The 59,764-nt window shown below is 44.4% G+C and overlaps 1 protein-coding gene across 1 annotated transcript; it reads right to left on the bottom strand.

The window, feature by feature from the left end:
- Positions 1-18,120: 18,120 nt before the first annotated feature.
- On the bottom strand, positions 18,121-58,363 carry asxl2 (ASXL transcriptional regulator 2). The gene is made up of 13 exons (XM_084310311.1): positions 58,218-58,363; positions 51,188-51,270; positions 48,197-48,305; positions 46,400-46,541; positions 42,401-42,437; positions 42,091-42,229; positions 39,174-39,396; positions 33,345-33,505; positions 30,888-30,984; positions 28,513-28,618; positions 24,561-25,032; positions 23,223-23,648; positions 18,121-20,681 (listed from the first exon to the last, which is right to left on the bottom strand). The coding sequence occupies exons 1-13, from the start codon at positions 58,275-58,277 to the stop codon at positions 18,837-18,839; spliced, it is 3,900 nt and encodes a 1,299-aa protein (XP_084166437.1). The 5' UTR covers positions 58,278-58,363; the 3' UTR covers positions 18,121-18,836.
- Positions 58,364-59,764: the final 1,401 nt, after the last annotated feature.

Raw genomic sequence — 59,764 nt, forward strand, 5'->3', positions numbered from 1 at the left:
TCAAAGTGGGCAGGGGTGAGGTGGGTTCTAGGAGTAAGGTCAAGCAGTAGTCTGACCAGTTTGTTTTGAGATGTTTGTAATTTTGTTTTTAGCGCCTTTGAGGTGCTTTGGTACCATGAGGTGCAAGCATAGTCGTAGTACCCTTGAATGAGTGCTCCTGCCAGAGTCTTCAGGGTGTTCTTGTTTACCAGAGAGGAGATCCGGTACAAGAATCGAGTTCGTTGGTTGACTTTTTTTATTACATTGGATGCCATTTTGTCACAGGAGAGATTAGCCTCTAGGATGGAACCCAGGTAGGTAATTTCATCTTTCCTTGTGACAATATTGTCACCCACTGTAACTGAGAAGCCGTCGGTCTTGCTGAGTTTGTTATTTGAACCGAAGAGAATGGACTCTGTTTTGCCCATGTGTAATGATAGTTTGTTATCAGCGAGCCATATGCAGATTCTGCCTAGTTCCGAGCTGAGGGTTTTTTCAACCTGTAACTTGTTCTTGTCAGAGACCAGCAGGGCTGAGTCGTCCGCAAACAGGAACAAGTTGCAGTCACAAGCTGACGACATGTCATTTGCATAAATTAGGAACAGTAGCGGTCCTAGTATGCTTCCTTGTGGAACACCACAGCTCACTGTGAGGGGGGGGGATAGAGTACCGTTTACCTCCACCATCTGTTCCCTCCCCTCAAGGTAGGATTGCATCCAGCTCACTGATAGACTATCAAATATCCCTCCTAGTTAGGCCTAACAAAAATAATGGTTGGTTTCAGGTTGCCGACCGACCCTGCCGATTTAGGTGCGACCCAATATATTTTATGAGTTTAAAAAAAAAATTATATATTAAAAAAAAAAAAAATCATTTTTTTTTTTTTTTTTTTTTTTTTTTTGGAATAAAGTTTCATAGAAATCTTAGTCAAACATTTAGTATTATGGATATTAAACATGCTGGCAGAGTACATGCATCCATGTTGTTGTGAACATTTTAACCCTTTCACTGCCACACGACAGCCGGTTAACCCTTTCACTGTGACAATACAGAAGGTTAGCCCTTTACTATCACACAACCGACGGCGATGCTCCATCATTAGCATCATTAGCTCCGCATCCGCGGAGCTAATGATGCTAATGATGGAGCATCGCCGTCGGTTGTGTGATAGTAAAGGGCTAACCTTCTGTCGTGTGGCAGTGAAAGGGTTAATTAAATAAAGAAATTCCCTATCCATAGTCGCCGTGGGAAAGAATTAAAAAAAAAAAAAAAAAAAAAAAAAAAAAATTCCCTACCTACCCATGGCCAAACTGACAACCAACCTGAAACCAACTATTATTTTTGTTAGGCCTTACACACAGTCCTCATATCTCTCCTAGTTACACACAGTCCTCATATCTCTCCTAGTTACACACAGTCCTCATATCCCTCCTAGTTACACACAGTCCTCATATCCCTCCTAGTTACACACAGTCCTCATATCCCTCCTAGTTACACACAGTCCTCATATCTCTCCTAGTTACACACAGTCCTCATATCTCTCCTAGTTACACACAGTCCTCATATCCCTCCTAGTTACACACAGTCCTCATATCCCTCCTAGTTACACACAGTCCTCATATCTCTCCTAGTTACACACAGTCCTCATATCTCTCCTAGTTACACACAGTCCTCATATCTCTCCTAGTTACACACAGTCCTCATATCTCTCCTAGTTACACACAGTCCTCATATCTCTCCTAGTTACACACAGTCCTCATATCCCTCCTAGTTACACACTGTCCTCATATCCCTCCTAGTTACACACAGTCCTCATATCTCTCCTAGTTACACACAGCTCTCATATCTCTCCTAGTTACACACAGTCCTCATATCTCTCCTAGTTACACACAGTCCTCATATCTCTCCTAGTGACACACAGTCCTCATATCCCTCCTAGTTACACACAGTCCTCATATCCCTCCTAGTTACACACAGTCCTCATATCTCTCCTAGTTACACACAGTCCTCATATCTCTCCTAGTTACACACAGTCCTCATATCTCTCCTAGTTACACACAGTCCTCATATCCCTCCTAGTTACACACAGTCCTCATATCCCTCCTAGTTACACACAGTCCTCATATCCCTCCTAGTTACACACACACACACACACACACACACACGTGCACTTCACCAGAGAGGTCAGAGTGCAGGGTTGCCTGCAGTGCAGCGCCCCCCTGGAGCAGTTTTGGGGTTCAGTGCCTTGCTCAAGGGCACTTAGGCAGGATGGTGGGCGTCGTACCAGCCGCCCTTCAGTCACCAGCTCACGGCTGCAATACACCCTCCGGTCGGAGGCGGGGATGGAACCAGCAACCTTTTGGTTACTGGCCGGCCTCTTGACCTCTCGGCCACCCGGCCTCAGGGAGGAGGTCCTGGTCAGACCCAGTCAGGGCTCCGTGTCTCAGGGAGGAGGTCCTGGTCAGAGACCCAGTCAGGGCTCCGTGTCTCAGGGAGGAGGTCCTGGTCAGAGACCCAGTCAGGGCTCCGTGTCTCAGGGAGGAGGTCCTGGTCAGAGACCCAGTCAGGGCTCCGTGTCTCAAGGAGGAGGTCCTGGTCAGACCCAGTCAGGGCTCCGTGTCTCAGGGAGGAGGTCCTGGTCAGACCCAGTCAGGGCTCCGTGTCTCAGGGAGGAGGTCCTGGTCAGAGACCCAGTCAGGGCTCCGTGTCTCAAGGAGGAGGTCCTGGTCAGACCCAGTCAGGGCTCCGTGTCTCAGGGAGGAGGTCCTGGTCAGACCCAGTCAGGGCTCCGTGTCTCAGGGAGGAGGTCCTGGTCAGACCCAGTCAGGGCTCCGTGTCTCAGGGAGGAGGTCCTGGTCAGACCCAGTCAGGGCTCCGTGTCTCAAGGAGGAGGTCCTGGTCAGACCCAGTCAGGGCTCCGTGTCTCAGGGAGGAGGTCCTGGTCAGACCCAGTCAGGGCTCCGTGTCTCAGGGAGGAGGTCCTGGTCAGACCCAGTCAGGGCTCCGTGTCTCCATTAGAGCAGGAGATAAGGGAGGCCTCCCTACAGAACATGGTTGACTTTTAAGTAAGTAATTAACACACCCGCTCCACTCTCAAATTGTACCCCCGCCCCCCCTATCTCTCCCCCCCCCCCTCTCTCTCTCTCGCCCCTTTCCCTCTCTCTCTCTCCCTTTCTCTCCCCCTCTCTCTCTCTCGCCCTTTCCCTCCCTCTCTCTCCCCCTTTCCCTCTCCCGCTTTCTCTCTCTCTCCCCCCTTTCTCTTCCCCTCTTTCTCTCTCTCCCCCTTTCCCTCTCTCTCTCCCCCTCTTTCTCCCTCTCTCTCCCCCCCCTCTCTCTCTCTCCCTCTCTCTCCCTCCCTCCCTCTCTCTCTCCCCCTCTCCCTCCCCCTCTCTCTCTCTCTTCTTGAAGAGATGCGTGTCCAGGCTAGGGAACACTTGAGCGCTCCTCCTCCGAGCAGCAGATGATGATTCTCCGTGACGCTGCGCTCGGCGTCCTGTGGGCTGATGACCCCCGCCTGAGCTACCGGGGAGCCGCTTGATGATGATGACGGACCCCCAACACGTTACGGCTGAGTGAGGAGAGGGCCACTACGGGGGGGGGGGCTGAGAGTGAGGAGAGGAGGAGGGGGCCACTACGGGCCGCCCTGGCATACGGGGGGCTGTGTTCTCCTCTAGCTACCTACCCTAACCGCCCCAATGCCTGGATTACCGACCGGCCGTAACACCCTGGAGGGGGGGGAGGGGGGGGGGGGGGGGCCGGACCACCGGAGTCTCATGGCCGGCACAGAGACTCAGAAGAAGCTTCTATCCCCAGGCCATCAGGATGCTCAACGAACAATAAACACTATACAACAACCATCAGATGCCTTTACAGCACACACATCCACACGCACACACTCACTTTAAACAAACAACACACTGCAGCACCCACTCTATACACTTTAGAAAACCTAAACACACTTTATATTTATTGGCAAAGAATTTGCACTACAACCCATACCTCATTACACCTTACTGTAAATTGTACCTAAATTGTACCTCATCCCATTTCTGCTTTGCACTATATAGTATATTGTATATTAGTATATTCTTGCATAGTATATTGTATGGTAAGTCAGTTACTTCTACTCTGCATTGAACATTGTACATATGTACATACTGAACACTTGTGTCCACGTACGTGACTTCTATTTTTTACTTGCTATACTTATTTTATTTTATACTTATCTATTTTTGTCTAGCAGTCTCTGGAGCGTAACAGAAAGAAGCATTTTGTATAAAAGTATTCTGTACTTCTGTATGACAACAACTAATAAAGAAACTTGAACTTGAACACCTGGGAGCCCCAGGATTTGTGTGTGTATGTGATTTATGTGTATCATCTCACAAATGACAATAGGAATATGTGAAAGGTTAACCTTCTGTAGTGTGGTAGTGAAAGGTTAACCTGTAGTGTGGTAGTGAAAGGGTTAACCTTCTGTAGTGTGGTAGTGAAAGGTTAACCTGTAGTGTGGTAGTGAAAGGGTTAACCTTCTGTAGTGTGGTAGTGAAAGGTTAACCTTCTGTAGTGTGGTAGTGAAAGGTTACGCTTCTGTAGTGTGGTAGTGAAAGGGTTAACCTTCTGTAGTGTGGTAGTGAAATGTTAACCTTCTGTAGTGTGGTAGTGAAAGGTTAAGCTTCTGTAGTGTGGTAGTGAAAGGTTAAGCTTCTGTAGTGTGGTATTGAAAGGGTTAACCTTCTGTAGTGTGGTAGTGAAAGGTTAAGCTTCTGTAGTGTGGTAGTGAAAGGGTTAACCTTCTGTAGTGTGGTAGTGAAAGGGTTAACCTTCTGTAGTGTGGTAGTGAAAGGTTAACCTTCTGTAGTGTGGTAGTGAAAGGTTAAGCTTCTGTAGTGTGGTAGTGAAAGGTTAACCGTCTGTAGTGTGGTAGTGAAAGGTTAACCTTCTGTAGTGTGGTAGTGAAAGGTTAAGCTTCTGTAGTGTGGTAGTGAAAGGGTTAACCTTCTGTAGTGTGGTAGTGAAAGGTTAACCTTCTGTAGTGTGGTAGTGAAAGGGTTAACCTTCTGTAGTGTGGTAGTGAAAGGATTAACCTTCTGTAGTGTGGTAGTGAAAGGGTTAACCTTCTGTATTATGGTAGTGAAAGGGTTAAGCCTTTGTCGTGTGGCAGTGAAAGGGTTAACCTTTTGGTGGTAGTGTGGTAGTGAAAGGGTTAAAGTACGTGGGGGGGGGGGGTCCTATATTCTCTATCAAAAGGCTCTAGAAATGAGTATTCCAGAGCTTTGTTTTTTGAATGTCGTTTCCGTCAGCTTATCCCTCACTATAGGGTCTTATTCGACGTATCCCTCGCTAAATGGCTGCTTTTTTATATAGCGCTTTTATCCAAAGCGCTTTACAATTTTGTTACTCACATTTTACACATTTTACCCGTTCACTCACACATTCACACACCGACAGCAGAGGCGACCATGCAAGGTGCCGACCTGCTCATCGGGAGCAATTAGGGGTTAAGTGTCTTGCTCAAGGACACATCGACACACTGCCCGGGAGGAGCGGGAATCGAACCGGGAACCTCCGGATTGCCAGACGACTGCTCTACCTCCGGAGCCACTGTCGCCCCTACGCTATAGGGTCTTATTCGACTAGGACTTGTTAAAGTCGATCATTTGCTTTTTCCCCCTTTATTTATTATTTAAATTCTGGATATTTGTCACTAGTGGAAGATGGTAAGTACGTGTTTGACATAACAAAATACATTCACTCTGTGCTTTAACACCAGATAGATGAGCACTAGGTTTAAAGATGTCCTTCTGCTTGATTGCATTCATTTTCTAAATGACAATAAGAAGAAAAACATAATCTTACAGATTTATTTGTGTTATTCAAACTCACTATTCTATTAAGAACAAAGGGTCCAAGGTGATGCTCGTCAAGTTGAAAAGCCTTTTAATCCATTGACTCGCTCAATGAATGATAAGAATCATTAAGACGTCTGTAGAACAGTACACAATAAACTCTGACGTTGAAGGAAATCCATAACTATTAAAGAGCATATCGCAGGTCGGAGATCCCAGTGAGTCGACAATTATGTAGGAATATACTTATATACACACTACAGTGACTTCTGGGGTTATTTTGTGAGAGAATTTTACTTCCGCATTTAAAAAGATGAAATCATATACATTCACTTTTCAAACGGTCACTTCCAAACAAGGTTAAGTACAGGGTGCCAACCACTGGGGGAGCCAGGGAGCCATAGCTCCCCTTAATGAGACATCAGCTCCCCTGAAAACATGATTTGTGAAATTTTGGGGGGGGGTCTCTAAAATACTGACAATAAATGCAATTTCTGCCATGCATTTCTATTTTTCGCAATTTTCTGTATCGTCATCATCGTGTATAATGCGTAAAATTTGGCTATTTTGATGTATGATTCATGATTGCTCACTGATTCGCAGTAATAGATAGCGATGTGTGCGTCTTAATCGTGCATGCAGACCTGTGTGGCTTGGACTATGTGCGGTTCTGTAACGTTACTCACCTATAGCCTGTGTCTACAGCAAGCGTCGCCTCCACAACCTGCAATATGCTCTTTAAGACGGCTAAGAATGTCTTTTAGTCAAGGACAGCTGCAGAGAATAGAAGGCACTCTCGGACCAAGTCACGAGTACATACTGTACATCGTGACCAGCTGGGCGAGGAAGACGACGCTTTTTACCCTCAGGAATTCTACATACAGGGACCTTTTCTCTCTTTTTTATTTATTTATTTGTATAGGTGAGCCACGGTTTCCAGTTCCTTTCAGAGACTATCTTGTTCAGCGTATAGGTGTAGGGTTCAAGTCCTGATGAATTGAAAATGGGGGACCCTGATGTAAACAAGACGAAAGTCTTTCTCTGGTCTGCATCCCCTTAACATGTATTGAGCTGTACTGTACTGTACCCATTCTGCAATCTGTTAATAAAAGTTTTCAATCAATCAATTCAGTAGCCATTGTTATGACGGGTGCGTCCCTCCCTAGGAATTAAAGTTACGACTAGTATTTATTAGAATATACAGCGGTCCAGGAAGGCGTCCCCATGGCGTAAGATTATGAAGTTATATTTTGATATTATTTAATCGACTGGTTATAACAATATCAACATAATGTTTCCCCACACGCTCTCATCTAAAGTGTTTACCACCAGAGATGGTCTCATTATTTCCCAGGAAATTCAAATAACTCGTTCGGCACGGGGAGAAAAAAAACCATTAATCAACTCAGATCCTTGGTTGACTTGAGACCAAACCAACCGATTAATGGCCTTAAAGAGGGCGCCGCCATAATTGAATTTGGATATCATTACAATAATAAGACAATGACAGTTTAAAGGAATGGATACTTCCCTCTACCCACTACTACACCTTCAGACGATAATATTATAGCACTATACCAGCGACAGTGGCTCAGGAGGTAGAGCAGTCGTCTGGCAATCCGGAGGTTCCCGGTTCGATTCCCGCTCCTCCCGGGCGTGTCGATGTGTCCTTGAGCAAGACACTTATCCCCCTAACTGCTCCTGATGAGCAGGTCGGCACCTTGCATGGTCGCCTCCGCCGTCGGTGTGTGAATGTGTGAGTGAGTGGGTCAAATGTGAGGAACAAATTGTAAAGCGCTTTGGATAAAAGCTGCTATATAAAAAAGCAGCCATTACCATTTATATGAGTGTAAACACTAGGAATGTGTCAGATGGGGGTCCCTGGTGCAGATCTCTGTAGAGTTGGTGAAGTCCTGCATGTCGTGGCCAGACAAGAGACACGTATAGAAAACAACAGAGGCAAGGCAGCTAAATGACATAATAGCTCGTTATAATAAATAATATTCAGCGCACGAAGTCGCCTATATAACCGAGGCAATGGCAGAACTGTGACTTTCCCCACGACGAGGACGAAGAGACGCATGTGATTGAATGTGTATTTAATTAATACGAAAGTTGATTAATTGATGCGATGAGGTCACTGGTTATCCATCATTTATACACAAAATCAAAGCTCACTTCTTAAGACTGTACGGCTGTACAACCAGAAGTCTAAAGTCCTGTGGATTTGTATATTAATTCCTCACTGAATCAACTGAATAAATAAACAGCATCCAACGTGTGTGCACCCCCCCCCCCCCCCCCTCCCTCCCTGAAGGACAGGGTTACACAAAATAATTTGAACAGTCAATCACAGCAGGCTCAATATAACACCGTGGACCATTGGTGTCACATAAGGAGAGAGTCTCGTTACATTATTGATCACCACACAGATCCGTCATCATCATAATAATAAAGGTGCATTTCACCGTAACCGCACCTTTAGCACCGAGGTAGTGACAACACATCCTCCTGTGAGTCTGTGACTGTATACCGCAGTAGCCTCCTCCTCCAGTGACTGAAGATCCCACACTTTCACTGGGCGGCAGGGAGAGAGACACACTGTGGGATGAGGAGGCTCAAGGTACCGCAGTATAGTCGTTTAATAGTGTTTCACCCCTGGAGCAATATTGCACGACCAAACGCGGCCATAAAAATGCTGCTTTTAAGTACATATTTACCTTATTTCCGCAATATGAACGGTGTGTCGTGATGCCCCCCCCCACACACACACACACACGGATGATGAGATTGAAACGGAGATAATTCCACATTCTAACGGTTTCTCTCTCGAAGGCAAGATGACCGAATGCGAGGAATTGGCCTTTTTATTACCAGAGGGGGGGGGGGGGAAGCACGCAGGTTGCGTTTGAGCATCACCACCAGCATCAGCATCAGATGAAGAGGAGAAGTGGTCCACAGGCTGAATAAGGAGGATATTATATTTCCTCCGTGATTAAAAAATTTAAAATAAAAAGAAACACGCTCTCTCACCTTTAGACGAATTGACGCGCTGCTGTCCGCCGACGCTGCTGCTGCTGCTGTTTTCCAACACGGTTCAGGAAACGACCCATCATCATCATCACATTTCGAGTCTCCTCTTAGGCTCTTCCACGGTGTGAGTAACGGTGACGGTACCGGAGGAGCTGTGGGCTGGAGGCGCATCGAGATGTACGCGCCGCCGTTCAGCTCTCGGGTCGTCGTCCCCTCCTCCTCCTCCTCACAGCGTCACCGGCGACGGCCGAACACCAGGGGGCGGCAAAGAGCGCAGCGCTCCCCCCATACTATAGCCCTCAGAGTCACGAGCTCCGTGTAACGCGGAAGTGCAGTGGGACTAAACTATCACTGCACTTCCGCGTTACACGGAGCTCGTGAGGGGGAGGGTGGAGGTGGAGGGAGAGAGCGCGGGGGGGGGGGGTACAATGAATGAATGTTGATTTTAGAGCCTCTAGTCAACATTCATTCACGCCCCCCCCCCCCCGCGCGCTCTCTCCTATGAGCTCAAAATACCGGACGTGTGGTGGTGGTTTTTATAATTTACGCATGTGCGCACGAGCGCTGATGAATGTTTGTAAGGGGGGAGTATTATGGGGAATAATACACAAGGCGACGTGTTTATTCCAAGGCTTTGGTCGGAACAGTTTAACACTACTCTATATTTGCATATCCTGTATGTCTCAGTTTGATTGATTGATTGAAAACTTTATTAACAGATTGTAGAATGGGTACAGTACAGTACAGCTCAATACATACAATTGTTAAGGGGATGCAGACCAGAGAAAGACTTTCGTCTTGTTTACATCAGGGTCCCCCATTTTCATTCATCAGGACATATATGACATACATGACATACAGATAGACAGTACTGCTACATCTATACATTTATGACATATCAGATTTGCAAATACAGTACTGTTTGTGATACAAAAAGTGTCCAGAAAAAAAGAGTATATACATTTGACGTAGAAACTGTACATTGGAGGAGGTTGGGTGGGTGGGGGGGAGGTTGGGTAGGAGGGGTGGTCGTGGGTGGGGGACACTGTACATTGGAATACTGACAAGACCATACTTGGTCATTTACTGTACATTGGAGGGGGTTGTGTTAGGACATTTACAGGGGCTAGTTTCGAATTGCAGTCTCCCATAGGTGTTTTTTATAGAGTGTTTTTGAAAGTGGGTAGTGATTCACATTCCTTTACAGCTTTAGGTAGGGCGTTCCACCAGGGGCGGGGCTAGGGGGTGGCTACTTGGGCTCAAGCCCCGAATGTTTTCTGAAAAGCCCTGAATCTATTTAAAAAAAAAAAAAAAAAAAAAAAATTGACAATTCATCATTGTTACATGAAAATATTTTGCACCAGATTTAGCAGAAGCTAATTTCCATCTGTGGTCTATCCAGCTGCTAACTGTATTTGAGTGAGTTAAGTCTTGGTGTTATGGTAGACTCAGACCTAAGCTTTAAATCACAATCAACAAGTTGACAAAAACATAATTCTTCCACCTTAGAAACATAGCTAAAGTACGGCCATTTATAAATCAAAAGGACGCTGAAAACCAGATCCATGCCTTTATCTCAAGCCAACTCGACTACCGTAATGCACTCCTTACCGGCCTCCCAAAAAATACGATAACTATTTTATTGCAATGCACTATTGCATTATTTTATTCTATTTACTAACTATTTTATTGCACTGCACTATTTTACTTTGTATCAGTGAATCATAGACGTCTGGCCATAAGAGCATTCGGAGCATCTCTGCTCTCCCACTATTGAACTTGGGGGAGCAAAGGTATGCTCTTGCTCCACCACTTTTTGATCATATGAAAAATATGATATATCCCCCCCATATATAAATCTAACCATAACTACGTTATGGTTAACTGAGTTTTATAGTGAAAATAGCAGCTTTATTGGTCAAGATTGAAGGCTCTATATTGCAGGAAATTGCACGTACAGGTTCATTAAATGACCGCCTGACCCCCTCCAAACCACCCCTTGCCTGCAAAAAAAAAAAAAAAAAAAACACTGGCACCTATCTGGGCTAAGCCCCGGATCTCCTACAATCCTAAATCCGCCCCTGCGTTCCACATTGATGTAGCATAATTGCAAAACGTGTTTAGTCCCTTGTTTGAGCCGAATCTGGGTTTTACATGATTTGTGGAGCTCCTCTGGTGTTGTGATCGTGGTATTCACTGACCTTTGGGAAGTATTTTGACATGTACATGGGTACCTTAGTCGTGTAGTGTATCTTGTAGACCAGGCCCATTGCAAGTTGCTGTACTCTGTCATCTACTCTAAGCCATCCTAGGTTGTCAAAGTGGGCAGGTGTGGGTTCTAGGAGTAAGGTCAAGCAGTAGTCTGACCAGTTACTGTATATCTGTATGTCATAAATGTCATGATTGGATTTTTTATATCTATGTTGTGTATGTCATAATTGTCATTATGAATTGAAAATGGGGGACCCTGATGTAAACAAGACGAAAGTCTTTCTCTGGTCTGCATCCCCTTAACACTTGTGTGTATTGAGCCGTACTGTACTGTACCCATTCTGCAATCTGTTCAATAAAGTTTTCAATCAAACCCCACGGGTGTCCCTTACATTTTAAGACACTTTAACTGCTGCTGAGACTGTGACCCATACCTCCATATTTATATTGTAAACACTCGACCCTACATTGTGAATCTGAACGTGCAATAACGTCATTACCCACTGTGCCTTGTATATATCTTATACCTCTTTTTATAAAAAAAAATATATCTATTTTGTACCTTATTTTTTATTTAAATTTTTAGTTAAGCATTGTGTGATTTTGTGTGAAGGGCGGACTAGCAAAGTAAGATTTTCATTGTATGGCAAACTGTCTGTTTAACTGTGTACATGAGTTTGCCATACACGTTTCGCAATTATGCCACATCAATGAACGCCCTACCCACAGCTGTAAAATAATGTGAATCCCTACCCTCCTTCAAAACCGCTCTCAAAGAGCACCAACGGGAGGCTGCAATTAGAAACTGGTCCCTAAGAAGTGGGGTGACATGGGCCGACTTCGGTAGGCCCACATAGCTACTTCCTGCACATCTACTATAACTACACTAAGGCTACGTTCACACTGCAGGCTGCACTGTTTTTTTCACAACAGTGTGAACGGCACAAATCACACTGAATCTGACCACTGACTTTCATAATGTGGTCCTAAATCAGATGCAGGTGTGACCTCAAGTCTGAACAGTCGTGTGACTTTTACATTGACATGTGTCACAATTGTTTACGTCCATCTTCTTTATTAAGACTTTTTTTGTCATGTGACTCAGATCTGTTTTTTCTAGTGTTCAATAGATTAAAAAAAACGTAACTAATTAATCTCACAATTTTCTGTAATTTATCTAGATTAAAAATAGCTTTTTTCTACTTAAGACCGAAGCTTGTAACAGATATTTACTTGAGTAAAATCATGGAATGAATGTAAAATCAACACAAAAAGTATATTTTGATTCAAAGACTATTTTAATAGCTTCCTTTGAATAGTTTCTCTCCTGTGAAATACAAATGTTCAACAAAACCATCAACATTGACTCAGCTAGACCTCTTTCTTATATCCGCAGCGCTAAGATTGAAGATTTTTCACTCCATAGATTAATCTAGATACATTTATTTTAATGCTTTAAACAATTTAAATTAATCTCCAAAGTTAAAGCATCAACTTTGACAGCCCTAGTTTTTTCACAACAGTGTGAACGGCACAACTCACATGGAATTATAAATGGCCTTTTTCAGTGTTTAGCATCGTTTCCTATATATGTCTCTAATTCTCATATTGGCGCATTCTTCCAATTCTCCTCTCACAACATTCACCCTCACTGAACTGAGTCATCTGAAAATGTGCTGATTTGTGATGTCAGAGAGACACCGCTGCATAATAATGTGGCAGTTGGCATCAGGCCACACAGTGGTTGGAGCCCAGGCTCAAAAAGGCTTAAGATCTTGAGGTAGAAAAATGCTGTTTTTGAGGACTTGATTAGAAATACAAAACAATGTATTTTTTGGAAAAAATACTTACAGAGGTGTTCCATAGACTCACAGGAAGTGTGTAAAAGTGCCCAAATAGTGAAAGAAATAGTAAAATAGTTCCCCTTTAAACCATAGACTGTGACTCCAGTGTCCTCCATGTTTACGTCCATCTTCTTTATTGTTACTTTGTGCTGCAGGTCAGTTGAGGAGCGTGACCAGTTCACACTGGAGTCTGATATTGGCCAGTGCCACATAAAAAAAATATATATATATAAATTAATTAATAAGTAGTAAATCAGAATTGAACGCTAAGGCTTGTAGTGTGAACATAGCCCAACCACTGTACACAAAGATGAGTAAAACTTTAGATTTCGAGCTAATAGTGCAAGAACAGAAGAGACACACAAAACGTTTACTTCTTGTTATTTATTCATAATAGCCTATATATTTTGATAAAATACACTTTTGTTTACAAGTGCTGATTACTATTATTACATTCACCTGCATTTCAAAATGGAGACTTTCGACGACCCAAAAACAGCAAGATGACAGACAGAAGAAAACGCACCCTTTCGTGACAAAAAATCGCGAGGTTCTAAAACATTCCCGATTGCCTTCCGTGACACTTTCAGAACTCGTCCCGTACGACTACACGCCACGCCTACTCTTCCACACACACACACACACACACACACACATGACACACGGATCACTTTTAGACGTCGACGATCATTAAAAGACAAAAAGGGGGCGGAGTCCTGCCTGAATCACACTTCAACAACCCCCTCAAACGTGGAAGATGTCAGCTGCCTGGTAGGTTGTAATAGAATGTGATTCTTTTTGCTTTTTGCAGTGCACTCCGGTGTCCCCCAAGGACAAACTTCCATGTCAGTAAAATTGGACATAACATAAAAATCACACGGACATTCAACCAAATAAGACCTAACTATTCATCAGGCTGTGTGTAAGGGGCGGGGGCGGGGGGGGGGGGGGGGGGGTAAATTAATCTTAAACGTGTTCACGTTACATAATATTGGTATTTTCGGTTTTCTGTGAAGTGTCCCATCTTCGTTATCCAAGGAAACTTAAAAGGAAGGGTCGTCACGTGTGGGAACGTTCAGTTCGACCGACGTCGAGTTGAAGGGGATCAGCCGTCTCTCAACCGTCATGTCATTTAAATGATTGATTGATTGAAAACGTTATTAACAGATTGCAGAACGGGTACAATACAGTACAGCTCAATACACACAATTGTTAAGGGGATGCAGACCAGAGAAAGACTTTCGTCTTGTTTACATCAGGGTCCCCCATTTTCAATTCATCATAGATGATGGTATAAACAGGTTATTACCTCGGATGTCAGAATCAACTGCAATTTGTTGCCTTGTTAACTAGCTAACGTTTGATATATTGGTTGATGTATATTTTCTCAGATAGCTGGTATATTTTGAATTTGAATACAGGCTTCAATAGATCTCGCATCAAGTAGTAGAGCATAGAATTCTGGCATTGTATAGCAGTGTACAGAAAGACCCAGTGCCTCATCCGTAGCTAACAGTGTACTGCACTGCCACAGGACCTAGCATGTCCTACCATGCTCTGTAAATAACTCATGTACATATACCGATATGCCCTACTTTGTTTACTTGTTTTATTGCACAATGTCGTTCTATTGGATTCTATTATATATTACTATTGTATTATGCACATCGTTGCGGGCAAGACCCCCCGCATTTCATTGTATACTTGTATGCCGTGACAAATAAAACTCTTGACTTGACTATTCTGACGAGATGACCCTTCCTTCTTTATAGTTTCCTTATCTAGGACATGTGTAGAGATTCCAGAGCTATACGCCTGAGGAGAGAGCTCCCACACAGTCCTTTTTGGCAATAGACTTCATTTAAACTCCAACATTTGGTGCTCAGACCGTCTAACCCAATGAAGGTCTAAGGACCAAAACATTCGACTTTAAACTTTAAACGTATGATGTATATCGTGCCAGTTAGGGCACCTTGTGTATACGGTTTACTTTTACACTTACTCACACAGTATATATATATATAATATATATATATATATATATTCAGATTCCAAGTCTATCGCCGGTAGAAGGACAGTGTTTGGGAGTTCTCTTCTCTTGCCTGTGGACACTCCCTCCCACGCACCAAACTGAAACTGTGCATGATTAGAGCTATAAGCCTTTTTTACACGTGACATAATGCCACTAACTCCCCCTTCCAACGCATACAGTACAAAAAGCGGGCGGGGGGGGGGGGCAGGTTTAAACGCACTGACCTACAAAGGTCACATTCAGTCTGCGGTCCCGCGAGGTGCCCGCCCCTAAAGGTGCGTCGGGGGGGGGGGGGGGCAGAGCGCGACTGGACGCCCCGCGATGTAACCGCCACACGCAGTGAATCGAAAGAGAAGAGACGGTTCAAAGGTTACAGACGCCGAGACTCTCTATGAAAAAATAGACAAACTGATTCTGTTAAAAACTCGAGCCGGACGCCTAAAATCGGGGAATTTCAGTTATATAAAAAAAAAAAATAAGTATTTCATCCTACGAGCCTGTCCACTCTGAACAAAATCATAGGATAAAAAAATTTAAATAAAAGGGACAGCCAATATATTATAGTAAATACCCTGTTGTTTTTAAAAACAATTAGCAAATACACTTTTTTATTAAAATATATTAATTAAAATATATTACTTTGATTAACTAATCAGACATGAAAAACAAGATCTGATCATTCCGTTTTCTTAAGGTGACTTTGGCATATAACCATGGAGATAATTTCTTCTTTTTTTTACAAAACAATAGGTCTACTTTTGCACCTCGGTAAGATTTAGAAAAACATCCATCGATGCGTTTCGATTTTTGCGACCCACAAAATCTTAAAAGGTGCTACAGATGACATTGCGGCCACTAGATGTCGCACTAGAGCACCAGCGTGTCATTTATCCAATCAGGTGCGTTCCACGTGGGGGGGAAATGGGAAGTAGGGAGGGGCTACATGCACGCAACATGTAAACAACATACATTTTGGACCCGCAAAATTCTTTGAAATTATAAATTCATCAATCAATAATGTTTTGGGGGACGACGACAACGACAATACTTTTATTCCGCACCTTTCCAAAAGCTCTGTGGATGTATAATATATATATATTTTTGAATGATAACTCTACATTAAAATGTCATCTATAGCACCGTTAAACCTCTGGATCATATGTACCTCCAAATGATCTGGTAGCCTATATGCCAATACCAACGCAGTTGGCCACTGACGTTTCTGGTCATGTGACATGTGCACCAATCGTGTGACGGCAAGTTCTTTCGACGGTTAAGCTTAGGCACTCTTTCGAAGTTGGTTAAGGTTAGAGTTTGTCTTAGAGCATGGCGATAGAACGCCAGGTGCTTTGCAGGCTGTTCGACGCGGAAATGGGCAAAGACACAGCTGGTCACGCTATTGGGCGCACATGTCACATGACCAGAAACGTCAGTGGCCAATCAGATTCGCTAATCGCACAACTGCGTTGGTATTAGCATAGATGCGATCTGGTATCCTTCCATGACGGTGCAGCGGTTAGCGTTTTATCACAACCCAAACGGTTACCTTCTCTCCACAGTACAGAGCCGTAGTGGAACAAGTCCAACAGCTGAATGAGCTCAAGCAAGGTGTGCTACACAAAGAAAAAAGAGAAAGTGGAATTCTATAGCTATAGGCAAAATATGAGCAAATATTTACAGTGTGGGGCGAAGGGGGGCGGATAAACAACTAGGAACGGTTATCTTGGTAACGCTTCAAAAAAGGTACACAGATTACAGGGCAATTATTACTGTGCAATAACATAGAAATAACCCAGGAATTACCTGGTGATTATCCGGTAAGGACAAGAACGCACTTGTCCGTAATTACAAATAGATACATAACTTAAAAAGAGTATTTCTAGGGGAGCTCCAGTAGCTCACCACGTACCGCAAGCGCTATTTCAGCGCCGTGGACAACCGTGCTCATCACGGATCTGGGGCTTAGCGAGTTCGAATCCCGACTGCAGCCGTGCCTTTCCCAGAGTGTCTTCCCCCCCATCTGAACCCTTTCAGCCTGTTTCTGTCGGTCATCCTTGACCAGTATAAATGTGATAAACACATAAAAGAGCCAGGGGAATGGCCAAAGTTTAAAAAAAAAAAAATAGTATTTCTACATTATTACATAGTAATTTACCCTGTAATTCAAGTATCGCAACACGAAGCGTTGCCATGGCCTCCAGTTTCTTCTCTCCCTCGAGTGTTTTGACTAGTGATGCACCGATGTGAAAATTGTGGCCGATAACGATAGCCGATATTAATATCGCTGTTCTGGCCGATACCGATATTTACCGATGTCGATATCTCTGTATAGAAAACACTTTTTTATGATAATCAAATAAAGAGCTATTTTCCAAAACGCATTTAAAAAAAAAAAAAACGTTTGTAACTTATTTTCAGAAATGACTGATATTTTGAAATTATTTAAGACCAAAACATCGGCCCTATCTTGATATCGGACCGATACCAATGTGTAAAAAAATTACTATATCGGTTGCCGATATATCGTGCATCACAAATTTTTACTGTTAATCACCGCCAATTGACTCATCCCCCCCCCCCCCCCCCCCTTCCTGGATTGAGAAAAGAGGACAGGGTGTGAGAGATGGGGGGCAAGTCTTACTCCACCTTTACAGACGTAAAAAGGGTGAGAAAATGCACGTCGCGGGACAAGATATCTGCCCGTCTAGGCTTTTTGGAGGAGGCAACGTTGGCTCACACAGTGGGGATCTGAGTAAACGGAGAACAAGAGTAAAATAAAAGGCAGATCCGCCCCCGACCTTTGACCTTTGTGCAGATCTACCTTTATTTCGACCCGTACGGTTCTCGTCCTGCACCAGGGGCAGAGGTGGACGTCGTCCTGCACCAGGGGCTGAGGTGGACATCGTCCTGCACCAGGGGCTGAGGTGGATGTGCATAACAGCCGTACTTTAATCAGGACGCAGGACGAGATCTTGGCCTCCGCTCGCTCTCCTCAAATAGGAACACATTTTATTTCATGGTTCTTCTTTCCATCCTGTTTAGAGCGTCGAGTGCTGTACATTATTACTACCAGGTGGTTCTCTTTTTTCAAGTGCTTCGCCCTGTAACTGTTAGCAAAATACAAGGTGATGTGCGATCCTTGTAACATATATATATATATATATATATATATACATATATATATTTTTATAAAGTCATTCATCATTTAAAAGTATATATTTTCTCTCTACATCTGACATCTAAGTGTGTTCAGCACTGTAAATATACAGTTGTATATAAAATAGTTACCTTTGAGCTGCAGGTCCCTGCCACATGCGCGTAAGTGCGGAATAGGAGGAGGTACTGTACAACCGCTGATTATCATTAACGCCCTTTTTCGCCCATAAGCTATAAGTATCACAACTCAGGCCCCACGATAAAGTGTCCAACTAACAACACAACAACACAGTCGTCATGTTCTACAAAAATAGCAACACAAATTTTTCCCTCTTCTTTTCTCAATAATTTTTTTAACTACACATCTTTAAAAAAGATATATATAGCACAATAACCCTATCCAAGTGCAAAACATTGCCAGATTTTACAATTGTCACATGATCTGAAAGACTAGACCGATTTGCATCAAACTGACCGAGGTTACTACCAAAATTGCACAAAAACAAACCTCTCTCTCAGATTACGGTGAAACAATAGCTCATCCAGTGTTAATCCTTGCCTTCCCAATAGCAACCACGATGCTGGCCATCTTGGATGGAGTACGGCTGTTGTGCTTCGCCCCTTTGCAAAACGGACTCCGGACGAGCCCCCGCTTCCGCTTCGAGGGCCTCGTCGCGATACAAGAAAAAAACAAAAAACACGATATCCGGTCTCTCTTATTATTAACTCATATCACCGTACCACTAAACACGCAACGCAGAGTTTCGAGGGGCCGACGCAGTCGTCGTGGCAGAAGGCCCCGCAGCCCTTGCACACGATCATGGCCTTTAGCCTGCAGTAGCACTTGGACTGGACGTCGTCCATCATGACGACGGGACCCTCCAGGAAGGCCTCCTCCTCAGGCGACGACGGCTCGTCCTGGCCGCCGCCGTGGTGGTGGCCAGCGGGGACGGTCGTGACGGTCACCGAGAAGGACATGACGCGCCCGTCGGCCCCCGAGGAGGGGGAGCCGGTGTGGGGCACGGACACGCTGATGGTGCCCCCGTAGCACGAGCCCACCACCGTCTCCCGGCTGATGCCTTCCGGCGGCGTCCTCTGGGTCTGAAGGGAAGGCGGACGCTGGTACCCGGTGGGGGTGGGGGGCGGCGACAGATATGGCTCGGAGTTTCCTTGGTGACTGCCGCGGCGTTCGGGGTGGTGCCGCGGCAACCGGTGCAACTGGGAAAAGAAGGGGTTTCCGGTTTCTTTGGCTCTCGCGTCGCCGCCGTCCTCCCCGTCCGAGCCGCAGCAGCCCGACGTGGGAAGAAGAGGCTCCGTCTTCACCCTGGAGGAGCGGTGGAGCTGGAAGCCCGGCGGCGCCTCGTCGCCTCCCCTCGATATAGAGTATCCCTCCTGCTCGATCTTAACGGCGGGAGGAGGAGAGCGGGGAGAGGGATGATCCTCGTCCTTCGCCCCCCCGGCCTCTTCTCCTCCTCCTTCCGCGCTCTCCTCCCTCTTCAGGTTGGAGGTGTTGGGGATGACCGACGGTGGGTAGGCCCTGCGGCTGCTCTCGGAGCCCCCCCGGCCGTACGTGGACACGTTGAGGAGGTAGTGTCCCGTCATGGCGGGCCTCGGCATCCGCTTCCGACCCGCGGCGAAGCCCGCTGGGAACCGGGGCCGGTCCTGGCTCGGTTCCTCGGCACGCCCCAGTTGATACCGGGGCGGTGCGTACTGGGGAGGCGGCTGACGAGGCCCCATGCCGCCTCCGTAAGGCTGGTTCTGCTGCGTTGTCCTCTGCATCAAAGCCTGGAGGATCTGCTCCTGAGTCTCCTTGTTTGGCATTTCCCTTTGCTGCCGTGGGAACTCTACGAGAACGCCGGCTCGACCCGACATCGTAAGCGGGTGAGAGAGTGGCCTCTCGGATCTGTGCTCACCGCCGGCTCGAGTGGCTGAGTTTGATATCTTTCCCTTACTGGCAGACGGTAAGGCCGCCACCATGACCACCTCCACCTTGGCCAGCGGCTTAGGCAGGATCTGCTCCGGGGGAACCTCCTCGCCTTGGAGGAGCTGCGTGACGAGCGGGTTGTTCGCGGGGATACAGGAGCCGCCGGCCCTGGCGGACGATGACATCGCACACGAGGTGAGTTCCTGCCCCGTGCTGGGAGCGCACCCGGACCGGAGAGCCGGCTGAGATGAAGTCTTTTGCACGTCGTGCGGAGCTGCGTTCAGGAAGGTCCGAGACCGGCTCAGGTTCAGGGGACCAGAGGGGTCGGACGACGGAGGATGTGCGCCGGCCTGGCCGCTCCACCCGGTGGCCGGTACCCTAGTGGATGGCTGTGGGGATGCCGGCCTGGGGCTGGGCGGCGGGCGGGCCTGTTCTCCACCGCCTCCCCCCGGGCCTGGAACCGCAGCCTTAGACGCGTTTGCCCCTGCGGCTGCAACCCTTTGCGCCCGTGCCAGCTGGGCTTTGGCCTTGATGTCGGCCAGCGTGCGGGCGCCAGTGCGGCCCGGACTGCTGAGGGGGGCGGCGGGGAGGGCCGTCCTGGGGAAGACCTGGCTCAGCGACACAGGGACAGGAAGAATTCGTGACACTGGAATCTGTGAAGCAACAAAAACAAGGCGCAGTATAAACATTATATATTCACAGAGAAATACATCCGTCATTCACATTAATGATGGTTCACTCACCTTGAGCAGAGGCACTCTCTGATTCATACACATTAATGATGGTTCACTCACCTGGAGCAGAGACACTCTCTGATTCATACACATTAATGATGGTTCACTCACCTGGAGCAGAGACACTCTCTGATTCATACACATTAATGATGGTTCACTCACCTGGAGCAGAGACACTCTCTGATTCATACACATTAATGATGGTTCACTCACCTGGAGCAGAGACACTCTCTGATTCATACACATTAATGATGGTTCACTCACCTGGAGCAGAGACACACTCTGATTCATACACACTAGGGGTGTAAAGGTCCATGTATCCGTACTGAACCGTTTCAGTGTGTACCGTACCGTACCGAACGGCTGTGTACCGAACGAATACAACGGTATGTTAACCACTAACCGGGGGCTGTTTTTTTCACAATCTAATATAATGATTATTATTATTATAATTTTTTTTTTTACGAGTCGATTATTAATTTCAATACAGAATATTCGTTGACAGCCCTACAAGTACAATTAGTTACTGCACACTACATCAGGGCTGTACACTGCAACGAGGTTATCGCAAATTGCCCCTTAATTTGGCCCGTGCGAGTGGTCAATTATATTTGGGGGCAACCTTGCGAGTAGTGATTTCAACCCTTCCTTCGCATTTCACTCCTAAATTAATCCATACAAATCGGATTTTTTTTTAAAAACATTAGCCTACAACCAGGGCTGTACAGTGCGACATAATGTTGCGGTGCTATGAAAAAAATCTGTCGCGATGAATGAATTTACTGCGTAGCTGCGTGTACTGTGAAGTGAATCTGGGCCGCGCTATTATACTTGGTAGTTGTAGTCCATCGTGCGATTAAATACCATGTCCCGTCTGCGTAGAGTCCATACATCCAACACCAAATCCCATAATTCCTAGTGAACAATCTAATCGAAACTGAATGTGGGCTATTGCATCGCCAAAGAAGAACTTCCTTTCAATAAGTTTAAGCCGCTAATTTTGCTCTGCAAGAAGAACGGAGCGGATATCAGTCCATCTTATGACAACCACGTCCGATGTGGAGAGATGATAAGAGACCATAGCCGATTAAATTAAGTTGGATCTGGCAGTGATGATTACAATGACGGGGACACACTTCTAACGTTCAGCCATGTATTAGGTGAGTCGCCCACTATTAGGACGTTTTTCAATACTTAAATACTGTCTACTTAAATTTCCCTCCGGGGATCAATAAAGTATCAACCTATCTATCTAATAATGAGACAATATGCAAATAAGATAATACTAATAATTGTCCCCGTATGAAAGTGGCTTGCAACTTACTGCTGGTAAAATCACTGTTTATTTCTCGTTTTGCATAGTATTACATTCCTCTTCTATAAACAATCAAAGTCCTACCGTAAGAGCCTCATACGGGTCAATTAAAGCTTTTTGATTAGTCTTTCCTTCGAGCTAAGTTGAACTGAACATTTCACTGTCAAAAGCGCAAACTTAAACAAGGTTGCGTCGCAACGCGGTTTTCAAAATAAAGGTCACATATACAAATACCGTAGTAGGCCTCTCAATTCTTATAAAAAAAGTCCCGGATATACATAAACATTAATTGGCATATATCTCTATAAACAGCCCAACACATTGATCACTTTAGGCACACCCTGAAACCAGTAACATCACAAATATGAAGCGGGTAATTACCCATAAAAATAATAAACCTTTCATGGGGTTATTTACAATAATAATAATTCATTTTATTTATAAAGCAATTTTCATTGTGAAACAAAGGTATGTAGAGTTTCTTGTCCTTCTGCCCCCTTAGCAAATATTTCGTGTTTTTTGCCTATATTCATTTGTGTTTCTGTGTACAACGATGGCTGTGTTGATTATTATGTCATGAAATTGGGTCAGATTGGTCATCTTTGATATATATTCAATATATAAAAGGATCATCATTAGAATACCTCTAAAAAAGAAGTTATACACTTTAGCCTCACAAAAACCTTAGCACTTTTTTTGTGTTCTCATTGACTTCAATGTTAAAACGCTGATTTTTAATATGCACTCATTCATTCAATTGCCGCTGTAATTATTAAATACACGCTATTTTCGTATCACCAAGAGCATGTTGCTCTGTTACTATGTCCGTTACCGTTTATGACACACGGTGGCGCAGTTGCACTATGGCTGGTGTAAGCTGTCAAGCACCGGGCCGTTGTGGTACATTGTTGGTGCAGGCGGTGATGTCAGAGCAGCTTGGAGCCGTGTGTGTGTGTGCTCTGGAGGTGAAAAAGCTTAGCGTACAGCCCTGTACATCACCCCTGAGTGGAACACGGAAAGCCAAACTTTCCCGCACTGTACCAAAAACCTGTACCGAACCTTGCCTTCAAAACCGAGGTACGTACCGAACCGTGGTTTTTGTGTACCGTTACACCCCTAATACACATTAATGATGGTTCACTCACCTTGAGCGGAGGCACTCTCTGATTCGCAGAGGTGAACGTGGGGGCGGGGCTCGGCATGGAGGACGCCGGGGGAGACACGGAGGAGACACGGGGTCTCTTCGCCGGAGACCGCTCGCCCTCCGCCTCATCGGAAGACTTCCTCTTCGGCGGCTCGGGGGAGGGGGAGGGGGAGGAGGAGGAGGCGGCGAGCCTAACTGCCGGGGTAACTGGGTTTTCCGGAACGGGCTTCTCCGCAGCAGACACCGGCCGCCGGGCCGCCTCCAACTCAGCGCCGGCACCGAGAGGAGAGCGGCGGGGTTCGGTTTTCTCCTCCTTCGCTGCAACTGGTTTCTCTTTTTCAGGCGCGATCCCCTCGACTTGCTTCTCAACCACTGGTGCCGCCACTGGTACTGGTGCTGGTACTGTCACTGTCACTGTCACTGGTACTACCACTGGTACTAGTGCTACTACTGGTACTGGTGCTACCACTGGTACTACCACTGGTACTGGTGCTACCACTGGTACTGGTACTACCACTGGTACTGGTGCTACCACTGGTACTGGTACTACCACTGGTACTGGTGCTACCACTAGTACTGGTGCTACCACTGATACTGGTACTACCACTGGTACTACCACTGGTACTGGTGCCGTCACTGGTACTGGTGCTACCACTGGTACTGGTACTACCACTGGTACTGGTGCTACCACTGGTACTGGTACTACTACTGGTGCTGCCACTGGTACTGGTGCCGTCACTGGTACTGGTACTACCACTGGTACTGGTGCTACCACTGGTACTGGTACTACCACTGGTACTGGTGCTACCACTAGTACTGGTACTACCACTGGTACTGGTGCTACCACTGGTACTGGTACTACCACTGGTACTGGTGCTACCACTGGTACTGGTGCTACCACTGGTACTGGTGCTGCCACTGGTACTACCACTGGTACTGGTGCTACCACTGGTACTGGTACTACCACTGGTACTGGTGCCGTCACTGGTACTGGTGCTACCACTGGTACTGGTGCTACCACTAGTACTGTTACTACCACTGGTACTGGTACTACCACTGGTACTACCACTGGTACTGGTACTACCACTGGTACTACCACTGGTACTGGTGCCGTCACTGGTACTGGTGCTACCACTGGTAATGGCGCTGCCACTGGTACTACCACTGGTACTGGTGCCGTCACTGGTACTGGTGCTACCACTGGTAATGGCGCTGCCACTGGTACTACCACTGGTACTGGTGCTACCACTGGTAATGGCGCTGCCACTGGTAATGGCGCTGCCACTGGTACTACCACTGGTACTGGTGCTACCACTGGTAATGGCGCTGCCACTGGTACTGGTGCTACCACTGGTACTGGTACTACCACTGGTACTGGTACTACCACTGGTACTGGTACTACCACTGGTACTGGCGCTACCACTGGTAATGGCGCTGCCACTGGTGCTGTCACTGGTACTACCACTGGCGCTGCCACTGGTACTGGCGCTGCCACGGGCGGCGGTTGCCCCGACGACAGGGTCCTGCTCAGCCTGCGGTCCTCGGCGTACTGGGCGCGGCGTGTCCTCATGGGCTCCATGGCGGGCCGCTCGGACTCCCTGCGCTGCTGCAGCTTCTGGGGCTCCGGCTGCGACGTCGCTGTCGTCCTGGAGTCTCTGGCGGCGGCGGCGGCACACTGGCTGCCCTCCCTGGGGCCCCTGGAAGCCTCCTGCGGTGCCTGGGGGGGGGGCCGGGGCCGGGCGGGGGGGGGGTCCCGGTGATGCAGATCAGCCTCGGTCAGCTCTCTGGACTCCTCACGGCTGAGCCCGGAGCTACGGAGGAGAGGAAGATGGAGGGGAGGAGGGGAGGACGAGAGAGAGAGAGAGAGAGAGACAGAGAGGAGAGAGAGAGAGAGAGACAGAGGAGAGAGAGAGAGAGAGACAGAGAGAGAGAGAGAGAGAGGTGTACAAACAAAATTAGAATTCCATCTGTCCTGAACGGTTTTCTTTTTCATTGTTTGATTTTTATTTGTCTCGAACATAGAGTTTTAAAAAACTAAAAAGGTAAATAGTCAAAGACTATTTCCATACAGTTCAATAAGTGTTCGAGAAGGGACAGTAAACAGTAAAAAAAAGAAAAAGAAAAAAATGATCAAGCCCTGCCCCTTCCTTACAGTATTTTACATTATAATAAAATAAGAAAAATAATATAACAAATAATGAAAAATGTAATAAAAATAGTTTTTTATATATACAAATATCCAAATGAGAAAATATATATATTAGGCAGCAGTCACATTACTGCTCAAGCTCCTCTCTCTCATGTGTCCATAAGTGCTTGTTTATAGCCGCCTTTAAATTGGTATTGATATTATTGCTTAATTTTATACTCCCATCCAGACCACTCCAGAGTGATGCCCCACAAACTGTAAGGTTGTTTTAAAGCTAATGTCCCTCTAAAATTATAACCACTCTCTAATCTCTATTAATGTTGCTTGGTAATTCGTTGTTTGACATAGAGGTGGAAAAATCCATAATAAAAACTATGAGAACAGTGTTTGATGACAAATTACCCCCCCCCCCCCCCCCCACACACACAAAATGTTTTATGGTAAATGGTAAATGGCTGCATTTTTATATAGTGCTTTTATCCAAAGCGCTTTACAATTTGTTCCTCACATTTGACCCACTCACTCACACATTCACACACCGACGGCGGAGGCGACCATGCAAGGTGCCAACCTGCTCATCGGGAGCAATTAGGGGTTAAGTGTCTTGCTCAAGGACACATCGACACGCTGCCCGGGAGGAGCGGGAATCGGACAGATTGCCAGACGACTGCTCTACCTCCCGAGCCACTGTAGCCCCTTATTGGGACTGAAATTAGCTCTTGAGTTCTTGGGAATCAATATTCTTGTCTTCGACCTTTCGCCCGACAAATGATGGAACGTACTTACTCAATGACAGACAGGTTTTCTACACCTAGAGTACAGGGTCACTTGGAGAGACAAGGGCGGTGTTCTGGTTCGCAGTGACCTGCAGCTCAAAAGTAATCATCTCTTACCTCCTACTCACTCGTTCGTGACTCAAAAAACATGTTAAAAGTGGCACTTCACCCAAAAACAAGGCCGATTTATTTTGCACAAAATCTCACACACGTCCAAAAACTCTTTGAATGTGGTCATCAGTGATGTCACCCGGGACCTTGAATCCTTGTATTAATTACAGCTCCGTGAAATTATGTAGATAGAAAAATAGCAACACGTTGTCTTATAGGGTCTGCTACCTTATCGTTTCATGGTGCTGTGACGGCACAACACAAGGACTCAGTGTCCCCGATCACTGGTGGCCATATTCAAATTCATATCCACTCATGTACTCTCAATAACTGTCAAACTAAATTAATGTGTGCAAAACTGTTTGGAGTTTTGTGTAAGATTATGTGCAAAATAACTTTTTTTGTTAGAAGTGCCCCTTTATCATCCATTATTATAAAAACTGTTGACTGCTTTTATTCCAGGCAGACTTTTAATAGTGGACTTGTGGAACAGTCTGGAGTTAGAGCTAAAACAGAGTACACACATAAATCAGTTTAAAAAGATGTACAAACAAATCTTTCTTAAAAGGGTATCTGGAAGAGGAAGTGTGTTGATTGGGAGTATGTGTAAGAATGTAAATAATAACTTTATTTGTATAGCACTTTCATACAGAAGTTAAATAAAATAAAATAAATTATGTATATCATATGGCAGGGGTGGCCAACCCGCGGCATCCATAAAAAAAATAAATAAAAAAAAATGTTTTTTTTCCATAAGGACGTAGAATAAACATTTAAATTTTTTTTTTTACAATGGCATGTTCTTGGTATCTGAATCTAGGGACATATATGGATCAGTGTCAGAAATAGTGTGTCTGTTACTAGGCTTGAGTAAATTGTAATGAACCAAAGGAGAATATCAATTCTATTAAAAATATATATATATTATCTTTGACTGTGAATAACACCATGCTAAAATTGACCAACCTGAAAAATCTAAGCAAATGAATAAAGGGAAGATGATTAAACAGAAGGTTTTGTAGATACAGTACTGAATTCTGCCATCTTTTTTATAATGTAAATTTCTCCACCATTTTTCATCGTATTGCAACACAGTTTTTTTGCAAGACGTTCACAGAAAGGTAGAGAAACGAATTGCGTTCTGTTTTATGGCAATAACGTTCAGGTTTGTGGGAGATAATCCCAAAAAATAAGAGAAATAAAAAAGTTTATCCAGAAGTCAGATGATTGACAGGGGCTGGTGTGAGCTGGGTAGGGTAGTTTTTCGAAATTCGAAAGCCCTGAGTCTCTTCCTTCAAAAGACTACACTAACTTTTGGCTGTGCCACTTCCTCATGTCAATATGCGCCGGTTTCCGACTCAATGCCCTGCGATTTCTATAATCTTATATTTCACAAATAACAATTAAAAGCATTGGTAAACAAACGTAATGCTGAAAATATACACTTTTACTGTATATCTCGGGCTTAAGAGGTTAACCCTGTGAGGCCCAAATTAAAAAGACATTAGCAACTTCAGAGGCCAGAGGGTGGGACATATAAACACATTTACTATCAAATAGCATTGTGAGGCTGAACAACAGGACCAATTGACTATACATGTGCTTAACATTTTTTAAATAAACATTATTTTTTTAAATGGCTAAAAGTGATTTTGTAATTTTGCAACCGTGGGTCTCACAGGGTACTTTTAACCCTGTGAGGCCCAAATAAAAAAGACATTAGCAACTTCAGAGGCCAGAGGGTGAGACCTAAACATGAAGGGTGCCGTGACTGAAAAAGAAAAGGTTGAGAAACGCTGGTATATGGTGTGGCTCTTTGTGGTACCACAGTAATTTTTGTGGCTCTTAGTCTCTGACTGGTTGGCCACCCCTGTCATATGGTATTTATTTAGTATATATATATATATGATATATTACATGTTTATAGGTATATTTATATAAATGTATTTATATATAAATGTATTGGATTGTATAGAGATACAGCGTTTATACATACAATTAACAATAGATTCAATTATAATTTGTGATAGTTAAATAGGGGTGGGAATTTTAAAAAGTGTATACCGGTACTTCTTTCTACTCCTTTTTCGAACAGGGTGAACTATGATTTGTTTATCCGTTTCTCTTTTTGTTGTATTTTTTATTATTATCTTTTGTATGTCAAATGAACAGATATATTTTTGTTTTTATACTTGTTCGAAAATAAAAATCTAAATAAAAATCATAATAGTTTCAATTCCAATCATCTTCCTTACTTTTCACCGTAGTAGCTCTCGAAGAAGGCCTCCTTCCAAAGTTCCACTTTCTTCTCCTTCTCGATTTCCTGCCGCATCCTAAGCTGCAGCTCTGGAGTGAATTCACCTGGGAGGAAGGAACAGAGAAGTAGAATCAAACAGTGAAATGAATGGACACACGACACAACACCTATTCTATTTAAACACATTAGCCGTTCGGAAATGGGAACAAGTTCAAATTAAGACCCTTTAACACTTTGAGTGCCAGCAGGGGGCGCCAGAAATAATGCTCGACTGCCAGCGCTGTAGTCAATGGGAGGGCGATCACATTTGCGAACGCATAAACTATATCTTAAAATATGGCTATGTGTCTAATACGCCCGTCGCTTATCAATGACTTGTTTCCAGTCAACATTGTTGAAACGGATTGTTTTTTTTTTTTTAATCGGTTCATTTCCGTTTTATACCATTTTGAAAAACGCTCGTTTTTTTTTAACTTCCCGAAAAAAATAAAAGATTCTGCAGGAATCTCGCTTTACTGGAATACACAAAACACGTTGTAATTTTTCGGCCTATTTATAAATCGATTTCAAATAAACACTAGATTATCGATAGTATATGTGTACTTATGCACGCTAGAGAAGCGGGCTGAAAAATCTATTATCTTATTTCCTGATCAGCACACACACATACACGTTGAGATTAGGTATGGGTACCTTTCACATTTGAACCGATACGGTACCGGTACCTGTGAATCGATACCGGTACCCAACGGTACCTTTTTTCGGTACTTTAGTCTCAAGAAATTTAATTTACCTACCTCAGTCGTGAAAAAGAAATCCAAACTTCAAATAACTACAATTTCGACAGATTTCGGCTTGCCATTGCTCCTCCGACTGCTTTGTTGTTGAATCAAGTCAAATCCTAGGTAAGCATATATTGTGCGTGTGAACGTTGACATGAAAAGAAAAAAGGTACATTTTTATTTTTTTTTGTATCTCACTTGAATCGATACTCGGTAGTACCGACGTGTTTCGGTTCGGTACCTCAAAAGTACCGAATTCGGTACCCATCCCTAGTTGAGATATAGGTGAAAAGCGCTCTGATTATCCCAAGACTGGTAAAATAGATTCCTTACCTCAGATCAGATGTTCTCCAAAAAGATTATTCCAATTCCTGATCGCCAGTCCAAATATCGATCGCGTTTATTGATCCAACGCTGGGTACTGGTAACACATATTCCACGCTGTTCTGAGGGTGGGCAATGACTGGTACCGTCTCCGGTTACTTGCCTGACAAGTAAAATGTGGATTCCGGACTCTTTTTTTCCCATCCATTTCATTCAGTCCAATCCAATGGGTGCAATACCATCCGGAGAGACGATAGGGGCGGTATTTTCCCTGTTCGAGCTCAGATAGATCCCCACTGGTAACGTGAGGCTAGATTGATGAAAAATGAATGGAAATCGATAATAAAAAAAATAACAATTAAATAACGAGATTTCTCGTTCTTGGCACTCAACGCATGGCATGAACTAACGAGATTTCTCGTGGCTGGCACTCAAAGTGTTAAAGACCATTCTGAATAGAATTGAATAGCTATTTCACGGCCCTACAAGCTAAAAAAGTAAGAAGGGAAATTACTATGAAAGAAGTAATTCTTTCTGGAACTGAATATTCCATATTATCGTACTGCTTACTTTGCAGCCCGGACATTTCCCACAAACACAATTAAACATGATACAGAGTTATCGCAACATAGAAGTAACTTCTTGATCTAATAAAACATTTTTAAACTATCAAAATCACATTTAAGACCTTTTTAAGTCCTAAAATTCAGATTATTAAATGTAAGACTTTTTAGGATCCAGCAGGAACCGTGCATATAAGACTTTGAGAGGAATTGAATTGAACTAACAGAATTCTGATTTTCAAAATGAATGTTGGGTTTCTCACAGCTGTTGTAGGGAGATGAATTCAGCAACTCTTTGGAGGCCATGTTCTAAAAATAATGCTCTTTATTCATAAAATTTTAAGAAAGAGCCGAGCGAGAGGGAGGTGTAAAAAATAAATGGTGTAAAAAAATTGAATAAATCAAATAAAGATGATCAACGTAAAAAAACTAATGAATAAAGAGCATTATTTGATATACAACATCCATCGGCCTCCAAGGAGTTGCTGAATTATTCTCCCTTGATCGTTGTTTCCTTGGTTTGAAGGGCGGGGTTGCGACAGCGCTTTTGTTTTTCTTATGCTGATGTAGGCAATTCTTTGGAGTGGTAAAAAAATATTACAAAATAACAAACCAAAAATCAAGAAAAGGAAGCATTGGAATAGTGATTTTGGCATTGATTACCATGGCAGCGACTGAAGCTTGGAAAGCTCCAGGTCACTTACCCTCAGCCAGCCTCTCCTTCCAGGACTGAGCTGCTGATGTGAAGAACTCGTTGTTCAAGGCAGAGCTGGTGACCTTCAGAAGGCCCTCCATACAGGCCTGGGGACCACATACATACACATGTTATAATAACTGGGGCTGGCAATATATAAAAAAAAAATTATCCACTTTTTCTTCTTTTTTTGTTTTTTCTTCCATCCCAATTTTAGTCGTGCCAATTCCCCCCTCCCCTGTCTTGATCGTTGCTCGCATGTGCCCCCCACTGGTCGGTCGTAGGGAGGGTTGAAGAATCTATCGCATGTCCCCTCCGATACATGCAGAGTCAGCCAGCGCGGACTCTCATTGGCGAGGTGTAACGTGCGAGAGGCTCACACTACCCTCGACATCTCCTGTCCTTGCTGTGCAGGCGCCCTGACCGACCTGTAGGAGTCGCTGTTTACAACGACCAAATTACCACCCCATCGACTGGTAATCGACAGTATGACGGCCGGCCCAAGCCGGAGGCAACGCTGACAGCCGGATTCGATACCGGTGTCTCACGTGTTGGTGACGAGCACTTAGACCGCTGCGCCACCCGGCCGCACCTAAAAAATGTAAAATTATAATTTTACAATTAATTAATTCAAAATTATAATAATACATGCACAGAGATTTTAGAAAGGTGTGGAGTATTCTATGTATAAAAATCTTTAAAAAATATAATAAAAAGAAAGGTGTGGAATAAAAGTATTGCCCCCCACCCCCCCCAGAAAATTACTGATTATTAATAAATTAATTTATCATTATAAAAAAATTGGTGCAAAATTAATGTTGTGTTTATCTCTGTCTGTCCAACCAGAAATCTGCACATCACATATTTTTTATGATTTCTCAAACAGTCTGCATGTCACATTATGATTTCTCAAAACAGCACTGAGTGACTGAAACGCTAGCTACTAGCTAAACACGTACACTTCACGCTGATTTCTTTCAACGGTGAAATCAGTTTACTGATCAATTGCTCGGTTGCTGAGAAATCAACGAAAAATGTGACGATTTCTCAAACCGTAAGTTTCAAAGCGCTAGTTTCGCTGCTCCCATGTTCAAAAAGAAAATGACGGCTTCCTTGCTTGTTAACTTTCTCTCTTTCAACCCAAAGTTTAACCTAAAATATGTTTCTGTCAACATCTTTTGTGAGAAATAGGGCAGACATTCGCAGGATCCTGATTCATATTTGATATACAAAGCCTAATTTGATAGTTTGATCTGAACTTAGTTGGTTGGCTCTTACTCGATGGTACTAACCCCCCCAAAAGGGGGGAGGTGTAGTGTGACATCTAGTGGATGAATGTTATCCATAGCACCATTAATGCATACATTATTTAGATTAATTTGAAAATCTTAACGCATAATTTCTTTACACAATTAATCACATTACCCTTCTTGACCTCAAACACCTCCCATAGTTATACCATAGTATTTCTATAGTAATTGGTGTGTATGAAAAAAGAAAATCACAGGAACACTAGTTTTACTATTGTTCATTTCTGTATGGGAAATGGTACGAATAATTTGCAAGTACTATCTCACCCAGGTTTGGCGTACACAGGTTTGATTTGAGCTTTGGTAGAGACACCGATATATATATTATTTTACTAATTTCAGCGTAAATACAGTTTTTTGAGCTACAAAGAGCATCAGATGATCCTGAGCCGTTTCTCCTGAACCGATGCATTTGACCGACACTTTCGCAAAAGATAAAAAGGCTCCGTTTTGCATGTTGTGAATTAGAACAACTAAAACTACAGTTTTCACTCTGCGTCCTTTTGGTAGGGACCATTTGTGTTTCTGTGGCTTTGGTAGGGACATGCCCCTAGCGTCCCTATATACAACTACGCCTATGTCTGAAACAAGCTTAATGTGAGACTTCATATAAATAAAAAAATACATGAATTATATATAAAATAAAATAAAAGAATACTACTATGTACCTTACTACTATACTTATACTACTACCTATTATCATGCTAATATGTCTATACTACCATCTACTACGTACTATGCTGCAACACCTATACTACTACTACCTATCAAGTGGTGCATTTATATAGCTCTTTTATCCATAGCGCTTTACAATTCTACCTCCTGAGCTACCGTCACCCCCGTCTATCTACTATGTACTATGCTACTATACTAATATGTCAATACTACCATGTGTAACACTCAGGTTCGACACTGTATTTGTCGGACAATGCCACCGACCTTTAGCTCCCAGAGATGTACCCCTTCCTGCCGACTCGTCGTTCACAATCTGTACGTCACTTTGGATACAAGCGTCGGCTAAATGACTAAACGTCCGACGTATGGTTCTGGAGCCACCTGCTGGTCGACCTGAGGCAGCAGTCTGAGCAGCCTCTGCTGGCAGTCGGGGGCAGGGTTAGGGTTAGGGTTAGGGTTCTGGTTCTGGTTCTGGAACCCACCTGCTGGTCGACCTCGGGCAGCAGTCTGAGCAGCCTCTGCTGGCAGTCGGGCGGCAGGACCGAGAAGGTGTGTTTGTTGATGATCGCCCGCAGGTTGGTGTTCACCAGGATGGAGTCCGGCGTCTCCACGTCTATTTCGCACTTGGTGCGTTTCAGCTGCCCTGTGGTACAGGAGGTGCACACAGCCCTGGTGAATATCCCATCCCACTGGATTGTTGTTAAGAGATGTCCGATATTGGCATTCAAATGTAATATAGGAAATTATCGGTATCTGTAAAATTTTAAAAATATACTATTAAAAAAAAAAAAAATAATCCTCTTTTTCTCCGCCTGATTTTTTCTATTTTTCTCCCTGTCCCAATTTAGTCGTTATGCCAATTCCCCCCCTCCCCTACCTGGTTGTTGTGCGCATGTTCCTCCTACTGGTCGGTACAAGGGAACCCTGAAGTCCACCACATGCTTCCTCCGACACATGCCGGAGACAGCCAGTGGCTCTCTTTTCACCTGGCAGCGAGGACTCATTGGTGAAGCGTAACGCGTGGGAGGTAGGGATGGGTAGAGCTGCCGCGATTACCGCATTACCGCGGTATCGCTGTTACATCACGGCCACCGCAGAGTAGGCTGAATACCGCATCACCGCTGTTTTTTATAATAATAATAATGTTGTACCCTCCTCTCGTTGGGCTTGCGGCTCTGCAGATATACCCTACTCCTCTATCGAGGTTTCAAGCGACCCTATTGGGTACCAGAAAAGTCACGTGAAACATTGCAGACCACTGATCAGAAGAGAGACGCGTCACACGTTGGGAGCGTCCTGCAGTTTTTTACATCCTGAATGGTCAGCCATTGATCAGAGCTCATCACAATACGGCTAATAACGTTAGCTTTAGCTCCCCGCCGGAGTGGACTACCATCGCTCCTCAGGAGTACTAAACGAGACATAATGATTTTACTGTCTGCAACAAATGTTATAATAAAAGCCCTTCGTTCTATACACTTGTCTGATTGAAAACTTTATTAACAGACCGCAGAATGGGACAACTCAGCACGCTCTGAGCAAAGAAAGGAACTGAGATGGTCCGGTAAATACGCTGATGTTATTGAACGTATAACTATATAATGGTAATGCCACAAAACGAATGCCTTTATTATAAAGTAGTAACTTTATAGTAATAATAATAAGAAAGGGTCGGGGGGGTAACCACCCCTGCCCGCGACACCGAGTGAACGGCGCACGACCAGAGGGGAAACTTCGAATCCGTGTTTCACTTTCAATAACTAATGCGTGCTTGCCGAATCCCAAACAATATTCATGCTGCAAAGTCATCCTCTAAAGATCGACATTTAGACTAGAGGCAGGCTATATGCTATAAAAAGTAGACTACTACTAAAAAAAAAAATGCATTCAAACTTTTTTTTTTTTTTTTTTGTGCGTGCAGTAATAACCGCGGCGGTAGGAAATATTTTGCAAATCCGTGCGGTAAGGAAAACATCAATACCGCGGCAGCTCTAGGGATGGGTACCGAATTCGGTACTTTTGAGGCACCGAACCGAAACACGTCGGTACTACCGAGTATCGAATCAAGTGAGAAACCGAAAAAAAAAGAAGAAAAATAAAAATAATTTTTTTTCATCTTTTTTTTTAACTTTTTTTTTTTTATGTCAACGTTCACACGCACAATGTATGCTTACCTTGGATTTTACTTGATTCAACAACAAAGCAGTCGGAGCAATGACAAGCCGAAAACTGTCGAAATTGTAGTTATTTGAAGTTTGGATTTTTTTTTTTCGACTGAGGTAGGTAAATTACATTTCTTGAGACTAAAGTACCGAAAAAAGGTACCGTTTGGTACCGGTATCGATTCACAGGTACCGGGTATCGGTTCAAATGTGAAAGGTACCCATCCCTAGTGGGAGGTCACGCTGCCTTCACCATTTCCTGCCTTTCGCTGAGCAGGCGCCCAGACCTGACCTGTAGGTGTCGCTGTCCACAACGCCAGATTACCACCCTCGACTTCCCTCCCCCTAACCCAGCCAAACGAGTTAGTATGACGACCGGCCCAAGCCGCAGGTAATGCTGACTCCGGGAATCGAGACCGCAGCCTCCTGCATTGGTGACGAGCGCAATCTCCGCTATGCCATCTGACCGCTTTTAATTTATTTAACCTTTATTTACCCAGGCAAGCAAGTAAGAACAAATTCTTACTTTATTTATTATCAAAAGTATGCATAATGTTGTGTTAATTCCACAACAAGAGATATGTAATGTTAATTACCTGAAATTATTCCGTTTTTGCATATATCGGTATCGGTTGATATCGGCATCGGAAATTAAGAGTTGGACAATATCGGTATATCGGTGTTATGTGTGGGTCTATGTTTGTGCCCTGATCAGGCGCTCCTAATGTGAGTCGTCATGTCTAGTTGTAGTCCTCTGTCCTGGTGTTGTAGTCCCTATTGTTTTCTCCACAGCTGTATCCAATTACCATTAACCCAGGTGTGTCTTGTCTCGTCATCCCCTTGTGTATAAAGATTCTGTCTTCCCTTTCGTCTGGTGCTGATCCTGTCTGTATAGTTCTGTGTTTGTTTGTTGATTACTTTTGTTTCTTCTGTTACCTAAAACCATGGTAAATATACATTAAATATTCTTTGTTAATTACTTTGGCTACTGTCTCCTCATTATGTTGCATTGACCAAGACAACGAGCAATCCTTCAGTCAATGGCAACGTAATATGGGGGCTCGTCCGGGATATCACTTATTATATTATTATAAAAGGTTTTAAATACTTTTTTCTTAAAAAAGAAAAATAAACTATTAAAAACTACTATAAAAACTAAAATAATAATAAGAAAATCGATATTTATCGATAATTTTGTCCTGGTTTATCAATTCTTCCAAATGGCATATCATCTCAGCCTTACTAGTAACGGACCGTTATCTAGATGTAATGTTAAATAATTGCTGTACGCTTAATCCATCTCTATGATAGACAAAACTACATCTGTAATGTGCCCAAAAAGCAGACCCAATACCTTTATAATAAACATTATACCTGTATCACTGTACATATTAATACCTTTATAATAACCATTATACCTGTATCACTGTACATATTAATACCACAACTCCTACATACATCTGTTTAGTATTATTATGCAGTAGTACTAATTTATATATCTTATACCCAGCTTAATCACCTGTACATTGTATATTACTGTTGCACTTTACTGATACTGTAATGGCTTCTTGTTAGTAAACCAGGTAGTGTCTTCAACACGCACATTCCAAAAAAAATCCAAAAAGAGATCCAGGGTATAATTCATTGTAGAGTGAATTATACTACTTCAAGCCCGACAAGACGGATCCAGCCAGCTGCCGTGCCAGGTTAGATTCAGCCGGCTGCCGTGCCAGGTTAGATTCAGCCGGCTGCCGTGCCAGGTTAGATTCAGCCAGCTGCCGTGCCAGGTTAGATGGTCTCTGGGACAGCTGCCGTGCCAGGTTAGATCATCTCTGGGACAGCTGCTGTGCCAGGTTAGATAGTCTCTGGGACAGCTGCTGTGCCAGGTTAGATGGTCTCTGGGACAGCTGCCGTGCCAGGTTAGATCCAGCCAGCTGCCGTGCCAGGTTAGAGGTTAGATCCAGCCAGCTGCCGTGCCAGGTTAGATCCAGTGGTCTCTGGGACAGCTGGGCAGAAGCATCACTGTAAGCCCTGCGTGGCACAATGTTGTCATCAGGCTGAAACCCATCTGGACTCACGTGCGCTGAGGCAACTGGACCTCTGGGACACGGTCCTGGTTCCAGCTGCGAGACACGGGCCTGTTTTGACCGAGGAGGTGGAGGAGGAGGAGCTGTAGGAGGAGTTCTGAGGTGCGGCCGGGCAGCGGTCCGACTGTTTCAGTTCCCATGGCGATGCTGCCAATCATAAGATGCATTTTTGGATGATGATGCAACGTGTTTTCTTGTTGACTTAACCAGATCCTGCTTTTCTCAAGTACTTTCTTCAGCACTTAAAGCAGCTACGTTGTGTTAGACTAACTGCCAAAAAAAGGTGGGATTTTTTATTATTAGATGCAGTTATCATGCGATGACTATTGAAAAGTCTCGAGATAACGACACAATGCGTGAGAGAAGTGCGTTACGACTGGTCTCCCGTCGAGGCGACCGCACGACTCAAGAGTCTCTTCATCGACTCTGGGTTAAAGTAAGTATTCTGCGATCTCAGAAAAGGAGAGAAACAAAAACAAAGAGAGAAACTCAAAGACGGTGTGTGTGTGCGTGTGTGTGTGTGTGTGTGTGTGTGTGTGTGCGCGTGCTCCTGTACACACGCGTGACGTGTCCACACAACAGACGAGTGTATCCAAGTCAATAGAAGACGTGTGACCGAGGCTTCACCGGGCTTACGGCTGGGGCGGCAGCGCTCAACACAACTCTTTGTACAGGACTAGGAGGTACCTCCAACCGAGGTGGGCCCACGCGGAACCCTGCCTACGGCACCCGGGGACGCCGTGCCCCTGGCAGCGAGGCGATGCACCGTCGCTCCGGCAGTCTTGCCTCGCTGACCACACATGCACTGTTATCACTGCACAAACAACCCGCACTGTCCACACATGTGATCAGGAGGATGCACTGCCTTCGGCTAGGGCCACAGCGCTCAACGCGACCATTTGTACGGGAATAGGAGGTAGAATACGGAGTTTGGGGGAGGATTCGCGAAACATGTGTTTACCTGAGGTTGGGCGGAACCATGGGGTTGCATTGAAACCTACCAAGCAACCCGGGTAGACCGCCGCGACCGAGGTTATCGGACTACCAGGTCAGACGGGCCGACTTAGTCTCGCTGTACGAGGGCTGGCTGGGGAAGACGGATGGCGCGCGCCACCCGTATGTATCCCCGACCATAGAGGCGAACCTGCAGGCGGTAGGAACCGTCCGCCAGAACACCGGCTGTTAGGCCGGCCGGCGGGGGCCCTACCAAGGCAGGTCACGTTTTCCATTCGGTCTGTGTGGGTGTCCGATGCGTTCACTGGGGCCCGGGGCTCCGCGCCGACGGGCCGGGGTGGTCGGTTTTGTCCCCGAGTCGATCCGACCACCCTGGACCACTTTCCTCGAAATGGGACCGAAATACAAAGTTTTCTACTTTTGTCAAAAAAAAGTTTTTTATGAAAAATTTAAAAAAAAAAAAAAAAAAAAAAAACGTATTAAAAAAACTTTTCTGAGTTTTTAAAAATTTTCGGGACCTCCATGATTTGGGGGTCTTCGTCGGAAAAATCCGATCCGAGATGAGGCTCCCGTCGGTCGGGCACGAAACGCGGGTTTTCAGCCTCCTCCAGGCCTCCGGAGCCACCCGGAGACCTCTCTCCATACTATAGGGATGGAACCTGTCTGTGAACACCCCCCTGCGCACGACATACCGGAGGAAGGCCGTTTTTCGAGGGCCTTGGGGGAGAGTCCCCCCCAGGAGCGACTTTTTTTCGTTTGGCCATGTCCGTTTTTTTTTTGCAGGATTTTGCGCGCCGCGTGGGAGCAAATTCGAGACACATATCCGGTTGCAAAAAGGTGTCCCACGGTCTCCTCTATGGCCGGGAATATTTCCACGCGGAACGGAATCACGCGCCGCCCGTGGCACGCGTTTCCGTTTCGGCGAGTTTATTGACCCTTGACTGGTTTCTTTTTCTAAGCGTTTTCGGGTCCACATGTGAATTGGGAATAGTTGCGGGACGCCGAGATGTACCCACGGTAGAAATCTCGCGTGGATCCTAGAATAGGCTCACTATAGACAACGAGAGGAAGCGTTGCGGATGAGGCGGAGAGAGACGGGGGAACTCACTGGCTGTGGTCGTGGCCACGTTACTGTCGGCCATGTCCTTGACGGTGTTGAGGTGCAGTCTGGGGCTGGAGGGGCCTCCTCCCTGGGGCAGTCTGGGGCTGGAGGGGCCTCCTCCCTGGGGAAGTCTGGGGCTGGAGGAGCCTCCTCCCTGGTGCAGTCTGGGGCTGGAGGGGCCTCCTCCTCCCTGCCGGCGCTGGTTCCTCTGCTGCTGCTGCTTCAGGGCCTGAGGACCAAGACGGGCCGTAAAGAAATAAGGAAGGAAGGAAGGAAGGAAGAAAGGAAGGAAGGAAGGAAGGAAGGAAGGAAGGAAGGGACAGAACAGTGAGACGCATTCAGAGGAACGACTCTGTGTTGCAACAACGCAGCGTGTGCTACGTGACACAATCGCGGATCAGAACCATCGCCGGGTCGTCCTTCCAGGAGGAAGGAGGCTATTCTTCTGATTAGCGGAAAATAATCATGAGACGGAGGAGGCCGTCAGGGCAGACCGTTCGATCCCCCCCCCCCCCCCTCTTTCTTGTCAATTCTTCAAAGAACACGTAAGAGACGGCGTATGGAAAACGCATGATAGAAGTCTCTATATACCGGTAATACTTTTTTTGTTTTTGGCTAAATCTTCCTCCTGCCTCCTCCTTCCCGCTGCGCCCCCAGTAAACCCACACAGTCGGTCTGACGCAGCTGAAAACTCCTCAGCGGCACAGATGGAGCGAGTTACGATCTGTGCAATCAAGTGGAATCTAATTACATGGAACACAAAAGGCGCGAGGCAGCCAATGGGAAAATGTTGGCGGGGTGGATTATGAGAACATTAATAAAACCAGCTACAAGCATTTTCCCCCCCGACTCCCCGTTGCTTTTTAAACGAGGAGCGCGAGATGTTTAAGCGAGAGGGGGGGGGGGGGGGGGGGGGGGGTTTGATGCAACGAGCATAATGAATGCCTTGTGAAAATCTAACCCCGGCCAGAATTGTTTTTTTGCGCACTTACGTAGTTAGAAGATGTACATTCGCTTGTGGCATACGTGGAGTTCTAAGGAAACTTGTTTTCAAATTTAAAAAAGTCTGGGTGATGTGAAAATAAACATGTGTTTTTGAGTTTGTCACACCACAGAATATTTGTTTGTGTTATTTAATCACCCAGACAAATTTGAATAATACAATTTCTTACTAACCATCATAAAACCCAGATCCATTTCTTAGGATTGTGGGGGTGTGGTCAGATCACACTTGATTGACAGCTCCCTTTCAGCTCAAGTGCCATTTAATTTTTCCGTTCAATCACTAAAAGGATTTGCCATGAACTACCAAATCTATCAAATGGACCTTACTTGGTTAGAAAGCTTGACTAATTGACTAACTAGCAAACTGGGTTAGAGCAGTGGTTCTCAAAGTGGGGTCCGTGGACCCACAGGGGTCCTGGAGGGTGTTCCAGGGAGTCCCCAGCCAAATGGGGAATAATATTAATTAATTAATTTCATTAATATTATTAATTAATCCGCTCATTAGTTAATCCGCTCATTACTGGACTCAAATACTGCTACAATGCTCAGCCACTTTACTGCACCCTTGTGCATCAATATAATGTGCAATTATTTTAGCTTGTAGAATGTGTACTTATTTTTTCTTTTTATTTGTATTTAATTATACTTAGTTGTACTTTTCATTGTACATACAGTTTATTGTATATAAATACCTTTTTATTCTGTAAAGCGTTGCTTTTTTATTCCTTTATGCTGTGGAGCAAACAGAGAGGAATAATTCCATTGTACTTGTTGCATATGGCAAATAAAATATGAATATATGAATCTAATTTCACTTTTTTACCGATATACCGATATTGTCCAACTCTTAATTTCCGACACCGATATCAACCGATACGATATATGCAGGGTTTCCCGGAAAACGGAATAATTTCAGGTAATTAACATTACATATCTCTTATCGTGGAATTAACACAACATTATGCATACTTTTCACAATAAATAAAATAAGAATTAATGTAAAAAAATGTAAACATTTAAATTTTGAAAACAGATAGCGATCATTTCCGATATTACATTTTAATGCCAATATCGGTAGGCCGATAATATCGGACATATTAGTTGTGGAGAAGTCAAGAGCTACTTTATCACCGACTCTACTGCCACGTTGCATCCACTGTGATTATCGTATTGTAAATAAGTGCTATTTTCTTTTACCATTGCTTCTTACATGGCTTTACTCATTGTATTGCTTCCTTTTGGACGACTTCATGTCGCTGCTGCTGCTGAGAAGTAAAACTAAACCACAAACTAAATAATGTCACTCCTCCGTCTGTAACAAGAAGAGAGAATGTGACGATATCATAATAATCATCGAGCACGATCTCAGACGCGCCGCCCAAAGATCCGGAACATAGTTCACAGTCTCTCACGTGCTTTCAGCAACTCTTCTCTCACGTGTAAAATATGTTTAGAAACAAATGTCGGAATTTGAAAGATCGTAGACGATTCAAATCCTAATATGGCTAGAGAACAAAAAGAAACAAATAAATAAAATAAATAAAAATAATAAAAGAACAGTGCAGCCCTTTCAGGACTACGATCTTGCATGCAAGAATATGATTTTGAGAACATAACATTCTAACGATGATAATAATAATAATAATAATTCCACTTTATTTGTATAGCACCTTTCATACAAGAATTGCAGCCAAAAGTGCTTCGCAGCAGTAAAAAATAGACATAAAATGAGCATAAAATAGACAATGTCGACGTCACAATGGCTACTGGCCACCGAATGCCATTGCGTTCCACAATTCCAAGTTAGAATTTTGAGAAAACGTAATGCGCAATATAACAAAAAAAAACTAAATCAACCAATCAAAACGTACACCTGAAAGGGTCCCCTAAAGCGTGAGTGCAGTGGAGGAACGGAGACCCCCCCCCGGTACCTGTTCAGGGCCTTCTTGCTGTGCTTCTGTGAGGGGGAGATGGGGGAGAGGAGCTTGCTGGCGGGACCCGAGGGGGAGGAGCAGGGGGGCTGCGGAGACGAGGGCTGGGCCTGCAGCGTGCTGGGACTAGAGAGAGAGAGAGAGAGAGAGAGAGAGAGAGAGAGAGAGAGAGAGAGAGAGAGAGAGAGACAGAGACATATGAGACGAGGGCTGGGCCTGCAGCGTGCTGGGGACTAGAGAGAGAGAGAGAGAGAGAGAGAGAGAGAGAGAGAGAGAGAGAGAGAGAGACACAGAGACATATGAGACGAGGGCTGGGCCTGCAGCGTGCTGGGGACTAGAGAGAGAGAGACACAGAGGACACGTTGGAGACTAGAGAGAGAGAGAGAGACACAGAGGACACGTTGGAGACTAGAGAGAGAGAGAGACACAGAGGACACGTTGGAGACTAGAGAGAGAGAGAGAGACACAGAGGACACGTTGGAGACTAGAGAGAGAGAGAGAGACACAGAGGACACGTTGGAGACTAGAGAGAGAGAGAGACACAGAGGACACGTTGGAGACTAGAGAGAGAGAGAGAGAGACACAGAGGACACGTTGGAGACTAGAGAGAGAGACACAGAGGACACGTTGGAGACTAGAGAGAGAGAGAGAGACACAGAGGACACGTTGGAGACTAGAGAGAGAGAGAGAGACACAGAGGACACGTTGGAGACTAGAGAGAGAGAGAGAGACACAGAGGACACGTTGGAGACGACAGGAACACATGGGCGCCGTCTAGATCATGACCATGCAGTTAGTTTGGCGCGAGAGTGAAAGCCCACTGAAATAGAGGAGAGAGAAAGAGAGATTGCATTCTTTTCAGATTCTAAAATAAAACACATTGTCGAGACCGAGTGTGAAACGCTCAACACAGAAAGTCGAGCATTTCCTGCATCTGGTCGAAGCCGCTTGCCTCCCCCCCCCCCCCCCCCCCCTCGACGTACCGTCGTCGTACCGGAGCGCTCCTCTCTGTTCTCTCTCTGCATCTATGTGAAGCATTTGGTTTGGTCGTCTCTCCGTGTCGATTAGTAGAAGAATAAAGCGGTAAACAAGCCTCCCGCTGCGCTCTGAGCTCCGAGGTTGACGCGTGCTCTGCCTCCTGCCCGACTCGTTGATGAGTAATGACGAGGAAGTGGTCGGAGATCGTATTGAGGGGAGAAAACACAGTTTCCTGTTTTAACAGTCGCTTAGAAATATTATTCAAGTGGCGAGAGAGCCAATGAGAGCACGGCCTCGGATAACAAACTGATGCTCGTACTGACACCCCTAACCCGAGTGAGTGAGTGAGTGAGTGAGTGAGTGAGTGAGTGAGTGAGTGAGTGAGTGAGTGAGTGAGGAGTGAGTGAGTGAGTGAGTGAGTGAGTGAGTGGGTGGGTGAGTGAGTGAGTGATATACAGAATACAAAGTTATTCTATTATGGATCCATGCAAACTAGGATTTTTACTATAACGTCGTCCACAATATATATACACAATATATATGTATATATAAACTGTATATGTTTTGGTTAATCAAAAAATTATTCCTAACAGCAGTAGGGATGCACCGATATGGAAATTTGCGCCCGATACAGATACCGATGTTCAACTAACACAATCGGCCGATACCGATACCGATATTTGTGGCAAAAAGTTTTAATAAAAAAAATAAAAAAAAAAAAAATATTATTTTTTTTTTACTTTTTTTTATGAAACTACTGTATATTTGTATGTCTCTAAATGTTTTGATGAATTGAAAATGGAGGACCCTTATGTAAAAAGCCAAAAGTATTTTCTGGTCTTCATCCTCCAGTCTTAGCACCGTTGTTGTATTGAGCTGTACTGTATTGTACCCATTCTGCAATCTGTTAATAAAGTTTTCAATCAATCAGACAAATGTATAGAAAAGCTTTTATTATAACAAAAAATTATATTATTGTTTATGAAAATGTGTTAGCCCTATGCTTGACTATTATTTTAGGCATGGCAACAAATAAAATAATAATAATAAAATGAATAAATAAATAAATAAATAAAATAAATAAATATTAAATAAATAAATAGGCTACACGTCTCTCTTTTTGTGTTACAAATTGTGCTCACCGATATAAACATATGCCTCTTTACTTACTTAAAAAAGGAAACATCAAGAAATATGTTTATGGTATTCCGTCATGCCATGTGTTTTTATATATTTTATAATGCTCATGATTATTGCTGAAGTCTGAGTCATACAATACCCACTGGCTTTCATCTTCAACAGACTAACTTGACTAAAAAAAGACTAAAAAGGTTATGAGTTTTAAGAGTTTAAGAGACAGCACTCACTGTATAGTTTAAGAGACAGCACTCACTGTATCTCTCTCAAACAAAGCTCCATGTTCTCCAGTAATATCGCCATAATCTGAGTTTGCAATACATGTGTCGTGTCAGGAACAACAGAACCATTTTGATTGACAGTCGATTCTGCCAATTACGTCACACCGCTAGCACCCACCTCCTGCTGTTCTTACCACCAATCGGCAAGCGCTTATTCGTTTTTTACTTCCGGGAAGTCCGCCATTGATTTTCACGAGAGATCAACAACAAAGCTAATAACGTTAGCTCCCCGCGGCCCACAAGTAGATTACCAGCGCTCCGCAGGAGTACTAAACGAGGCATAATGATTTTACTGCAACGAATGTTATAATAAAAGCTTTTCTATACATTTGTCTGATTGAAAACTTTATTAACAGATTGCAGAATGGGTACAATTCAGTACGGGCTCTCTGAGCAAAGGAAGGAAGTGAGAGATATGAATGAGTAATGCTTGCTATGGTCAGGTAAATAATATGCTGATGTTATTGAACGTGTAACTATATAACGTTAATGCCACAAAACGAATGCCTTTGTTAATCATAAGTAACTTTGATGCAGTAGCGTGTGTGTGGGGGCGGCGTTGTGCAGGTCGCTTGACTGAAACTTTTTTCAAAGTTTGAACGTGTGGACCAGATTGACGCGACACAAATTGACGGATATTTATCGGCCACTGCCATCGGCACATTTGAGCTTATCGGCCGATACCGATACCCGACCGATATATCGGTGCACCCCTAAACAGCAGTACTTAAGAAGTCAAATAAAATGGAAAATTTTTTATTAAATAGGACCATGACAAAAAGATAAAGACGTAAACACAAATCACCTCATATCATATAACCTTCCTACTGTCTTTTATTATTATGCACTTTGCTACTAAGGAATCTACCTTACCTATATTACTACCTAGTAGGGCTGCACAATTAATCGAAGAAAAAATAAATCATTTATTTTTTACTGTAAAAAATAAAAATATTATTATATTGTTTTTTACTTAACTTTTTTAAATGACGAAAAATAATAATTGTGTGAGAGAATCGTGATCTCAATTCTTAAGAGAGAAAAAAATTTAGTTTGAGGATATTTATAAAGAAATTTAAAAAATGTATTAAAAACGAAGGTTCGAACGTCCGTTCGAAAAACCCTGACGAAGTTCAAATCCCAAAAACAGGCTTCGGGGAAACAGCCCTATTGCAGCACCTCACAGCCCTACAGGGTTGGTCAGCCAGGGGGCAGCACCTCACAGCCCTACAGGGTTGGTCAGCCAGGGGGCAGCACCTCACAGCCCTACAGGGTTGGTCAGCCAGGGGGCAGCACCTCACAGCCCTACAGGGTTGGTCAGCCAGGGGGCAGCACCTCACAGCCCTACAGGGTTGGTCAGCCAGGGGGCAGCACCTCACAGCCCTACAGGGTTGGTCAGCCAGGGGGCAGCACCTCACAGCCCTACAGGGTTGGTCAGCCAGGGGGCAGCACCTCACAGCCAGGGGGCAGCACCTCACAGCCCTACAGGGTTGGTCAGCCAGGGGGCAGCACCTCACAGCCCTACAGGGTTGGTCAGCCAGGGGGCAGCACCTCACAGCCCTACAGGGTTGGTCAGCCAGGGGGCAGCACCTCACAGCCCTATAGGGTTGGTCAGCCAGGGGGCAGCACCTCACAGCCCTACAGGGTTGGTCAGCCAGGGGGCAGCACCTCACAGCCCTACAGGGTTGGTCAGCCAGGGGGCAGCACCTCACAGCCCTATAGGGTTGGTCAGCCAGGGGGCAGCACCTCACAGCCCTATAGGGTTGGTCAGCCAGGGGGCAGCACCTCACAGCCCTATAGGGTTGGTCAGCCAGGGGGCAGCACCTCACAGCCCTATAGGGTTGGTGAGCCAGGGGGCAGCACCTCACCTCTCCTCCTCCACCAGGGGGCAGCACCTCACCTCTCCTCCTCCACCGGCCTCGCCGGCCCTCCTGGCTGATGGCGTTGTCCTCCGCGCTCGGAGAGTCCGAGAGGGTGTCGCTGCTCTCCTCGTCCGAGCCCTCGTCAGACTCCAGCTCCTTCACCGCGTCTGAGAGGTCATTCTGCGGCAAATGCGGAAGTAGATCTCGTTAGATTTATGGTACGGGGGGGGGGGGGGGGGGGGGTCGAATAGAGGTGGTTCTCCCTCTTCCAGCATGGCTGCCTGTGTCACCACCGGAAAACTACTTTAAAAAGAAAATGCCCGATGTATGTGCAGTGGTTAGAGTTAGAGGTTAGAGTAGGTAAAACACTGGCACCTCGTGGTGTTACTATTCTACTGTGAAGTGTTTACAAGATCCAGTAATAAGAGACCACATTATTACACTGTTGTAGATATATTTCCTTTATACTGTATATAATATATATCTTGTATATTTCTCATATAGTCATATATCAACCGTTTTCTCTTCCATCGCCATGTACAAAACAATGGTTGTTATGTTACAGGAAGCCATGTTGGAAGACAGAGAGTCATACAAACATTCCACGCAAGGTCTCTCTATCGATGAGCGAATTTTCTCACAGTGACAGTGTACCGTGTGTTCGTCAGCTAGGGCTGTCTTAAATACTTCGAAGCTTCGTTCGATGGGCATGGGATTCGAATATGAAGAAAAAAAATTGAATATATAAAAAGAAATGTAAAGAATTTTTTTTTTTTAAATTGCTAAATCAACTCTGCCTCTCTTTGTTAACTACAACAACAATGCCGTTTGTTATTTAAGATGAGGTCGGACTCGGCACTGACAGATTTGTGTTCATTGTGCTGCTTTTATAAAGCCTCAAATGACGGCTTACAATATTTCATGAAAGCAAAGTGTTTTGTTTGTCTAAGATTTAAAAAAGGTTTAAACTTTACAGCACTGACAAAGTTGAACAAAGTGCTGTACAAGTCCCACAAGATAAAAAAAAAATATATATATATATATATATATATTTTTTTTTTATCCACTTTTTCTCCTCTTTTTCTATTTTTCTCCCATCCCAATTCCACTGTGCCAATTCTCCCCTCCCCTGTCTTGAACGTTGCTCGCATATGCCCCCCACTGGCCGGTTGTAGGGAGGATAGAAGCCTTGCATCACGTGTCCCCTCCGGTACACGAGGAGGCAGCCTGTCGCATCTTTTCACCTGAACAGCGCAGACTCTCATTGGCGAGGTGTAACGTGTGGGAGGCTAATGGTAATGTAATGTGGTAATGTGTGTAATGTGTGTCAGCAAGTTGATACAGCAAGCCTCTTCCGTGTTTTGGTACAGGCTTGCACACCACGCCCCCCGGTCCGTCGTCGAGGACGCTGGTTCGCACCCGAGACCACCTATTCCAGCGGTCCAGGTTCGGAGCGAATCAGCGTCCCCGGGAACGCGTTCTCATCAGGGACGATCACACCCTTTTTTGGTGCGATCGCGCTCTGATTCGACCCCGAATGGCTAGTGTGAAAGCCCCCTGAGTTAGTATGACGGCTGGCCCAAGCCGGAGGCAACACCGACAGCCGGAGTCGAACCCGCAATGTCCGCTGCGCCACCCAGCCGGCATATATATATATATATATATTTATACTTTTTTTTTTTTTTTTTTTTTTTTGAAGCTTCAAATTCAAATCGAATCTCGGCCCCGAAGCTTCGAATTCCAAAAAAGTATTCTACGGTCAGCCCTATCGTCAGCTTTGGCTTTTGCTAACAGAGCGGTCGGAGTGTGTGTTAACCGCTAACCTTCACACTAACCTTCAGCGTGTAGACTCCCATCCGCCCGGGCACCTTGTAGAAGATGCCCTCCTCTCCCCGTGAGTTTGTGTGCAGCATCGCGTTCAGACATGCCAGCGGGGACGTTCCACTAGATCATGAGAGAGAAATGCAAATAATTACACATCTGTTGTTCCTCCGGAAAAAAGGGAAAGAAGAACGACAGCTGGGGGGGGGGGGGGGGGGGGGGGGGCCATGGGAGAGACTAAACGCTAGTGGTGGGGGAAAGGGCCAGTTTTGAATTGCAACCTCCCATATGTGCTCTTTGAGAGTGGTTTTGAAGTAGGGTGGGGATTCACATTATTTTATGGCTGTGGGTAGGGCGTTCCACATTGTTTTTCATCTACTTTTTCTCCTTATTTTCTATTTTTCTCCCATCCCAATTTCGCCTCGCCAATTCTCCCTTCAATTCTCCCCTCCCCTGTCTCGAACATTGCTAGACCATGCCTCCCACTGGTCGGCTGCAGTGAGGACGAAGCCTTGCATCACGTGTCCCCTCCGGTACACGAGGAGGCAGCCGTCGCATCTTTTCACCAGACAGCGCGATCTCTCAGTGGCGAAGAGTAACGCGTGGGAGGCTCACGCTGCCCCCGTTGCTTCCTGATTCTGCTGTACAGGCGCACCAACCGACCTGTAGGAGTAGCTGTCCACAACGTGCAATCCCCACCCACCGGCTTTCCCACCCCTAACACTGCCAATTGTGTTAGTATGAACGACTGGCCGAGAGCTGGGCTCGATACCAGCATCTCCTGCGTTAGTGGCGAGCGCCTTGCACACTGCGCCACTCGGCGTTCCACATTGTTGTGGCATAATTGCGAAACGTGTTTAGTCCCTTGTTTGAGCCGAATCTGTGTTGAACATGATTTGTGGAGCTCCCTCTGGTGTTGTGGTCGTGGAATTCACTGAAGTATACATGGGTACCTTAGTGGTCTAAGGTCTAAGTCTTACGTCTGTCTTTATGCAACTGTACCAAGGAAACAGACAACAGGAAGTGGAGGGACGAGTGAGTGAGTGACTGAGTGAGTGACTGAGTGACTGGGGGACATGTTATTGTTAATAACATGCAAAAAAAGAAACATGAAAACCAAACAACAAGATGGCATTGCAGTGAGCTTTTTTTTTTTTTTTTTTTTTTTTTTTTGGTCTTTTTCCCCCTCCATTTTCCTCCGATTTTCTCCCATCCCAATGTTAGTCGTATGCCAATTCCCAGTCCCTTCCTGGTCGCTGCGCTTTACCCCCCACAGTCAGATCATTTGGGAGAGTGGAGGCTACCACGTGCTTCCTCCGACACACGTCCAGCCAATCACCGCTTCTTTTCACCTGGCAGCGCGGATTCTCATTGAGAGGGCGTAGCGTGTGGGAGGACCACACTATCCCCCTCACGTCCAATCCGCGCTTAGCAGGCGCCCCGACCGAACTGTAGGAGTCGCTGTTTACAACGACCCGGACCCACCCCGCCAGCTTCTCCCACCCTCTAATACTGCCAATTGTATCAGTGCAGACGGCCAGCCAAGCTGGTGACAACCCCGGAGCTGTGAGCTGGATTCGAACAGGCGAGCCAAGCTCACAGCTCCGGGGCTGGTGACGAACGCAATCTCCGCTCGACCACCTAACCGCCTGCAGTGAGCTTTGTTAACCCTTTTGCTACCACACTACAGAAGGTTAACCATCTGTAGTGTGATAGTAAAGGGTTAACCTTCTGTAGTGTGGTAGTGAAATGGTTAACCGTATGTAGTGTGGTAGTGAAAGGGTTAACCCTTTGTCGTGCGGCAGTGAAAGGGTTAACCGTTTGGTAGTGCGGCAGTGAAAGGGTTAACTAGCTCGCTCTTACCTTCTGGACGACAACAGTGACGATGAAACGGAAATGAAACGGAAAAGGAATGAAAATCATTAGAAATCGAGTGAAACAATCACCATGTAAACGAGAGAAAGAAAAAATTAAAAAAGGAGGTAAGAACATGATGAGCTGTCAATCAAAGACAGAGAACGACGCCCCCTTTATAGTGATGCTGCGAGGCGTTTGACTGCAACACACAAACGAAAGCGTAAATAAAGTACTAATCTCGACCGCAGGGGAAAAAAAGGTACATAATATACGTTATGTTATAGCCAATATGTTCCCCATTATTTTCTATGCTGTGTATTATTACTTCCAATGCACTTCTTTGGACAGCCCAGGGTTATTACTATTTCTAGTCTGGCATCTCTCTGGACAGCCCAAGGGTCCTTAGTCTGGTAATTAAATGCAGCGGCCATCTTGCCACCCATGTGTTTCCACTGCTGTCTGCTGTCACGTGAGTGTGTTTGTGAAGAGAATACCACTCACTCAATCTCTCACTATTTCATCCAGCCTTACAAACTGGATGAAAACCACTCTGAGACATCACTCTCATTCAAACATGTGAACCTAATTAAAGTACAAAGGACTGTTCTCCGTCTCTGTGTCCACTCTCTGACCGGAGTGTGCCGTTCTGGATGAAGTGGCTTCAGCAAACAACATTACAAAACATTATATCTTCAATACAATAAGTAATATGTTTACGTATTGTATATGTAATATATTTACGTTTCGTATCTGCGAAAGGCCCAAACAGCATAAAAAACGAGTGCGATCAGGAGTCAAACTAACAATGCTCACCACTAGACCAAGCCCCCGACCCCGTTACAAACACAGCAATACTATGATGATGGTTCGTTTTAACATTAAGATACAAAGTGAGGGTTAAGGTTAGTTTGGTCTAGTCGTGGTGACTCTCGATCGCACTATTTTGAGCTTTTTGGACTTTCGCCGAAACATAAAATTATATAATATATATATTATGTATACAATATGTAAATATATTACGTATGGCTATAATATAACATACATTATGTACCTTTTTCCTGTGGTTGATAAGTACTTTATTTACGTGTTTTAAGTGAGATCTGGCTGTTGACTGGTGAGTGACACCGGGAGCAGGCTGGTTCTTTTACCTGATTTCCTTCAGTCTCTCTCTCTGGATCACCTGCAGGATCTCCTTGTGGCTCATGGGCGTGTTGGGATACTTCTCCAGAACCTGGAAGAACAACACCGGTCCGTGAACAACTGAGAACACTAGACAACAACAACGTTCCAATAACATCAACTGTACTTTTTTTTTCTTTTTTTTGGGGCTTTCTGTATTTTTCACCCATCCCAATATTTTGTCATTATGCCAATTCCCTTCCAGTGGTCGTTGCACGCATTGCCCCACTGTCGGCCTGGGGAGGGTGTAGAACTACCACACGCCTCCTCCAATACATGCGAGTCGCCAGCCGCTTCTTTTCACCCGACAGCGAGGACTCTCACTGGGGGAACGTAACGCATGCGGAGGTTCACACTATTTCGCCCCAATCCCCTCCCTGCTGAACAGGCGCCCCGACCGACCAGTAGGAGTTAGGGCTGGGCGATAAAACGATAACGATAACTATCGCGATAAATTATTTCCTCGAAATAAACATGAAACGATTTTCCAAGCTTGGATATGAGCACACGCACTAACAACCAATCAGTGAAGGAGATGGCCGACAGCGGAAGGAGACCCGGAAGGAGACCCAGAGGTAGGACTCAGTAAACAAGGCTGGCTAGGCTAATTAGCTTGCACGGCGCTATTTTATAGTTTACCTGCCGAGTTGGTGTGTGTTTTGAATTCTGAGGGTAACTGTTATAGTAGTGTGGGGTATACGGTGGACGTCGTTGCAATGTATTGGGGCGGAACAGAGTATTTTATGGTCATATTTAGTACATTGTCATGAGATACTCTGCTTGCTCTGGCTAACTGCTAACGTGCGCGGACTGATGACGACATCAACTCGACTCTCGAGACATTCGCAGCAGCAAAACAAGTCTATTAATAGCCCGTCCATCGGCGCCGGGCAATCGGGCATAAGACGTTAATTAAACTTGACAGACATTATATCGACGATAATTATCGATATCGAGTTATATGAAAATAATTTTATCGCGATAACGTTTTTGGCCATATCGCCCAGCCCTAATAGGAGTCACAGTTTACAACGACCAGGACACACACATACCCCCCGGCTTCCCACCCGCTAACACTGCCACTTGTGTTAGTAGGGACGACTGACCAAGCCGGAGGTACCGCTGACAGCTGGATTAGATCCCACAGTCTCTGCGGTGGTAGGCGAGTGCTTAGTCCACTGCGCTACCCAGCCACACCTATCAACTGTAAATTTAGACTATTTTGTAAAGTCTAATACCGTTTAAAAAACATGCCAACATTAAATGAGTCAGACAAGAAAGATAGACACCAATTTCCTCTCTGTGCGTTCAGTAGAAAGCTATCCGGCTGCGAGCTAGCCTAGCTTAGCACAAATGAATGGAAGCAGATAAGGATCACTAGCCTAGCTTAAAACCTCAGGAGAAGTGTTTTTGGCCAACAGCGTCAGCCAGGCTAGTGGTCCGTATCCGCTTCATACAGCCAAGCCGGGCTAGCATGCATCTATTGGCATCTATCTTCTTGACTCTGGAGAAGACGGTAAGGGCATCAACAGGCCATGGACGTGCATCCTAACATAGACCAAACTAATCCACTGTAAAGAATTGTTGCAAACCATCTTTATTTAGTCAATCCGTTGTTGCAGCCCTACCATCGACTGGTCCATCTCTCTACAGGCAGCGATGTCATCATCCAAGATCACAGACACAGGTTGTAACTTGAGTTCTAACAACAACAACAACAACAACAACAACAAACTCTGCCACGTGTCAATGTTAGGTATTCAGATAAGGAGCTTTGTACAGATAGGATGAGGTCTGTGGGCTTGACTCTTATTTTGTAACAGGTGTCCTCTAGAGCCATATGGAATCCGCGATCACGGAATCGCGGACGGAATCGCGGAATTGAGCAATAAAAATGGAATCAACTATAAAAAAAAAAAAAAAAAAATTATGTTGTGGGACTTGTACGGCACTTTGTTGTTGTGCCGAGTCCGACCTCATCTTAAATAACAAACAGCATTGCTTGTTGTAATTAACAAGGAGAGGCAGAGTTGATTTTGCAAAAATATATATAATTATTATTATTTTTTTTTATTTTTTTTAAATAATCGAATTTAATTTTCATATTCATGCCCATCGAACGAAGCTTCGAAGTATTTAAGACAGCCCTATTAAATGGACTGTTATATCTTATTAAATTGTGGACATTTATTCATTCCCACTTATTAGACACTATTTCTGATGGTAAAATGAGCGTACAAAGCAAAATACAGAATTCTGAAATATTAAAACGTAAAAAACTGAATTTGGCAAAAAATATAATGGAATTTGGAAAAAAATTTAACAGATTTCATATGGCTCTAGTGTCCTCCTTGGACTGAAGCCCGGGGCGTCCCCACTCCACACCCAGCCACCCAGTCTTTCTGTCGCGTGTCAGACGAGGGATGGAACAACATCTGTGGTGCCTCGTTCTCTGGGCTTGATATCCAGTCAGCATGTCATCAAAAAGTCATGGAAGATGCAGCGTTTAGATTTCCCCCACGAGAATCGTCTCAAGCTCACTCAATACTCATTCATTATGTATATATATATATATATATATATATATATATATATATAATTAAGAATCCTTGAATTGCCCATATTGCAGCCTTGGCAATATGGATAGTGCATTCCTTAAAATTGTGCTATCAATATGAATTTGATACAGGCTGCTATTCAGTCATATTACCAGCAGCCACAGACCACATTTACAAGCATGTGGCTGGCTGGTGGCTGGTATTAAAGGGTAAGATAGTAATTGTATCAGCAATGCCGACTCTACACCCTTCAACATCATTGATGATGAGTAGGAAATGGGGCCAGGGGGCCAACATTCTGAACTTGCCCTTTAATTTCCCACTTAGGTATTGGGTGCTTTTTCAGGCATGATTGTAGTCAGCTCAGTTAAGCCCAGATAACTCCATATATACGGTATATATTTACCATGTATACACATCATGTCTGCATACAATCCTTTTACATACTACTGTAGTAGATACTATATCTGTACACATCCCTTACCTACTCTTAGGCCTACTAGTTTCACTGCTGGTCAGTATGACTTTACTATACCTGTATCACTGTACATATTAATACTAGAACTCTATACATACATCTGATTAGTAACTATTACAATACTCAGTAGTCCTAATTTATATATTTTATACCCAGTTAAATCACCTGTACATTGTTTATTACTACTGCACTTTACTGTTACATTTGCACTCTGGTTGAATGCCGAACTTCTTCTGTACTTGTGCTGTATAATGACAATACCTTTGAATCTAATCTAATAACTCCATATTGGGTTTCTTTCTACCTCATCTATACCTATATTTTACTGTATTTATTAATTGTCCAATTAAAATGAACAAGCCTACTTCCTAGGGTGGAAAGTTACCACTACTAACACCAATTCTGATTTATCAAATGAGCCCTACAACTGTACGTTGATGATTAAGATGAAATTTCAAATTGTTCAGTTGTTTTCCAAGAGGGTATTGGGATTTAGGTCTGTCATAAATCCTTCGAAGCTTCGTTCGATGGGCATGGGATTCGAATATGAAAATAAAATTCGATTATAAAAATAAAAAAAATATATGATCATTTTAAATTTAAATCAACTCTGCCTGTCTTTGTTAACTACAACAAGCAATGCTGTTTGTTATTTAAGATGAGGTCGGACTCGGCACTGACAGATCTGTGTTCATTGTGCTGCTTTTATAAAGTCTCAAATGACGGCTTACAATATTTCATGAAAGCAAAGTGTTTTGTTTGTTTAAGATTTAAAAGGGTTTAAACTTTACAGCACTGACAAAGTTGAACAAAGTGCTGTACAAGTCCCACAACATAAAAAAATATAAAATATTATATTTTATTAAATTATTTAAAAAGAAATTAATTTCGAAGCTTCGAATTCAAATCGAATCTCGGCCCCGATGCTTCGAATTCCAAAAAGAAATAGAAGGTCAGCCCTATTGGGATTATCATAATGTTCAAACCATCTGGTGACAAAGTTTGCCCCAATCTTGCACCACCACCACCACCACCACCACCATGGGACAATGCTGCCAATCAAGCCAGCCCAGAATGCAGCACGAGTCAAGAGTGATTACTCAATTAACACGGATTACAATCATCCTATCCTATGGATTTAAGTAGTAAACAAAACAAACGCACCCCACACCGGAGTACAGAACAGACACGTTCACGGTGGGGAACCTTATCGCTGGTTGCCTTTACTTTGATCACATATTGTAAGTAAGTTAGGTCTGTTTGTTTTTTTTAAGAGAAGTTTATCAAACAATCACTATCCCATACAAGTGCCCCATGTATGTAGGACCGAACCACTCTGTCTGTGTAAAGTAACATTAATAGTTTAAATAAATCATTCCATCGTATCGTGTGTAGTTAATCGAATAACAACAGCATACAATTGTCGTGATTGTGAATTAATGAATGAATGAAAACTTTATTTAACAGATTGCAGAATGGGTACAGTACAGTACAGGCAAATCTTTCCTGTGACAAAATGGCATCCAAGGTAATAAAAAAAGTCAACCAACGAACTAGATTCTTGTACCGGATCTCCTCTCTGGTAAACAAGAATACCCCGAAGACTCTGGCAGGAGCACTCATTCAAGGGTACTACGACTATGCGTGCACCTCATGGTACCAAAGCACCTCAAAGGCACTAAAAACCAAATTACAAACATCTCAAAACAAACTAGTCAGACTACTACTGCTTGACCTTACTCCTAGAACCCACCTCACCCCTGCACACTTTGCCAACCTAGGATGGCTTAGAGTAGACGACAGAGTACAGCAACTTGCAATGGGCCTGGTCTACAAGATACACTACACGACCAAGGTACCCATGTACATGTACAATATCGGTATCCAATTTGTTTTTAAAACATGCGTCTATAGTGTCAGACACTAATTGTAATGTTAAAAACGGATACTGCTGTAATATAAAGTGAAATACTACCATGCCTCAATGTATCAACTTTAAACATACACTAAATGTTAATGTTAATTTCCATTATTTCCACCATGTGCAACATTTCCTAAGAACAGCAATGTCCATTCTATCAACTCCAAATCTGTGCTATGAGCTCAATTCTCCCGGTGCATGCAGAAGTAGAATTGCTGTCTTGTTTTGGATGAATGAGTAGAAATGAAAAACGGAAATCTTCTTTTATTAAAGTCGTTTTGACATGTGATATAGATAAAGATACTGTTTCATTGTGTATTGATTAACTTTACATTTGCGCTTCATTACTTTACAAAAGTTATACTGGCACATGGGTCTAATACAGCAATGGATTATGGGTAAATGCAACGTTAAAGCAGTGCCAATGTAAGACTGACTTTACATTAAACGAATGACAATAATATAGTATAAAGTAGGGTATTATTTGGACTAAAGAATGGTGTTGTCTCACCCTACTCGCATGTTGAGGGAGAGCACCATACATTATACACTGAGAAACCACGGCCAAGAGCGAGCTCTCCAGGAACAACCCCACTGTGCCGGCATCACTTCTGCCTTTGCGACCCGACATTAAGTCCAAAGAGGAGGATGAAGAGGAAGAGGAGCGGGTAGGAGTGGGGGGGTGGGGGACACTGTACAAGCAAAACTACATTGGAATATTGACAAGACCATACTTGGTAATTTTTACTGTACATTGGAGGGGGTTGTGTTAGGACATTTACAGGGGCCAGTTTCGATTTGCAGTCTCCCGTAGGTGTTCTTTGAGAGTGTTTTTGAAAGTGGGTAGTGATTCACATTCCTTTACAGCTGTGGGTAGGGCGTTCCACATTGATGTGGCATAATTGCGAAACGTGTTTAGTCCCTTGTTTGAGTCGAATCTGGGTTTAACATGATTTGTGGAGCTCCCTCTGGTGTTGTGGTCGTGGTATTCACTGACCTTTGGGAAGTATTTTGACATGTACATGGGTACCTTGGTCGTGTAGTGTATCTTGTAGACCAGGCCCATTGCAAGTTGCTGTACTCTGTCGTCTACTCTAAGCCATCCTAGGTTGTCAAAGTGGGCAGGGGTGAGGTGGGTTCTGGGAGTCAGGTCAAGCAGTAGTCTGACTAGTTTGTTTTGAGATGTTTGTCATTTTGTTTGTTTGACTGTGATGCACCGAGTGAAGCCACAGTCACTTGCTCCTCAATAGGAAATTGTTAACCATGAAGGACTGGTTCTGACCCGAACCATTCGTTATACAAGCATCACAGAGACATGTCAAAGGTACTCACAGCTGCACCAGGGTCTTGGACAGAGATACGGGATGGTTTGAAAGCTCGGCGTTGCTAATAAACATTTAAAATATTATTTTATAAACTGATCACCACTGCATTATTTCCGGCGTTGGGTGCATGGTGCGCATGCGCTGTGATCGCAGCGCAGGCGCACCAGGCAGCCAGCGCCGGAGATAATGCAGTGTTGAGCAGTGTTGACCAAGTTTATAAAATAATATTTAAAATGTTTATTAGCAACGCCGAGCTTTCGAACCATCCCGTATCTCTGTCCGAGACCCTCGTGCAGCTGAGAGTACATTTAACACGTCTCTGTGATGCTTGTGTAGCGAGTGGTTGGGTCAGAACCAGTCCTTCAGGGTCAACATTAGGCTGGTTTCCTGTCGAGGAGCACGTGCCCGCGGCTTCACTCGGTGCATCACGGTCAGCTGTGAGCCGTTAGCTGCTCGCGGGGGAACAAACACAAACACGTCCAACAACCGGGTTAACGGTGTTTATAACAATAACTCATGTTTATAATAGTAACTCCCGTCCTCCCGAGCTCATGGAGCTGTAACGCCGGCGGCGGGACCGTCTCCTGCCCAGTGTGTCCGGCACAGAACACAGGGCCTCGACCAGCGGCGGGTCACGAACTCACAGGATAATAAACACAGTTGTACCAAGTAAACAACGAGCCCAGCGAGACGTGGACATAAAGAGCGTTCAGATACCGTCCTGGCCGCCTCTGCCCACGTCCTGCCCTTCTTCTTCTTCCTCTGTCGCTCCCGCATCGTGCGGGATAACGGTGGGTTGTTGTTGAGAGAGTGTTTCTTCTTGTTGAAAACGTTGCGTTAGTTACCGCCGCGCGGCGGGGGCATCCTCCGTTCCTCCGCCGGCCGCCATGTTGGACCCGCTTACAGTGTGTCACGTGACTCGGAGAGACGCGTCATGTTATTCTTTACTGTACAGCTGTCGTCATCATTCCCTCCCCCCAAAGTTTCACTTGGAAATTCAAATCATAATAATGGTGGTGACTGATCGCACCACACGTGACACGTTTCTGGACTCTTTTGGTATCACAAACAGTACTGTATTTGTAAATCTGGTATGTCATAAATGTATAGATGTAGCAGTACTGTATCTGTATGTCATGTATGTCATATATGTTATGATGAATTGAAAATGGGGGACCCTGATGTAAACAAGACGAAAGTCTTTCTCTGGTCTGCAGCCCCTTAACAATTGTGTGTATTGAGCCGTACTGTATTGTACCCATTCTGCAATCTGTTAATAAAGCTTTCAATCAATTCAATCAATCAAGACTGGTGAAGGTTACGCAACTTTGTGGGAAAAGAAAAGTCAATAAAGAAAGAAATACTCCTCCAATGTACAGTTTCTTTGTCAAATGTATATACTCTCTTTTTTTTTAACTCTTTTTGTATCACAAACAGTACTGTATTTGTAAATCTCGTATGTCATAAATGTATAGATGTAGCAGTACTGTATGTCATTGAAAATGGGGGACCCTGATGTAAACAAAACGAAAGTCTTTCTCTGGTCTGCATCCCCTTAACAATTGTGTGTATTGTACTGTACTGTACCCATTCTGCAATCTGTTCATACAATTTTCAATCAATCAATCAAAGAGTCGTTTCGTTCTGCAGTTTATTCTGATGTGTAAAGCAAATGGATTTTTTTGCACAATTTCACAGTTGTAGAAAATAAATAAACAAATAAGGCAGCGAATCAAGAGAGCATTGCGGTTACTTCATGTGGCTCACAGACAATTATTCAGCAACAGGGAAATCGAAGCAACATTCTAAATGGCATAAGTTGCAAAAGGCCCCAGTTATACTTGTGGGCCCGAAGCCATTTCAGTAGCATAGTATCAATGGCATGGCTTCCACTATAGAGATGGCCTGAGTGTGCGGTGTCTCCCAGGTGAAAATAAACAATAATTGCACCAATTAACTATTGAGATACTAACTATGAATAATCATAGACATAGCGTTTCTATGGTAAAACCACAGGAATGGGCTAATTCACCCATAGATATAGAATAATGAATATATTATTCTATTTATATCGATTCCCTACATTTAATATTCTGCTACAGAGATACTATGGCGAATCACTACAGTGTTTCTGGGGTAAATCTGTAGTGTGCATGAGAAAAACACAGGCATACTATAAATCACTACATCATCCATGTGGTAACTATAGAGTGTGTGGAAAAAAACAACTTGTATGTTTTACTACTATTTTTGTGTGGTGTCTT

The sequence above is a fragment of the Notolepis coatsorum genome (genome assembly GCF_963971535.1).
Source record: "Notolepis coatsorum genome assembly, chromosome: 3".
Taxonomy (NCBI): Eukaryota; Metazoa; Chordata; class Actinopteri; order Aulopiformes; family Paralepididae; genus Notolepis; species Notolepis coatsorum.

What these genes read in the sequence shown, in the direction of transcription:
- asxl2 (XM_084310311.1), bottom strand. Translation starts at nt 58,277, where the DNA reads ATGCGGGAGCGACAGAGGAAGAAGAAGAAGGGCAGGACGTGGGCAGAG. An exon ending in GGGCAGAGGCGGCCAGGACG is followed by an intron (nt 51,271 to 58,217) that starts GTATCTGAACGC and finishes TTGTTCTTCCAG; the next exon opens with GTTCTGGAGAAGTATCCCAA. An exon ending in GAAGGAGAGGCTGGCTGAGG is followed by an intron (nt 28,619 to 30,887) that starts GTAAGTGACCTG and finishes CCTTCCTCCCAG; the next exon opens with GTGAATTCACTCCAGAGCTG.